A 72,089-nucleotide genomic window follows, 5' to 3' on the forward strand; every position below is an offset into this window, starting at 1 on the left:
CTAGTCAATTTAGAGACGATAAGCATCAAAAATGACTTTTTGATGGAAGATTATTTAGAAGGATTAATATTAACCAAGTTTTAGTATATGTCACAAGGTTTCCATGCATATAAAGAACGCCAAAATCCGAGTTATAACGAAGAAGTTATGACCTGTCGAAGTTTCGCGACAGAACCGACACAACCCAGAACGACCCAGCGCGACGTAAATAGTGAATTTAAGGTAGATTGATATCTATCCTTAGTGATCTAAACGAGAGTCGAAGATGTCTTCGATAGTAGTCCAACGATAAAAAGACAGACGAAAACGGAGTTCAGATGAAGGAGTTATGAATTTCGAACGGAGTTTTCCTGTCCCGGCCTACTAAAGATAATATATAAGTAATATATTTATAATATATTAAAAATAAAGTCAAAATTAGCCAATGGAGTCTAAACAAGATTTGTATAGCATAATCTCACCTATGCGTCGATATAAAGAATGTCGAAAACGGAGTTCGTATGCGAAAGTAATTAATTTCTGAAGTTCGGGGTGCGAAACCCCAAAACTGTCAGATACCACGACGTGGCAAGTCTTCTGACACCTCCAGGAGTCCCCCATATGCAACTTGTGATGACGCATGCAATGACGACCAAGCCCATGATGTGGAAAAATGTGCCACGACGTGGCAAGGGCAGATTTTGCCCTATAAATAGATTTGAAGGGCCAGCCGAGTTTGGTTGCTCATTCTCTCATCTCTCACCCATATTACATCGTTTTACGTGCAATTTTAACCCCCCCCCCCCCCCCCCGAAGCCCCGGTATCATCCCGAGACCCGAAGCGAGTCCAGAAGCACCGAAGATCCCGAGAAGAAAAGAGTTTCCAAGCCGAAGCTCTATCTGCGAGAAGTCTGGTGTGTGAAGAGATCACAGTTTCACCGAAGGATACTACTTCTACAAGCCGTAGTGCTGCCCGATCATCTTCTTACCAGGTGAGTGTGTGGTCACTTTCTTCTAACACATAAATATTAAGTATTTGCTATGAAATACGTGTTATGTGTATAATATATTGTTGTTTATTTGAGATGATTGTGGAATGGATGAATTATATAAGTTTTAATGAGTTAAACTATATATGTATTTTGTATCCAAAAATATGTTGGGTAGAACATGAGTAGATGAGGTTGTTGGTAGGTGATAAAAGGTGGGTTGGACCATGAGATAAAAGGATAAAGAGATAAACTTGTTTTAGATCCGAGAGTATGGATCAAAGTAGGAGGTTAGTTTTAGATCCAAGGGTATGGATCAGATCAACAGGTTAGTTTTAGGTCCGGGAATATGGATTAGGTAATGAGGCAAATTTAAGATCCGGGAGTACGGATTATGTATTTTAGAACTACGTATTCATTCGATAAGGTATCATGTGTATAGTACCTTTTAGGAACATGATTTTAAATACGAGTATTGATTATAATATGAAATATACATATGTATGTGAAGTATTTGTCATTTTCCGAAATTCGTGTTAAATATATTTGATAATATACAACGTGCGAATCAGATATGGTTCAATATGTGTTAAGATGTGTATATATGATACTATTACTTAAAACCTTGTGTTAGGTATACACTAGTTAGCGTTTCCTAAACGGAGATAGTATCAAAAATTGATTATAAACATTGTAGGTTTTCCTAGGGATGGGTTAAGACTTAAATGGGATGTTTAGTTCAATTAAGATTGGAATTTGGGTAGTCTCTTATTAAGAGTACGTGTGGGGTGAGATTGATGATCGGTGGAGTACGTCCTACGTACAGAAGTACATTTTATGTACGAAGTATTTTTCAAAGCACTGTGTCTTGGGTGCTGCTTGTGCCAAGGTACTATTATGTTCTCGGGTACGATTCTTTCGCATACCAGAGTACTATAATGTGCCAGAAGTACTATCTTGTACAAAGTCTTTTTGACAATTTTATGTGTCGGTTACGGGAGCGTACGGGAGTAATCTAGTAGTATTTCCCCATACTTTTATTTTGAGAGAGCTTTGGAGTCAGCATTTCTTTTATGAGGTGATCGACCGAGCTTCATATGTCAGCGTTTTCTTTCACGAAGTAATTAAGGGAACTTCGTAGACTACCTAATAAAGTGTGTCAGTAATAGACCACTGCTAGGTATGTCTGGTGTTATATTGCTGGATAGGGTGCGTCTGGGGGTGAAATACCTCATGTATTTAGGCCACTGCTAGGCAAAGTTCAATGTTGGGATAGGTAGAGTCTCGGGGTATAATACCTCATGATAGTCGGACCACGCCTAGGCATTGTTATCTAGATAACTACCCCTGACTTAAATTGTCTTGTGGTTCTTTCTTTTACGAACAAAGGTTCGTGGTGAATCTTATTCCATTCCCCTCATTTGATGTCTTTATTGATCCTCGTTTGCTGCTAGGGAATTTCCGAAGCAATTTCGTTAGTTGTTGTTCATATCGATTTCCTTAGGCTAGATCTCGTAAGATCATTGTATAGGGTCAGTATGTGGGGATCGACGGGATGGGATAGATCGTTTTAGAAATATGGTATATATGTGTTAATAATATTAGTGGTTTTGCAGGATCGAGATATACATTATTATCATCATTGTTTGAACTAAGAGCTTTCGTACTTTGAGTTCCCTAGGTGATTGGGTTCACCAGGGATATTTGAACTAAGAGTTCATTAGGTTCTTTAGAACTAGGTGTTCATTAATTATCGTGAACTGCGAGTTCACCATAGGTAATCTAAGAACCTTTGCATCACTAAAATTTGTGTCAATTCCTTAGGGCAATCCTTAGGAATGAATGGGAGAAGGGTAATCAGTTCTTAGGATAAATATTTAAGAAATAAATGGAGATAAAGGGGGTGGGTAATTGGATTGATTATTTGATAATTAAATATAATAATTATATTATTGTGGGTTGAAAACCCTATATGCTCACCAGGCTCCCAAGTCTGACTCTCTCAATTTTCTTTGTATTACAGGTTATGGCACGAGAGCATAAGTTGGCTGACATAACGAGAGATTTTGGATTATAGGCCAATAGTTATGAATAACTGTTGTAAGGTCTATTTTGTTCTGTTTATGCTTTTGGTCTGTATTGAACATGACATCCTGAGATTTTGTTATAAAATGAAAATACATTTCTTTAAAGAAATGCTTTGATAAATCTTTATCATATTTTGGGAAAAAATTCCGCAACTGTTTTCTTTAAAAGATTACTCTGATTTTAAAAAACAAAGCATAAACAAATCGGTCTTTTCTGGCCATGAAATTGGGGATGTCACAGACTGGGTCCTTACCCTCGGTGGGAGTGATGACTTGAGATTTATAGGGTATAGTGATGCTAGCTTTCAGACTGATAGGGATAATTTCCGCTCTCAGTCTAGCTGGGTCTTTACCTTAAACGGGGGAGCAATTTCTTGGAAGAGTTCCAAGCAAGAAATAGTGGCTGATTCTAACTTACGGATCAGAGTATATAGCAGCTAGCGAGGCAACAAAGGAGGCGATATGGCTGAAGAACTTCATTGGAGACCTTGGAGTTGTACCAGCTATTAAGGAGCCAATGGAAATTTTATGTGATAGTGAAAGTGTAGTTGCCTTACCCAAGGAACCAAGGGATCACGGGAGATCCAGACACATCGACAGAAAATACCATTTCATCAGACATCGAATAGAAGAAGGACTCCTCGTGGCAAAGAGGGTATCATCGGATGAGAATCCAGCAGATCCCCTCACAAAGGGACTGACTCGGGTTAAGCATCTCCAGCATGCTCGGAGCATAGGGCTGAAGGATGATATTAGATTTAGTAGTTAGATAACCTTGAAATGTGTAAAGTGTAATTGACATTAGATAATGAATAAAAGGTGTTTTATTTGTGAGTAAAGTGTTGCTATCTCTTGTCGATCGTTTACTATATTTCTTTTGCATGTTTTGACTTCCAGAATAATTATGTTTGGTATATCATATTATTCGAACCTCCAAATTCGGTCATATGTCAGAAGTAGGTATGAATCAAGACTGTCATGATTGGTTGCAGAGGTCTAAGTTGTTGGACATGGCTACAACTCTCATGAATGCTCATAAGTTCTGAGCATTGGACTCAACCCACGCTCACTGGAATCACTTCATGGAATTTATCTCGAGTGATCGTGAGACGGTAATATCATATAAGTCTTCAAACCTAGAGATATGATTTGTGCCTATGAGTTGGTTATGCATTGATTGTACGAAAACGCATTGGTAACTCGATGTTATAAAACGTGCTCTTGTGTATAATTCAATAAGTAGTAGAGCAAACATATGATTTGAAGTTTATCTGTTCCTTCTTGGATTAGAAGCTAATATCTAGGCCCCTCGATGATTTTGTTTTGACCTATGTATCGGGCCCGGTCAGAACTAAGTTGATGTGTTCAATTAAGTTCTTTGTCAAACAAATCGGAAATCGGGAAACAAACTGTTGGACAATAAGTAAGACATTGTTCCATGTATTTTTCCGGCTGATATCTAGAACAGAGGATTATATGATCACTTATCTTAAATGGCGTATCATCATCTTCTCAGTTCCGAGAGACCTTGAAAGAGCTACGATTGTTGATCGGTTCCTGAAGTCATACTTGCAGTTATAATTATTAGACTTATCCAAGTGGGAAACTGTTGGATAAGGTGTCTAAGTCCATAACTATTTATGGTATGTACTTGACCCGACCCGGAATGGTCCATTTGGGTTGCGTGTCATCATGCATTTGGATAGACTAAATGAGAGAAATAACACTTGTGGTTTATTAATATATTCTAAGTTCCAATATATTAATAGTATTATTTAATTAGTATTGATCAAGAATTAATTTGGAATTAATTAAGTGATCAAAAGATAACTAATTAAATATATGCGTTGATTATGTAAATCATCCATAACTTGTATAGTGGGCTAAGAGGCTCCATGGATTCTCAAGTTGGCTTAAACCCATAGGATGCTGCATGGGAGTTACAAACCCATGGGTCATGGAAATGAAGAGCCATGACACATTAGGGTTTACATGGTGTAACCCTAGATGTGTCACACTATATAAGGATCATCTCCTCCACCAAAATCGGTACACAAAGAGAAGTGAGGGCTAGGCCGATTTTTAGAGTGTGTGCATTCTCTCTAAAGTCATACCAAAAGCATTTGGTGTTGTGTGAAGCTTTTGAGGCATCAAACTTGGGGTGCTAGGCTCACAAGGTTTCAAGGAATCAAAATCAACTACAAGGTAAGTAATTATAGTCATCCTTTTAGGATTAAAGTTCCCCATGTATGATAGATAGGATTATGAACCTTGGAAACCAAATTTTTCCATGTATTTAGACAAACATAGATCCAAGGTTATTAGGGTTGCATGTACACTTAGGAAGTGTTAGAATGCTCAAAACCCATCATCTGGATCATGCCACCATATCATCTAGTGTCTTGCAACTGAATATGCTCACAAACTTTCTGATATAGCTCCTAACCATCTCGTGATATCTCGCCTTTTTCATCTCCTCGTCTGCCACATATTGTGGAACCTGTAATGCCCTCTCTCGAAAAAAAAAAAAGCAGTGATCCCTGCCACCATTTCAGTAGTCTGGCGAAGGTCCTGAAACTCCATCACCAACTGTTGGACCGCAATCACCGGTGCAAACTCAGACCGAAACCTCGTCACAAAATCCTCCCAAGTCATCGACTCAACTGCCTCACCTCCCAAGGCATGTCCAACCTCCTCCTACCAGTCTCGAGCTCTGTCTTTCAAAAGACAGGATGCAAGTCGGACCTTTTCCCCCTCAGGGAACCAACCGGTACGGAAGGTTTTCGTGACATCCGCTAACTAATACCTGCTCGTAATCAGATCCTTCTTCCCGAAGAACTCTACAGCCCCACATGCCTGAAACTCACGGAAAGTCAGAGTGCTATCTCCCATCATCGCCACCATCTCAGAATGAAAAGTTCCCAAGTGCTCATCCAGAATCTTCATGATACCCTCCTTGATCGTACCGAAGATCATAGGAGTCTGCTCAAGAATGTTGTGGGTAATCTCTGATGAAATGAAATCCTGCATTTAGTCATCCATAATACCGACCCCATAGCCCGAACCCAAACCATCACCAGCACCAGAACCGGCACCAACACCCGTATCACCACCCAAACTTCCTCGAGTGACCACCATATTGAAAATAAACCACATAAACCATCAGAATATACTCGAAGAATCCCACATTCTACAAGCTTCCAAGTATCATCGTGACTTTACTTTACTCGAGTACGGATCCTCTACTTCCAGTAGTACGGGCCCATACTACCTTCCACATATATCCCTACTTTCCTCATGGATTACCCTGAATTCCCCAAGGTACTTCCTTATCAATCCAAACAACCTCAAGCAGAGCAGTTTCGCAGCACTGAATTACTTCCTAGGTTTTCCTACATCTACTACCACACCACTCTCCGCCATCAACTGCAGAAGGAACTCCCCTTAACACCCTCTAACTAGCTTACGTATACAATTACATACCACCGACACCAGATAATTCTTCAAATGAAAGGTCTCACACTATAATGGTTGGAATCAAACAAGAGCTACGCAATAAGATTAAACCTAGCCTTCTAAAATTGTTGCTACTCAGCGGTGTGATACTTTACTGAAATTACAAGAGGCCGCTAGTTGGCGTGAGTTGGAGATTGAGTTACAACTGAGGGAGCAGAGACATACCCCGGCACAGTCATAGCCTGCGTTGAAATGATTTAAGGTTGCTGACTCCAGGCAGGGTAGTCAGAAGGGTCACACTTATGGGAAGTGCGGAAACGCGCATGATGGGGTTTTTCGGTCTTTTTCAGTGTGCCACAAGTTTGGCAAGCAGGGCCACATTGCTAGGGATTGTAGTTAGCAAACTATAGCTTTTGGGTTCAGACTTTGTTACCATTGTGAGCAGGTGGGCTATATGAAGGCCTAGTGTCCCCTACTAGCTGCCAGGTCGGTGCAGGCTCCAGCGTTGGCTACATTGAGGATTAATGACGAGAGTCAGGGAAGAGCAGAGCCTCTGAAGGCTTGGGGACACGCCTTTCAGCTTACAGCCGAGGAGGCCAGGACAGTACTGGATGTGGTTGCTAGTATGTTTTTATCCCTTATATTGTTTATTATATTTGTTTTATGCTTATACGTTTGTACCTATGATTAGGTATATTTTTAGTGAACACCTTGCCTGCCTTGGTATTATTTGACTCCAAGGCAAGTCGGTCATTTGTCTCTTGATCGTTCAATAGGGAGTTCGGTTTGTCTGTAGGAGAGATAGAGTGTCCGTTACGAGTCTCCATCGCCAACGAACACGGTATTTCTGCTTCTTCGGCCTATCGGGGCCGCGCTTTGGAGATCTTTGGGGTATCCTTCCAGATAGACTTGATTCTGATTCCCATGGGGGATGTATGTGTGATTATGGGTATGGACTAATTGAGTCTCTTCGGTGCCATGACTGATTGCGAGGGTCAGCGGGTGGTAGTTCGAACCCTAGTTGAGGGAGAACCGGTTATCTACGGCGAGGGTACCATATTAGGTTTAGTTTTTTGCTCAGCTGCCAGGGCTCGGTAGTATATTCAGCGCGGGTGTGCGAGTTACTTGGCGTATGTGGTGGATACGCGGGTCAGGGATCAGGTTTTGATTTCGGATGTTCCGGTTTTCAGAGAGTTTCGTTGATGTGTTTCCGTAGGAGTTACCCGGAGTGCCTGTGGAGAGTTAGGTCGAGTTCAAGATCAACCTAGTGTCAGGTGCAGCCTCTATCGCCAAGGCGTCGTACCGATTAGCTCCACCTGAGATGCAGGAGTTGTCATCATAACTGGAGGAACTGCTGGGCAAGCAGTTCATCCGTCCGAGTAGTTCTCTGTGGGGAGCATCGATTCTCTTCGTCAAGAAGAAGGATGGTTCACACCGAATGTGCATTGATTACCGGGAGTTGAACAAGTTGATGGTGAAGAACTGTTATCCACCCCGAGGATAAATGATCTTTTCGATCAGTTGCAGGGAGCATCTTGGTTCTCCAAGATAGACCTAAGGTCTGGATACCATCAAGTCAGGGTTACGGCGGAGGATGTAGTGTGGACCGGGTTCCAAACTCGTTATGGACATTACAAGTTCGTGCTGATGCTTTTTGGGCTCACCAACGCGTCGGCAGTGTTTATGGACCTGATGAATTGGGTATGGAGACCGATACTCGATCGCTCGGTCATCGTGTTCATAGATGATATCTTGGTGTACTCTAAGACTAGAGAGCAGCATGAGGAGCACCTCTGTGAGATATTAGGAGTTTTGAGGCAAGAACGGCTGTATGCTAAGTTCTCGAAGTGCGAGTTTTGGTTACGGGAGGTTCAGTTCCTTGGACACCTCATTATCCAGGAGGGGATTTTGGTCGATCCAGCCAAGATCGAGGCGGTTATGCAGTGGGAGGTTCCGAAATCTCCCTCAGATATCAGGAGCTTCTTGGGATTGGCAGGGTACTACCGGAGATTTAAACATGATTTCTCCAAGATTGCGGTACCGCTCACTCATCTGACGAGGAATAGGGTGGATATTCGGTGGGGCCCTGAACAGCAGACTGCATTCAAGACTATGAGACAGCGAATCTGCGAGGCGCTAGTGTTGATACTCCTTGAGGGAGTTGAGGATTTTGTGGTGATTTGTGATGCATCGGTCACCAAGTTGGGAGAAGTCCTTATGCAAAGAGGACGGGTTATAGCTTATGCATCGCGACAATTGAAGTCGTATGAGATGAGATATCCCACACACGATCCGAAGTTGGGAGTGGTGGTATTCGCTCTCAGGATTTGGAGACATTACCTCTATGGGGTCTGTTGTACCATATACACTAACCACAAGAGTCTGCGACACTTTATGGATCATCCGAACCTGAACATGAGGCAACACAGGTGGTTGGACGTATTCAAGGATTATGACTACGAGATCCTTTACCATCTGGGTACAGCGAATGTGGTTATGGACGCCCTAAGCTACAAATCGGTTGGATCTTCTATACTAGTGACATGTATGATGATATCTGTGGATTCTCCACTTGTGAGCTTGATTAGGGAAGCTTGGGATGAGGGTAGAACTGGAAGCTTGAGAGGATCAAGGGCAAGAACACCCGATTGGTGTCGGATAGTTAGGGATTGTTGACTCGTTGTGGTCGGGTCTGGGTTCCGATGTCTGGTGGGTTCAGAAAGATTATACTGGAGGAGGCTCATACGTCTCACTTCTCTATTCACTCGGGGGCCACCAAGATGTACCGAGATCTGCAACTGAGTGACTGGTGGTCGTGCATGAAGATAGAGATCACATGGTACATCGAGAGGTGCTTGACCTGTAGGGTGGTCAAGGCCGAGCATCATAGGCCACATGGAAAGCTATAGCCTCTAGAGATTCCCATGTGGAAATAGGAGCAGATCACGATGGACTTTATCACCAAGTTGCCAAGGACGATGAAGGGATATGATGTTATATCGGTCATCGTGGATCGATTGACCAATAGTGCCCATTTTATGCCCATTTGGGAGAGTTCATCGGCTGAGAAGCTGGACGATATGTATATCCACGAGATCGTTGCTAGCCACGGGGTACCAGTCTCGATTTTATCAGACCGTGATGTTCTATTCACATCCCGTTTATGGAAAAAGTTCCACGAGGAACTGGGCATGTCTCTGCATTTCAGTACAGCTTATCATCCACAAACAGATGGCCAGAGTGAGCGGACCATATAGACCCTCGAGGATATGTTGCAGGCCTGCGTTATTGATTTTGGTGGGAGTTGGGACTCCTACCTACCGCTTGCAAAGTTCTCCTACAACAACAACTTTCATTCCAATATTGGTGCTCCATCATTTGAGCTATTGTATGGACGGAGATGTCGCACCCCAATCTGTTAGGGTGAGGTTGGCCATAGGGTAATGGGACGGACCAAGGTAGTTCTGCAGACTACCGAGAGGATTCAACAGATCAGACAACGGCTGTAGACTGCTCAGAGTCGGTAGAAGAGTTACACGGACCGGCGTCGATCTGAGTTGGAGTTTCAAGTTGGCAACATGGTACTACTGAAGGTCTCACCCTGGAAGGGTGTGATTCGCTTCAGAAAGAAGGGGAAGCTAGGCCCCCCATACATTGGACCCTTTCGGGTTGTTGCCAGCGTTGGTAAGGTGGCATACAAACTGGATCTTCCGGAGGAACTCACTCAGCTTCATAGCACTTTTCACATCTCGTAATTGCAAAAGTGTATATTAGATGAGGAGACAGTGGTGTCATTAGATTATATTCAGGTCGATGAGCGTCTGAATTATGTGGAGAGGCCAGTGGCCGTTCTGGAGAGGAAAGTGAAGGTTCTACGGAACAAGGAGGTACCTTTGGTAAAGGTACAATGGGAGCACCGGAGGGGATCTGAGTGGACTTAGGAGCACGAGGCTGAGATGCGCGAGCATTACCCGAAACTGTTCATTGCAGCAGACTTCGAGGAAGAAGTCTAGTTCAAGTGGGGGAGAATTATAACATCCCAACTCCCAGGTATAAATTTTAAAGCTTTTATATTCATAATCATAGACCTACCTGACGAGTTGGCTGCCCCAAATCGTTGTGTAGAAACTGATAAAGCCGTGTGGATTCTAGAACCTACACGACGAGTTGGAGGACCCAACTCGACGAGTTGAAGTTGTATATGAAAACCCTAATTTTTAGGGTTTGCACCCTATTTAAAGAACCTTTTCATCCTTCCAGCCTCCTTACCACCTTTCACGTTTAGAAACAAACCCTAATCGAGGTAACATCCTATTTTCAGTGTGTGAGGCTAAAAGTGTGTGTTTGGTCCAGTTCTTGAAGAGACTTGAAGATTTAGAAGCTTGGAACGAGAAGGAGCTTGTAGATCCAACATCTACTTCATTTTGTCATTCATTTGAAGGTATAGAGTCATTACCTTGATCATTCCCTTGTTATATCTCTTCATTCAAGAGTTTAGGGTCATTTCTAGCTTATTCTTGAGGCATGTCTAGTATTGAGCACATTTTGAAGTGAGGAGTTCAGATCTGGACTCCTCTAGGCCCTCAAGGACATAAAGACTCAAGTTTTATGAAGCTTTGGCCCTTCTCAATGCCCTAAACCTCTTCCTAAGGCTAGTTTTAGTGTTTTACTCCCTTTGAGGCCTTGCATGCACGTAAAGTTGGCAACTTTACGTGGTATCTCAGTTCCATGAAGTTAGATCTGTAATTTGGGGCCTTGGAAACGATTGGAAAGGGCTGAACACGTTAAGACATGAAGAAATCGACGAGTTGCATAGCCAACTCAACGAGTTGGTTAGGGTTTACCCGTTTTTTGGATTCTAAGTGAACTCAGCTAGTTAGTGAGATAACTCGACGAGTTGGTTAGGGTTTTCCTGATCTTCTAGACACTGCATGGATTCGACGAGTTGTCTGGTAACTCGGCGAGTTGATTGGGATTTTCGCGATTTTCTGAGTTCTGAAGGAATTCGACGAGTCGGTAAGCTGCACTCGACGAGTTGGGTCAACATGGACTGTTGACCTTGACCGTTGACTTTAACTTTGACCAAGTTTAACTTATGAGGATACTTTGGTAATTTAGGTCTTAATAGAACTGGTCCTATGATGATTGTAGGTGGTTGAGTTGGAGCTGTGTTTACGAGTTTGACATTATCATGCAGTGCCACTTGTGAGGTGAGTTTTCTTCACTATACTCAAGGGTCGAAGGCACCAAGGTCGGTCCTTTGGATTGTTATCCTGCTTTATTGTTAGTGTGATATGTTAGATCGGTATCCTGGTAGATAGGATGTTTCTATGTGGTTATGATTGGTTAGATTGGTATCCTGGTAGATAGGATGCTGCTATGCTTAGTGATTTGTAGATCAGTTTGACTGTTTGTAGATTTTTATGTGATTATCTGATATATGTACACATAATTGAATGGTGGTTGAGGCTTATCTGCTTTGTGCGAGATCCAACAGACCGGGGCATTCCAACCTGATGGTTGTGGGCCGAGAGTATTCCATCCCGAGGATGATTGGACTTATAGTATGTGGGCATTCCAACCCAATGGTTGTGGGTCGGGGGTATAACATCCTGAGGATGATTGGACCCATAGTATGTTGGCATTCCAACTAGAAGGTTGAGGGCCTGGGGCATTCCAACCCGATGGTTGATTAGGCCCATAGTATGTTGTTATTATGTGTATGTTGTTTGTTGTGTGGGTATTTTGGGGGAACTCACTAAGCTTCAGACTTAAAGTTTTGGATTTTGTTTCAGGTACTTCAGATGATCGCGGGAAGGCAAGCTTGATCGTGTACCTCCTCACGTTTTATGATTTTGATTTCTGGGATATTCTGATATGAAACTATTTTGAAAACATTTTGTAATAAATAATGGTTTTTGGATGCTTGAAAAAGTTTTAAATTTTCATGAATTTTATGGATGTTACAAGTACTAAAAGCCCAATAGTGGCCCACTTCCTAAAGGACACCTAAAGCCCAATATAGGCCCGAATCCAAAAAGGCCCAAATCCTAACAATGGCCCAAATTCAGGAAGGCTAGTGTCCTAACAAAGCCCAAAACCCTAATAGTCCAAATATGGCCCAAACCACAAAAGCCCATGACCAAGCCTTGTACGCTACGCGTACCAGAAGTACGCCCAGCGTACTGGGTGGCTTGCCTAATCGGGGACTCGAACACATACGCTTAGTGTACGCACCCATTAAGAAAATTTTCCATTAAACACTTAATGCTTACAACCAAACGCCCAAACTTCAGATCTAAGCCTCGGGGAACTTCTTAAGCCATATGTTACTAAATTGGAGCCTTTTCATGGCTCAAATGAACTTAAACCCTAGATTTAACATCCTACTTTCACCAAATGGACATAAACAAATGCATGGATGATCCTCAACCATCAAGATGCTTACTTGATGGACTAGGGACCTCAGAAGCATCAAGAGAAATAATCCTAACTTCTGGAGTGGAGAAATCCTACTAGATCTCATTTAAGGAACTAAAAAGTGGACACAACTCCATAATAACTAAATCTAAGCATACAATGAGCAAGTTCCAAGCTTTATACCTCAATGAAGCTAATGATGAGTGGAATCTGGATCTATAAGCTCTCCCTTGATAAATTCTCCTTTTTTAAGTTTCTTCTTCCTTAAGGTTCACCAACACACACTAAATATACACAAATAGGACAAATCTTCTCTAAATGGGTTAAGGTTTCGAAATGAGGCTCAAAGGGTAATGGAGGCTGGGAAATAAGAAGATCATGGGTCATAATGTTGCTTAAATAACGTCCAAACCCTAAAAACTAGGGTTTGTCCCTAGACGACGTACACCCAACGTACTAGAAGTACGCCCAACATAATCACTCCCCCCTAAAAGTTTCACTTTACACCCCTTGGGACCACATTTGCAAATTAATTTAATATCAAGGGTCAAAATGTGAAATACATTGGAACCAGGTATTATAGTTTGATTGTTATATGCTGGCTTCTGATTCTATGGATATGCAGGCTCAAAGCCTCTACAATCGTTGGGATTGTAGATTCAAAATCAGAGAAATTGAGTAAGATAGAAGCTCTGGTTCGTAATTGGTAGGGGATGCTAATGTAAACTTTATTTCAGAGGTTGTGATGGCCGCAAACATGAGAAAGTGGTGGTAATCGGGCGTATATTAGCGGTGGTTTATTAGAGATGAAGTATCGGAGATGGAAGTACCAGACATCAGTTGTTTTGATGGGGTGGGATAATTAGTGGGCGTATTGTCATTTTTTAATAATAAAAATATTTAAAAGATAATAAATAAACTAAAAAATATATTAATAAGGGTAAATTAGTCTTTACACTTCAGGCAGGGACCACCCACATAATAAAAACATAAGTTCGGAACGATCCGAGTTCAAAAAAAAGTTAGGAACTGAATGCGTAAATTGCCCCAAACCACAAAGACCATTCATGTAATTTACTCAACATAGACTATACATGCATTTTAACACATGGACGATGAACAAATGATGTAATTTATCCTAATATTGATTGGATCATTCTATTTACAAAATGCAAATAAATCAAGTCAACAATGATAAAAATGATGCAATTATATCATTATAATAACTCATATTTTTTGAAAAAATAGTAAACCATACCTATGATAACCTCATGCGGTTATCACATGAGAGGTAAGACATGAACACTGACGGTCAAAGATGCATGGTAATATTGTAAACCAGATATTTTACTTTCAAAATTTTATTCTTCAACCGTTAAACTCACAACGGGAATCAATAAATAGTTCGGTCTCATCTTTTGATTCACCACAAACAAGATATACATGTATAGCTTGATAATGTTTTATTTAAAGACTATTAATATATATTTTTTTAAACGGTAAATATATTAAACTACTTTTAAAGTATTCAACTTATGTGAATTGTGGTACTTGAACCCTCAACATAAAAAAAAAAATAGACAACATCAAATACTGTTGGAATAGAAGCCTAACTTATATTTCTTGTTTTGACTTAAATATAAGGGGCCTTTATACCAAAACAAGAAATTGAAGGTGTCTGATTAAGAAAGATATTAAAGTTCAACACCCTGATAGGGCAAAATAGTATGAACACAAAATCTCGAAACCCTCAAAACAAAAAAGGAGCAATACCCTTCAAAAATGAAAAGTCGAGCTTTGTGCCAGCAAAAGCTCACACGTGTCAGTGATCTATAGGATATTATCGTCAAAACCAACAAAAGATTTAGGATAATCATAATTTAAACAGCTAGCAGTCTGATTGGTCCATGTGGCATCACGCGATTCATTTTCTAAATCAAGTAAAAAAGTACTAGCGGTTTTATTATACAAGAGGGCGGTTTTATAGAGAGAGAAAATGTGTTTAATAATGAAAAGCGGTTTTGTAGAGAAAAGGTTTCATAGTACCTACCATATATAGAGAGAGAAGAGAGGCAACTTTCCTTATGTAGAAGACGACTGTTATCTCAATCGGGAAACCAGAGATACATACACATATAGATATATAGAGAGAGAAAGAGTGACACATAAAGTAGAGAGAGATCAAAGGAAGACGACGACTGGTTGATTGCTTTGGTCAAGCGTCCTTTTGTCTGCATCAGAAATTCACCCTCAAAGTAAGCAAATGATTTCAACTTCGATTATCACAACCCACACACTCGATCTCTAGATTATTCACAATTCTCTCTCAGTTCTGCGATTCGTTTTTGAATCCAAGAATTCTTGAAGCACTGTCGACCATATATGATGAACTTCTCTCTCTCTCTCTCTCTCTCATACGGAGTCACTGCATATATCCGCATATATATCAATTTGTGGTATATACATTTAGCTGTATACAAAAGCACGAATTGTCGAATTGATTGTAGATTGATTCATTTCTGTGAGTTGTTTCAGTAGAATTGAATGATGAAGCATGAGATTGATTGATTAGGGATCGATTGGTAGGTATGGGGAGGGGTAAGATCGTGATTAGGAGGATTGACAATTCGACGAGCAGACAAGTGACGTTCTCGAAAAGGAGGAGCGGATTGCTAAAGAAGGCGAAAGAACTTGCGATCTTGTGTGATGCTGAAGTCGGTGTTATGATCTTCTCTAGCACAGGCAAACTTCATGAATTCTCCAACACTAGGTCAGTTTAGTTTATCTAATCAGCACTTTCACTATATATACAGCTAGATCTATTAATAGTATTACTCTTATATATCTCGTCATCTTTGTTTTTAATTTTTTTTATTACGTCATAATATATTTATTCACTTCTTTCTGTGTAAAAATTAGCGACCTAGCTAATTAATAACCACGATCATCAGTGTGCGTGATCTTGCTAGAGTTGCATTTGGTTAATATCTTTTTGCTTCTGAACGTTGGGCATATATCTAATTCAAGAAGCGAAACAATTACTTGATCCTCACACATGCATGTTTATGGAAGTACTACATTATCTGAAACATTGTTTGTTATTTAAGTCAAACAAATTCTGTGAACCAAATGAATCACAATTACTTCAAGTGTCTAATTAGAGAAAAATAAAATTATATGATAAGCTGAGAGTGTGAGTGAACAACTGGCTACATACATATATGTATATCATGTATGCTTCATTTGCTTAACTGTAGAGTGTCTTAATTTCTAATGATAATGAAACTTTGATCCTCACAGATGTCAATAAAAGTTCATTACTTAAATTGTTACACTTATGTACCATTCATGTTAAAGTAATCTTTCTTAAACTTAAATGAATCACGATCACTTTTAAATTAGAGGACTATTAATCGATCGATGTAATTAATAAGTAATTAAGTTTACTACAACTTTCTTACTAAAAATAAAAATGTTACATGATCAATTGATCATTAATAAAAAGTGTTGCGATATTTAATTATGATACAAAGAGAGTAACACATTTCTGTAATGTGGTATAATGCTTTTATATATATCTATTAGTAGTACACACACACACACACACATATATATATATATATATATATATATATATATATATATATATAATGCTTTTATATATATCTATTAGTAGTACACACACACACATATATATATATATATATATATATATATATATATATATATATATATATATATATATATATATATATATATATGCATGTATGTATATGTATGTCTAGCCTTACCGAGTTGATAGTTTAGTTGGCTGACCATAATAAACCTGTAGATTGGGAGTTTGGGACCTTTCCCCCTATATACTTGAAAGCCTGCGCTTTTGATGCCTCCAATATTTTTGTTGGTCCTAGGTAGAATAATATTTGATTCCATTAATTTGACACTCTAGATCAGCAACTTTCGTCAAATATATCATCATAGATACACAAATATGGATAATGATCGATCATTAGGTTGGTATATAAATCTCTAATTAAAGTTTACAGCTGGGCTATCTTGTTAATTAGCTTTTTATGTTATGACATACAATCTATAATTAAATTGGTTTTATCAAGTTGCATGGTAGGGGGCCTAATTAGTTAATTAGTTTCAACTTTGCATGTAAATTAATAAATCCATAACATGTAATTAATTGAAGAAAATCAACACTTGCAGGTCCTTTTAAAGGTCTTGCAATGTACAACGTGAATATGTTACACAATATAAAAAGAAAGCCTCGATATGCTAGATATCTATCTATATAGGGGCTTTAAACATATTAACAAATTAATCTATTCCACCAAAAAATCGATCTTCTGATTGAAGAGCTTCAGTCAGATGAGTTACAATAAATAGTTGATGGTTTCCTTCTTAAACAATGAATTACCACGTCCCACAAAGTAGACTAGGATAACTATATTTGTGAACTATTACAACTTTCTTCTATAACAAAATGTCACTTGTGTTTGACTCTTATCATATTTTTCTAACATTCTTTTGATGATATCCAGCTCCAACAGACTTATATACACAATCATCGTTGTCCATTTCATAGTAATTTTAACTTGATATTCTCAGTCCCAACCACTATACACGTGTAGTTGATTCCTTCTAGATAAATCACGTGTTCCATATCTTCAAAATAGTTTCAGTCTATATTTCTATATCCCACTGCACATAATTACGAAATATTCTACAATAAAATATTCATAAATTAACTTGATCTCATGGACCAAATAATTTCAAACACTAAAACTAAATACCACAAGCTATCCTTGAATAATGTGTGCAGGAGTTTATTTCTTCAAGACATATACCTTTTTCTCCGCCATAGGACACCCTTCAAGGTGTGAGACCACGCTATAAAGGTTGTGCAGTTAAAGCCGAAGGGTATACTTGCCACAAACATGGTTCGTTGCCACCTTTGCACACCATCCCCGGTGTCACGATGGTGGTGTCTCGTGCCAATCATTTTCTTCTTCTTCTTCTTCTTCTCTCTCTCTCTCTCTCTCTCTCTCTCTCTCTCTCTCTCTCTCTCTCTCTCTCTCTCTCTCTCTCTCTCTCTCTCTCTCTCTCTCTCTCTCTGAAAGGAGATGGTGGTGAGGTGGAGAAAAACCACAATGCATGGCATGTCTCCATAGCTCATGGCCTAATAATCTCCTATTATTTTTTTAGAACAACATAAATTCTAATGGTGAAAAGGAAAACTCCTAGCAAGACGTTAGATGAAAAAAAAAAGAGCCAAAATGGCTACAACAAAATTGAGCATACAAGTAAGGGATTACAACACCAAACGGTCCAACTCAGACCATACATATTTGATTTATGTTTAAACTAAATAAACACATGCAATTAGATTTCATCCATCAACTTATAGGGGTTGAGAGCATACGTCAGGGCTGGCTCAACCAGTTTGGGGGCTCTAAGCGAACCAAAAAGTTGGGGCCCTTTGACATGATTATTAATTATTTGATTAATAATAACAATGAACAATTACCAAGACAACTACTATAAGTATAGAAGATATAGATTAGCCAATTAGGAATTTAGGATTATACCTGCTGCCTTGAGTTTTGAGAATAGAACTTTAGAAGATAACGGAAAGCTCAAATTTGGAAAACTGAAGTCTAATAACTCAAATTCTGAAATTCATTCAAACCTCCTGTAATCTGTTGTAATCAATGAAGAATAGAACAAAAAATCAGATAACTGGAAAATTAAAAACTAAACAACATTAACCCTAATCAACTTTAACTATTAACCCTAATTAGATAATCAGTTTTGATATCTCAGATTACAAGTATGTCCGATTCCAGAAACAATTTTAACGACACAGTGTAACAGTGACAAACCCTAATTAGATAATCAGATTCCAAGATTCAGATGACAGGTAATGGAAAAATAAAAGTGAAAAGTGAAAAAATTGCACATATCGTTTTCAGTGACAGCCTTGAATCGTTATTCATCAGAAATTTTTGAACAATGGAGTGGAGTTATCAGTTAATAAGAGTTGAGAGTCCGAGAATGGAGAAGAACAAAAGGTGATGTGTGTATTTCAGCGGATCAGAATTCGATTTTTAAGCCGCCCCTAAGAAGAAGAAGAAGAAGAGAAGTGTGATCATTACTTGTAGAAGAAGAATTGATGAATCAAAATTTTGAGGCGTGTGCACAGCAAGTCAACAATTCAGCTAATATGCACTGTATTGGACATTAGATTGTATTGGGTATTTGGGTTAAATGGGCCCCTCTAGAAGTGGGGGCCCTAAGCCCTAACTTTGTTCATATACACATAGAGTCGGCCCTAGCGTACGTATGATTCCAAAATATAAACCACTTTCACACCTTCCATATAAGTCAGAACATAATTTGTATGTCATGATCACTACTAGCCAAACCATGATTAACATAGAAGAACAACAAAATTTCATTTTCTAAAACTAATTGGCGATAGAAAGGATTGCACATTGGCTTATATGCTAGCATCTGGTTTCTCTTTTTACTAATATGGAATTAGGTTTGCACCCCAACACTATACTGCCGCTAGGAATTTTGATGCGTCTACTCCTTTTGGATTTAGTAACAATACCTCTAACAATCATCCTCAGAAGAAGTGTATGATTTAAAAATCCAACTCCAAACTTACAAAGTGAATATGTGTAGGCGAGCCTTATTTTCTTAAGCACTATTGCACATCAAACTCAATTGATTCTTTGTCAAGCTTCATGGTTCTTCTCTAGTTTCTTTTCCACTTAATATGGTTGTTAGGGACATGAAATTTATTAAAGAGTTCATAACAATTTGATGAATTCTAAAGCAGTCCGACAAGGAAAGTTGCTAGATAGGGGAGAGGCATTGGATCAATGATCACTCTATAAAGCAATATTATCATTGCACCTAATTTTTCAACAAGGAGATTATTTGAGAATCTATATCTATATATCATATTATCATATCGTATCATACTATACTTATAAAAGAAGCATTTTTCCTTTCACCACATCAATTTGAAACTCCCAACTTTTCATATTTCCCTATAATATACTTACTAACTTAAATATGTTATTAATTATAAATATTATCATAAATAGAAGACTTCTTGAACTATCAATAACTTCATTATAGTGTTAAATGTATATATCAAACAAACTTTAAAATATATTGTAAAATTTAAAACCTAAAGTAAAATATCAAATAAAGTTTTAAAAAAACTCAATGTATATTTTTTACAAGAATTAAAAGAAAAATATTAAATATAATATACGTAAAAGAACATAAATCTAAAAGTAAAATTAACTAAAAGATCTCCAAAAACTATTTTTTATAATAACTGAAATTTTGTTAAGTTTTTTTAAAATTAATTTATAATAATAATAGTTAAAATAAAATAAAGTTATAGATTAAAATATATTACATCACAAACAATGATTGATAATTTAAATAATCATGACAAAATTAAAATGTGTTCAATTTTTCTTTATATTAATAAATCATTACATTAGTTAATTAAAATAGATAAGAAATATAATTAATTTTATACACACGTAAAACGTGAATAGATACCATTACATGATTGGATTTTAGTAAGTATTATATTATTTATTGTTCAAATTAGTTAATATGAATGACAAAAATATTGTCAATGATATATGATTACTAAAAGGTTAACTATATAATTTTATTTCGCGCAACGCGCGCGCCTAGTATCTAATAGAGGCCATAATACTTAAACGATATTTATTTGAAACTCCAATAACCTTTCAAATTATCATATTTAATTTCTTAGTTAATTGTTATACTCATTTGAAACTCATAAAAACTTTTCAACTTATTCTATTTAATTGTTTGATTAATTGAAATGTTTTTCCTATATAGAAATATTATTTTCATGTTTGATTTTGAAATATATCAGGGAGGAATAAATGTTGTATCAAGGTCTTTCAACTACGAAGGTTAGGATTATGATTACACTTCAACCAAAAACCAAAAAAAGAAGAAGACCATAATGTTAGGTAAGTATAAAGTTAGGTTACACTAATTCCTTTCTTTGTAGCATTAAACTACTAGGAAAGTAAAAAATTTATATATTGTGTTGATAAGGAAAAAAGATAAGAAAAATTAGAAAGTCATAAAATACCATTACCAATACAATTTAAATAATCTGAGTTTATATAATAAATCATAGTCATATAGAATTCATTTTATATAAACAATGCAAACAAAATATTAAACATTCGTCAATAAATTTTAACAGTGGGTTTGTAGGTTTTTTACATGAGTATAGTAAATATCAATTAAGTATCACAATTTGTAGTGGTTTGATATTAAATAATTAAGTATCATAATTATCAATTAAATATCATAAGTAAAAAAAAAATGAGTTGTAGTGCTTTAATGTTAACTAACTTTTAAGTGGAATATAAAGAATTGAAATATCAAAATAAAAATTCAATAGAGCTACTAATTATATTATATTAATGTGCTTAAGTTTATATATTAATTATTAACCACCTGAAAACACTTTATTATTATTTTTTCTAACATGAGAAATAGAAAGATGATTATTTATAAGGAAAACTATTTTTAAAGGGACATATTTTGAAATAAAATTTTATTAAAAACATATTCATGAATATAATTTTATACATCTTGGACACCTTATAAACATTTTTATTAAAAGTCAATCTAAAATAAATTATTTATAACTTATTTTTTCGAAAAACAATATAAATTCAACCAATAAAAATATCTTAACCATTAAATAGGATGTCTATATGAAAAAATTAAATGTCTTTTTAGCCAACTTCATAAAAAAATAAAAATAATTAATGTCGTCTATGTCTCCTCCATTTTTCATGCCAAGAACTATTCATTAAGCCTTAAACATATCTTTAATTCCAATTTACCTATCTTTTTAAATTACAATTCCAGAATAAACAAATTCTGAATTACACTAGAAGGGAATTGGGATAACATCTTTAAAAATTCCATAGATATATGTTTAAAATTACATAAATACATGAATAATTATTAAAATATGTGAAAGCTAAATCATTAAATCATACATGTTATTAATGCAAGTCTAAAAGACTATCATAACCTCATCTAAATAGCATAGATTTTAAATAATATTAAGCTTTTAAATTAATATCTCTGAAGTTAGCACTCTTCGATATAAAGAAGTAACTTGCCAATACATTGCCAAAACCTCGATCTTGAAACAATCTTTTGTACTTTCGTAATCATGAAATTAACGGGACAAATTTCATAAATTAGCCAATTTTCAATATTATATAGGGTAAACCATCATGCATACAACTTACTACATCAACTTTATAATCAAATATATAATTGAACACATGTAAATAATCAATAATGAAGATTAATAACTCAAGTATATTGAACATATATATATATATATATATATATATATATATATATATATATATATATATATATATCAACTAATAATAATAATAATAATAATAATAATAATAATATGTGCATCATTATCTCAATAACAACTATAATGTTTCAAGCAACATATGCATTAGCCTTGATGAACTAGCATGTAAAAGCTACACATCAATCTTTAATCATAATTGTATTTATATTCAAATCACTGGATTCCTTTATGCGTAAATTTGTGCATCGCAACAATGATAATGTCTACATGTAAATTATGCAACATTGAACATTATAACTAAATCACAGTGTAAAACATATCCTATCCAAATCATAACAAAATCAAGTGTATTGTTCAACTCAAAGATAAATAACAAGAGCTACATTCCTTTTCAAATTCCTTATAATGAAATCAATAACTAAACTAACGTGAAGTATATAAATCCAAGCAAAATCTCACAAATCTAGTAAAATAACCTCAACATCACCTGTGAATTTTATGCTTTAATTAAACATTATAAGAAAATCAAAATAATCAACAAATATATATATATATATATATATATATATATATATATATATATATATATATATATATATATATATATATATATATATATGGAAAAATGAATATGTGGCTGTTATGTACCTAAGCTTAGGTATAGAACCTTTTACACGACGTAGTTTTAAACAAAACAAATTCAAATTCATTTTCTCTTAGTTTTGTTTTAATAAAATACCATTGAATTAAGTTCAATTGTGGAATGAAAAAGATCAATTAAAAATAAGTGTTTACATAACTATTGTTTCCAAAATATTATTCAAAATCAGAGTCTCCCAAGATCAACAACATAAAACCAAGGTGTGTACGTTCACATCTTCACCTTGTCACGGTCCTCAGAAATACCTGAAACAAAACTAAAATTGTAAGTCAACGCTTAGTGAGTTCCCCCAAAGTACCATCACATAAACATAATAAACAACAACATGCATAAAGAGCCTTCAGCATGACTAGACCGTCTCATCGGGCCTATAGTCTATCTAGACCTATCTCTAGGCATTCGGCCTGACCAGTCAGCCTCGCAGGCCTTCAGTCTCTCCAGACCGTCCTGGGTATCTTGGCCTTTAGTCTATCCATTGGTCCGCCTCAACCCAACAAACCATAACATATCAATGTGTAACATTATCAATCAATAACAGATAACACTGGAAGTTCTACAGATCTACCAGTCTAATCACATAACCAGTACCACATAACTCCGCATAACATCATACAACAAATCAGGATATCTAATCCAATGGGTCGGCCTTGGTGCCTTCGACCCATAAGTACAGTGAGGAAAACTCACATCACGGTCTGACGAATAATTGAACAAAACACTGCTCCAAATACCAGCTCTACAGGTCACCTATTCAACAGATAGAGATCAAGGCTCAACTATAGCTTAAAATACCCAAAATACCCTTAAGTCAAACTTGGTCAACCCAAGTCAAAGTCAAAGTCAACGAGTCAAGGAGCCAACTTGGTCCACTCAACCGAGTATGCGGGGCGTACTCAGCTCCTACGTTGGGCGCACTCGAGCCTTGACCGGAGTCAGGGAAATGACCATGTACGCGCGGCGTACGCTCAGAACTCCATTTCCCCAATAAGAGCTTAATGCATTAAGCTCTCACGTCCAACTTTCAGATCCAAGGCCAAAATACCACTAAGAGTCGTAAAGTTTCCAACTTTATAACTTTGCATGTCCATTAAGTGCTTAATACACAAAATCTCAACATCTTAATGCCTTAAGACCATCTATAACATGCATGGAGCAAAACTAAGCATCAAGACCACATTTTTATGACTCAAGACCCCTCATAAGGTCTGAAAGGACGACTTATTTGGTTAAGAGCATGTCATGCTCAAGAAATGCCCTAAACGAAGAAATGGCTAGATCTACAAGATAGGAAGATCATGCGAGGAGCTTTTTACCTTTTTGGAGGTAGCTAACAAGTGAAGACTCCTAGATCCAAGCTTCTTCTCAAGCTCCAAGTCTTTATACCAACTTCTTCTTCTTCAAGAACACCACCAAAGCATACAAATGGGCTCAAAATGAACTCTTCTTACTTAGGGTTTGCTAGAGGTCGTTTTTCTCAGATGAAGGCTGGTGAGGGAATGAGAAATGAGAGATAATGATGCTTATATATGGGCAAAACCCTAAAAATTAGGGTTTGAAGATTAACCACGTACGCCCAACGAACTAGGGTCCGCCCTAATACGCCTAGCATACACAACGTACGCTCAGTGTACTAATCTTTTGCCGATGATGCTTATATATAGGTAAAACCCTAAAAATTAGGGTTTGAAGGCTAACCACGTACGCTCTGGTTATGTAGTGTATGCCCAACGTACTAGGGTCCGCCCTAGTACGCCTAGCATACACAACGTACGCTCAGCATACTAATCATTTGTCGAAATTACCAAAATGCCACTATGGGCCATGTTGCACTTTTTCTTAAACTCGAGGGCTAAAAGCAATGTTTATTCATACATAAGGTCAAAATTGAAAACACCTTAACACCGGGATGTTACAAATATCTCAAAAGGTTTTAGTGTAGTAAATGGTCCTAATGTTTAAAACATTTTTGTTTAAGTACAAAAGAGGGAGGAAGTTAACAATTAATATCATAACATAGTTTAATATACCACACATGACGTGGCCCTCTCAAAATCCATACTACTACTAGTCTCGCCCCTAAAGTCTTCAATCTGAGCACGCATAAGTCAAAATAATTATAGGCAATAGAACTACCTAGTGAAAATACTCAAGATTGATTCATTTTGAGCAAATAATGATAGCAATCATTACACTTGTATCAAACCTCCAAAATAAATTTAAAACCAACAAATACCATAAGTATCAATAACTAAAGTGTAGAATACGAAGAGTAAAATAACCAAACGCAATTGGTATATATACCTAAATTCAAATATATGGATATGAAATTCATAAACCAAAGTCAAGAGTTTACTAACTCTTATCCCAAAACCAAAGATGTATTAATCACATCCAATCTCAAGGGCTTAATAACCCATAATATATAATAAAGGAATTAGTATTTCATAATGCAAAGCAAAGTGCTTAGATACCCATCATTTCAAGTAAAAGGGTTCATAATGCTTAATCCAAGAAAGGGTTTAATAATCCATAATCTCAAATTAAAGGTAAGTCTTTCAATAAACCAAAGCATAAGGAAGAATAACTCATAAACTTAAATAAATGGTTTAACCTTTTAAAAAACTAAATATAAGGATTGACAACAAATAGCCAAACAAAAGAATCTATGGAGTCATGAAAAGTATGCATAATACATCACCTTCAACTTTTGTCTAAAAACATAACAAAAGACTCGATAGGTTAAAATGGGGTAATTATATAAATAAACATAATAATAATAATGTTATATGCATCTATCCCAACCTGATTCAATCACATAGCCCAAACCCTCGGCTTGTGTCCTAAAATAACTAGGAAATATGGGCCATCACACAATGCCAAACAGACTTGGAAATATGAGGTATCAAGCCACACTTGTACCTGCGAGGGCTTTTTAAAATTCTGCTCACCATAACAAACAAACAAATATGGGATCACAAAGTCTTGTGGCCACTCAATTCAACCCAATCCTAATATGAATGCACACAAAAGGATGCTCTAAAACCATTTCAAAACTATGCATATATTTTCATCAAAACCATAAATAAGTTTCATGAATACAAGTAACCATTGATACACATATAGCAAGTAATATCATATTATATGATAGACAAACCAAAAAATCATATATAAAATGAAAACAAGAAAGAAAAAAAAAATCAAAGTAGCTATAGGGAATTGGTTGTTGAAATCCTATTAAGTGACCCATTAAGTCACATATTAAGATCTTAATTTGGAAGATGAAATTTCATTGTCTCGAAGTCTTCCTTATGTTAAAACACGAACACAGGAAAAGAAACAGGGACTAATTTAGATATTTAGGTGAGAGAGTTATGGTCTAAACAAGAAATGGTTGAATACTAAGCCCACCTGGGCTTAGCTTGGATGTGGGTTCGCGTCGGTTTCACCAACAAGTACCAAAATCAACTAGGCATACCCAAGTTGATTGAAAAGGGATTTTGGCATGTTTGGCCCAAGGTTTAAATGTAGGACATTGCCAAATATATTTATTTTGCTTGGGGTCTTGATTTATCAAGAATGGTTCCAATGGACTCTTAAACACTTAATAATTATTAGGAAACTTCTAAAACAACTCAATAAATTATAAAAATGATGATTCATTTCCATAAATTATAGATTAGATGACTAGGAATTCAATAAAACTCAAAAGAAGCAACAATTAAGATAGTCTCAAAATTGGCATTTTCACTGCATTGACTCAACTAGATTGATTTGAATAACCTTAAAAGCATCAATTAAATTATGTTGAAAAGTTCAAAACATTATATTACTTCTAATCCGCCCATTCAGTTTATGGTTCCATCCTTCATACATGATTCCAAGTCTAGGTGTGAAGTTATGAGACTCTTTTCTAATAAAACATTTGTGAATTCAAATGGATTTTAAAACACCTTTAAAAACCTTCAAATACATGTAGTGTTAAAATTGTTACTTCTTTTCCAAATTTTACAAAATGATTTTGAGGTTACCATTGATTAAAAACAAGTCCAAACGATTCCAATGGTATGCAATCACTGGAATCATCAATTCCATTAACATAGGAGCTATAGAACTTTGGAATCATCATGAGGATCATCACAAATTAACAATTAACTTCATAAATATAACTAGAACCTAGGTTTGAATTCAAAACTTCAGGCATAATCTAGAGTACAACTCCAACATTAAGTTGAGGTTGCAACCCCTCACATTCCACCATAGAAGATGGAATCAACCATTCAAATGATTTATTAGTGATTAGAGCATGGTACAAGCATTAAAACTCATTCCAATCACAAATCAATCATCAAATTCAAGATTAAAAAATCGTGGGTTGAAAACACACAAAAATCTCTATCAAAGCATCATACAATCAACTATGGAGGAAATTGATGATAATATGATGTTCTAGAGATGAGATAAAAACTAAAACTTCATTGAATCACTTGATAAAAGATAAAAATCAAATTCAACTTTATCACTCAAAACCCTAGATAATGAAATGAAGAAGTTAAAAGAGAAATTATAGCCCTAATCACTTAGAGATGAAGAGGAAATGGTTGAATATATAATTTGATACCAAAGGACTTTCAATTCCACCATGAGAGCTTGGGATCACCATTTTCAAAGTGTGTCTTCCTCTCTACATGTCGTTTGAATCAAATAAGAAAAATGAAGGAAGATCACTAGTTTTCATACTTAATACATATTGCACTACAAACCCTCAAGATTCTTATTTTAAACATTGGCCAAAAAATAACAAATAACTAACACTTTATTTAACTTAGTCCTTCTCGTCAATTTTATAACATTTAAGCCCACAAGGATAAATCAAGCTAACGTAAGGTTAAATTTGTATTATTTAGTTAATTTTTTTAATTCATCTAATCATTTTATTTTATTTTTCCAAAAAAATATATTTTTATTAAAAAAATGAGTTAAAACTCCATGCCCAAATTAAGGGTGTTACACACTCCCTGCTAACTTCCTGAAAGTCTATGAATTTTTAAGATAAAAAGACCTGAAACTCTATGAAATTTTAAGATAAAAAGACCACAGTACCTTTAATGAACCTCAAACTCTCTTTTCCTTTATTTTTCTCTATCTTCCTGTTTTTGGTCATTTTACAACGGTAAGTAGTTTTCTCAAACAAAAAAAACTTATAGTTTTTTCGCATCACATAAACTAATCAAAACACATTTTCAAAAATTTTGTTTTGTTACTACATAAGTTATAAGCACTTCTACCAAAAAAAAAATTTTGAAACACAACCCTTTCAATTATTTCAGTGACAAAATAATAAATTAACATGTTATCACACTTGTATCCTTACTCAAAATATAACATATCTTGGTCTTACATAAATATGATCAGATCGTTGTTTACATATGCGTAAAACTCAAAATATAACATATCTTGGTAATTACATAAATATGATCAAATCATTGTTCACATATGGGTAAAGTATACATGTACATATAATATACTTGCATACTTACTACATTAACTTGATCAATTCCTTAAATCATAAACATCAACTTGCTTTATAAACATGTAATTGTTTGACATATCAATGTCTATTTGCACCATCCATATCGAATATTTATTTGTATATTTATATATGCACACATGCATGCACGCCCATCATAAATAGTATGAATGTATAGATGAGATTGGTTTATTGATTCCTTATTCCTTTTGATTCTCTATTCAACTTTTGTGTTTGCATGTGAGTGTGTATGTGTATGTATGTGTGTGTGTGTATATATATATATATATATATATATATATATATATATATATATATATATATATATATATATATATATATATATACACACACACTTTGCGGAAATACGAAAACAGATTTTATCTTATATTTTTAAAAAATATATATATATGAATTAATAGAATATAGTCCATATAAGGCGTTAGAAACCTCTTTTTCAAATGTGTTGTAGATTTGTATTTGGTTGTTCATTTCATTTTAGTTAATGTAAAATTATTATTAATTAATTTAGAAACGTATATGATTCGTATAAATTTAACATATGAAAAGTTACCTAAAAATGACTCGTCGACTACCCGAAATCGACTCATTAACCCGCAAACTCATATATTTAAACGGTTTATGTTTGCATGTGATATGTTTATTAAACCAACTCTTTTCCTATATCATTGATCATGATTTGCGTACTTTATTTGATGGCCTGGGGAAAGATTGACAACTGTAGATGTGTTACAATAAGTTACTATCTCTTGTCCATTGAGTGTTTATGTCTACAACAAAAACATATTCTTTATCTTTGGGTTTTGGGCTTCTAAGAAGCAACAAATTGTCTCTAGCTCATCTATCGAATGGGAGCAGAAACTTATCATATTATAAGTGAGATCAAACGAGTCTATATAGTCTAAGTATAGTGTTTCGCAATCACGCAAAAAATGTTGAAACTGATTTCATTTCATGGGGGAAAAGACCTCTAATGTCAAAAACTTTGAGTTACAATTTATTTACATATAAGTGTCTACACCAAGCTTGTTGTCAACACAACGGTTTATGTTTCTTAGGTTCGAGCTTCAGGTTGTTCCCCACCCTTGTCTTGCAATCAAACTATATTTAATTTTAGCAAAGGTCTTAATAGTTTGGAAGTCATAATGCACATGGTTATGTTTTCAGTTGAGTAGAAGACTTAACCTTAATTGAGATTTGATAGATATCTTGGAGGGGCTTATTAAACTATATGTAATTTTAGTTGTAATATTATAGCAAGGTCTTATTCTTATAAACTCCAAACCGTTTTACACCTTGGGACTTGAATTTCCATCAAATGTTGCTTTTAGTCTTCTCTATATACGGACTTTTCTTTCAATTCCTCGGATTTAATTTATTCCAATTAAATCATAATTAGATTAAAAAACTGTAGTCCTGTAATTTTGAATTCCTTAGGGTTATTGCTATGTTGGAAATAATTGTAAACCCTGTTTATGATTATAGACAACGAGAGGTAAGTACATTATTGCGACCCAATCAACAAGAATTAATTGTTGGTTCAACCAATCTCCTATTTTATTTTGTAGTGAAATTAAGTCGCTGTATTTGTCTTTGTAACCGATTCTTGTTTTTAGTTTTTTTATGGTCTCATTCTCAATTCCAAGAGGGTAAATTTTAGAAGTACAATACATAATTACATATGCGTTATATATCTGGCATCTATATGAAACAAGTTTTTATGTGGACTGTCTTAAAACAGCACCATAGACAAGTAGGTAGAAAAAATTGGTCATATGGGTGAAGTCAACACAACACAGGTAGCATAATACCAATCAAATCAAATGAACTTTATACAAGAGGGCATAATCTAAAAACTTGTTCAAACTTTCCATATTCTTTGCAATCTGATTTGCCTGGTAAACTGATAGCAGCAATAGTGTATATTTTTATGGGCTAAATGCAAGAATGAGCAATAAACTTCCATTTGTTTATTTATTTAATGTATCCTTTCTATTACAGCTGCATTCTACTTTCACTTCTTTGATAAATCTAGTGAAAAATGCTTTGTATTTGCTATAACTTGATAGATTTTTCAAAGTAGAAAGCTTATATAGGATTAGAAACTAAAGAATATTTGTGCTATACTCTTACCAGCATGAAGTCGGTGATTGATCGATACCACAAAGCCAAAGACGAACAACAAATGACAACTCCAATTTCAGAGGTCAGGGTAAGCTCACAACTACCCTCTTTCATCCTATCCTTCCTAACTTTTACTACTACTATATATGGTTAATACACCCTATGAAACAAATGAAGTAGCGCTCCCTTCTTTCCTACTTGTAACTAGTTTCCAAAAAAAAAAAAAAAAAAAAAAAAAAACTTTAAAAATATATTGAGATAGATGCTCCTTTTACATTAGACCTCTCACCATGCTTCCTGATCCTTCATTTACTGTATTCTGTAGCAAAGATTCTGATTTGTATCATGAATCAGAATCTTGTTTTGGTTAGAGAGCGTATCAAAGTGTAAGGTTCAATTCCCAAATTATGTACTTGTAGCAAGTGTAAAGATATATCCTCCCTCATATGTATATTATATAGTACTCAATCATAAGTATCTATTAATTTAAATTTCTTCAGCTAAAGAAGAAGAATTTAGATTATGTGAAATTTTCTTGTTATAAGGGAAGACCAAAAGATAATTAAGACACAAAAAGAAAGGAGAAGTGGTACTGGTACAAATAGTCAACTAACTTAAAAGCAATGGGAACCATGAGGCAGAGAAAACAGAATGGGAGTATTTTATTTAAGTAGTCTTCATATAAAAACTAAACTGTAATTTGACTACACATAATATTCCAAACATATGATTTTCAATCTAAGGTAGTGTTTGGGACACAGGACAAGATTGGATGGGACTGCAATGAGTTTCTGTGTAGTGTTTGGTTTTGGTAAGTAAGATTAGGACAAAACAGAACAAGCTAGCTTTATGCATCCGGTAAGACAGAACAAGATGTCAAAATTACCACATTGCCCTTGAGTTTCGTAGACATGTCATATCATAATCATATGTAAATAATTTTGTTAAACAACCAAAATCCAAATCATATTTTAATACTTTTATCAAAGATATTTAACAACAAAACTTAAATCCCATTCATATTTTACTACTTTTATTAAAAATTATTAAGTATGCTACAAATGCAACACCAGCAGTTGCATTCTTGTGTTCAAATACTATCTATGTAGCTTCAAAATAAGGACGGAGAGAAACTCATAGAAATTTTGAATACTAGAGAAACAAAAGCAAAAAAAAAAAAAAAAAAAAAAAAAAAAAAAAAAAAAAAAAACAAACAAACAACTTGGGATAGGGAAATCTAAATATCAGGAAACCTAACCATCAAGTGTTGGGAAGTTGACAAGCAAGACAGGAGTGAAGAAGAAAGAAATAGGTACCTGTACTGATTGATGTTTGATACGAATCCAGAAATATTAGCCCCAAATGTGGGTAAGCCAAGAGTTTTGCAGGTTTACTCCAGGAGGGTAAAAAAGGGAATTAAAGAAAGTGGCTAGAAGTTGGCCAGATGAGAGAGAAGAATAAAAGGGGAGGAAGATCTCATGTTCCATTACTTTTCTTTGGGTTGTAATTGGCTCTTAGTCTGTACTAGTCAGAGAGGGAGATTCCCTAGAATTAGTTATTGTTCATCATTACATCATTTCATTCTACATCTTCTTCTTCTTCCCAGAATTCTGTGACTTCATTGATTTTTTGTGATTTTAATTGTTCCAATTCCACATCAATGTTCAATGAGGAGACATACAAGAATGGATGGATAGAAGCCACAGATGAGAGAGTTTATAAAAGCTTCTGCTAAGTACTCCAGGAATTGATGAAAAAAAAAACATCCTTACACCAAACTATAAACATGAAATCAGATCGACCAATCTATCACCAAGGCTAAATAAGTAAATATACAACCTCCTCCCTGAACCCAAAGCCTGAACATGCTTTCTCTCAAACAAGACAGCAAAGGGAGGATAAAGGCTATATAACACTTTTTAGATCTTGTGAAAGCCTGCATTGAAATGATGAACAGCACAGCATATAAAAGAAGCAGTGTGAATGTTAAAGAACCAAAGATTACTACATTCTATTAATAGATCAGATAATGGTAGCAAATTTGGTTTACACTACACTACACGTTTCTTTTCTTTGTGTATTAAGCTTGTATTAATATACTATCACAGTCACAGTATATATGGTGGAATGCACATGCATGATGCACCCCTCTAGTTTGGATTACTAGTGAAATACCTTTAACCTTTCTGCAAGGGTAGGGTAGTAGTTGCATACATCATATATAAGCTTCTCAAGCAACATGCCATGTCTGGAGCCTTGCTAAGAAATCATACCAACCCCTCTAACTCTAAGTAAGATTATGATATACTCACTATGAAAATTAAGTTAAAGAATAGGAAATATGATTGTAGAATTTTAGGTTTCATCAGTATTCTTCCATTCCATAATCCATACTCACAAGAAATACAGGACTCCATTATTCTTTAAATCACCCCTGATAGGGTTACTATTAGAGTGACTTATGGCTGCTGAATGCTGATTACTGAGAGAGTATCAGATGAAGTCATAAGCATGCATTATAAGGCTTCTAATATTACCCAACTATTCTGCACAAGTTGGCAGAGAGGTTGAGTTGCTCCAGCTCCAGCTCCTCACATGGGTGACTGATTCTGGCATACAGAATGCACAAAGAGTACCTTACCTACCCTATAATCTCTGTCCATCTGTAGCTTTATCTTGTGTATTTTATTTTTAATGGTGATTTAAAAACTGTTATGGAATTAGGAAAGTGAAAGGAAGATGATACTGATTTCTGCAGACATGCATCACCCACTGCTCTTCTTCAACAGCTGCAGATGAAGGAGGAAAAGTCAGAAACAAAAGCATCCAAGAGGCGGAAGGACTCTGAGACTTTCCCATTGAAAAATAGTTCGTTTTCTTAACAGATCACTCTTCAAGTCAACACAGATTGAAATGTTCACTGCTGACAGCTTCAAGATGCTTTACTGAATTGAAAGAAGCAATCTGATTCTGGTACCAAACAAAACAATATTCTTTTGTAAGTTTATTAAGCAGACTGCTTCCTTCATCTCAGGAACCACCAAGACCAAAGCAGAAGGACCAAGAATCTGCATGCTTCATGGGCAAGGGGCAGATTCGGAAAATCTGCAGTCGCAGGTAAAATCCATCCTAGAGAAAGCACTAAAGCTTTTTCATCATATTACTTATCTGTTTCCTTCCCACTCACAAAGGAAGGACCTCAGCCACAGTAATAACCCTAATTCAAAAGATCAAAAAAGGGTGACTGATCCCACAATTACAAGCCAAGGAAGGTGATGCCCATGCTTGAACCTCAAACCTCTCTTACAGATTACCAACCTTGCAATAACATCTTCCTGACTTCTTATTCATCTAAGATCAATCTTTAGTACAAGGTTTTTATTTTACAATTTCATTGAGTAAGAATGTGAGAACTGAAAAATCATAAGAGAGGTCTTAGGTTCAATCATGGGCATCACCTTCCTTGCTTTGTCTAGGAACATTGTGATTTATCTTCGCCTTGTTGGCTGTGGGGATGATTATGGGTGGGTGGCATATACCCTTTACAATTGTAGAGAGGCTAATCCACTAAAATTTTTCCTCAAGGATTCAAATAGATATTATTTGATGATGGATAAATCATTAATATATCTACCCCTTGCTTCCTATATAACCCAATCATTAAAATATCCAAACCTAATTCATGCCTTACCTTCAAAGTTCAAACCCAAATCATATCCCAACCTGCGCCCAGCATTTCCCTGAAAGTCACCATTTCTATTCGATAATGTTTTCTACCAAAATGTAGGAACACAAGAGCATATAGCAATCAATTTCGATAGACCACATAGCAAATGAAATCCTCTTTGAATCAAGTCACGGCTGACATCTCTTAAGTCAGGAAGGATCAAACAACATCTTAAAAAAATGTGTGTGAATAGGCAAGACCTTTTATCAGATACATAGAAAGAGATAAGTTTAAATTGAACCAAATACTGAGGGAAAACGCATGTAGCCATGAAAAATAAGCTGATGATCATTTCAAGGTAAAGCTCAGATCCTCTTTTATGCAAAACAAAAGTATCACGACTAAAACATGAGAGATCCACAAGGTGTTGTTAGCTAGATTGTGTAAAACCATGAGCATACTTCAAGCCATATGAGATTCGGCACCAAGAAATGCCTCAAGCAACAAGAGCTCCAGGAAAATGAGTGAATTTCTTGTGTTCACAAACTAAATCATTGTGATATGAAGCTTTCATACGCATTGAATCTCCTTCTAAGATGAAATAGATCTTGGTAAAAAGAAATACATATACATGATGAAACGAAAAGGGGTTGACATTATTGTGCAAAGAGTAAAAGCAATCTGGAGTAACACAATCTCAAAAAATGAAGTGCTGGTTGATGCAGATTACATAACACTCAGAAATTCACGAAACTACTGAAACAATATAGCCTCTTACTATAACACTCAGTGTACGAAGAAAGACTCAGGACAACTTCACTAAACCCTAAACCTTAAATGCAAACACACGCATGAGTTGATTAGTCAAGGAATTGGGGAGCCAAAAAGGAAATAGATACTAAATCACAAGACTAATTAGAACTACAGACCAGGAGAAGCTTTGACTTCAGAAACACACTCACTTCAATGGGATTACAACCAAACAATGTATATGATTGTCAATTTTGACATACATAAGCTAAAATTACAAAAATTTCGATAATTCCCAAAGTTACGATCATGATTTTCTACTCAAAACTATAGACACGACTCTAAAAGAAGCCCATACGAAATCAACATTGTGCTTTGGTTTACATCCTGAAACTTTATGCAACTTTCAGAGAAGTATCTCTTTCTACCAGTGGACATGTCTTTAGTCTTTACATACAAAGAACATGAGATTATGTGTAAGACGGACTCTATCCATGCAGAGAACATTGAGTAACGACTTCTAAGGGATTGGTTTCACTTGTATTTGAATTTATGGATGAATGAGCCACAGTGTTCCAAAAACATGTAGAGGGTATCATTATCATGAATCATATCATAGGATACAAATTTAATTAGAATACGTCTGATAGATAATATTATTGGTGTTCCAAAAAATCCTACTTAGGGCGCTTAAGCATCCATTGGGTGTTCTCCTTATGGTTTTAATTAGAAAGGGTCACTAAATCATCCACCTAGCTTAAGCATCCCTCACCACTTATATTAGCCGCTAATCGTCAAAAATAAGAACTTGAAAAATAATAAGGGGACTATTTCTCATACAGGAAGTTATCTTCTCAATCCTTAATGGCTAATTGGCATCACTAGAACAGTGAAACTAGCCATGTTGAAAAAGTAACTTAGCTTTTAATTCTAACATGTACATGTATTCTGATAATATTCATATCATGTATTGTGAAATGAACCATTTATCCACCGATGTTCCTGGGTGACCCTTGCTAAAACAATTAAGCCCTAGAAGAACAAACCACATAATAACATCAAGTTTTTGAGGTTTGAATGCAGAATCGATTCAGCTAAAAGCGGATGTGACCCAAAATAATATATATCCATCCATCACTTAAGAAGTATTTTTACCATGTTGGATAACTAGTCTGAATTCTCATGTGCATCCATCCGCCCACTCAAGGATCACTTGTCCCCGCATGCCCTTCACGTATAATGCTCCCTTGATACTTAAGACATGCACATATAACTGCATGATACAATGAAACAAATTAGGGTTTGTCAATGCAATGAGTTTTTTAAACATTCAACAACAATCTATTTACAACTCCTTTCTCTAACAATTGGTGAATGCCACCCACCAACCGGTCCCACAGCTACCAACATGGGGAAGGTAAACTACAATGTCCACAAAGCAAGGAAGGTGATGCTAGGCTTCAACCTACAACCTCACTTGTGGATTCTCATCTCATTAGCAAGCATGGAGGGACTCCTTGCTCTAACAAGAGTAAGCCTAAACATGGATACTTCTAGCACTAGTGTCCAAAAAAAAAACGAAACTCAAAAAGAAAACCAAGATAAATGAAAAGGGAAAAATCCAGAAAAGCACAACCATTTATCTACTAGCATTCAGAAAAACCCTTGCATTTTGTTTATATGCAGAGAACCCTTATATTTTTTGCTACCTTTCACATTAACCAAAATATCCGGTTTTTTAAAGAAATTACCAATTGTTTTGTGACATGACATTTATCTTTTTCATTTTTAGGTTAACATGGAATCAAAAATAAGTGACGTTGCCTCTTATCTATGGTAAAACGTGAGAAATAGATCATTTACTCAACAATCATTTACTTAGGCAAATATAAGTGACATTGCTTATTTTTTTTCCATGTCAACTTAAAAACAAACAAGATAAATATATTGTCATAAAACAACCGATAATTTAAAATTAAAGAAAAAACCCAGATATTTGGGTAAATCTGAAATGTAACTGAAAATGTAATGGTTTTTCTGCATATAAACAAAATATAAGGGTTTCTCTGAGTGTTGGTAGATAAATGGTTGTGCTTTTCTGCAATTTGAAAACAAAAAAAAAAATCTGAAAAACCAACAGTTGGTTTCTCCGAAGTCAAAATCAGAAATTTTTGGTTCATTACCAGTTTCAAGTGAAAAACCAAACAGAACCATGTTCACCCTTATCTAACACTAACAAATTAAAAGGGCTGCACAGTGACTTATCTATTTCTAAGTATCGGGACTACTACAGGAAAGTAATCTTTATCGAACAACAAAGAAACCCTACATCGACTCCCTCATAAAGTTATATACATAAATTGATAAATTGGATAAAAAAGACAGAATAACTAATTCACACATTGAAACAAAAACAAAAAGAGTGTCCATTTTCTATAAGAACAAAGATCATCCACAAAGCTAAAACAATATATTACTCCCTCCATTCGAGAAAAATGTAATGTTTGATTTATCATGTACTTCAATATATAGAAGTCTTTGACTAATAATCAAATACCAAAAATACCCCTAGGACATAGGACATAACTAACTGAGAAAACTTGTGCATCAAAATCAATGTCACCAATTTCTTGCTATAATTATCCAGGGAAAAATAGATACATTTGGACTAGAATCCTCAGAAGTTTTGGTAGAACTCAAAACAAAAGTTGCTCCCTTATAAAATAATCAAATACAATAAAAACTTCATTAGAAGGCATTAAGTAGATCATGTTCAGATTCTTCTCCCACCAAACATCTTCAACGTCGTCTTTTTGCCTAATTTGTATGTCCATTTTCTCGTGGGTTATTAAAACATCTTAATCTAGTTTCTAAAAAAATGAATTTAAGCAAAATAAGCATTCCATACTTAACATGCATCCTAGAAAGTTGTGGAACTACTCATATGATACGCAAAGGCAAAGCTTACAACCGGTATAACATTAAAAATAGTCTAGACTCTAGAATAACAAGTGACATCTAATAAAGCCATCTTAATTGCTTAATTTTTTTACTAATTAGTTGCAAATTATGGGAAGACAACAATCATATCATATGAATATAACATATATATCCCAAGACAATCTTTACCCTCAAGTGGAACTAATTCAGGAGTTGTATCATTATATTATTGTGATCCTTGTTGTCTTAATACATGACCACACCATGATGAGGAATAACTCAGAAACAATTCTCCTTAATTACTTAGTTTTTATCTCGAATTGGTGGTAAAAACTAAAATAATCAAAACTCTAAACGGTAATTATCCAGTTTGGGTGGAGCTTCATTTAGTCTCATTTCTTATAACTTATTCATTTAGCACAAGCAAAAAGTATCAGAAAGTTGTCAGCAATCACCAACCAGCTATCATAGATGTAGGCAGTTGAATTGCAAGTAAAGTTACTCATGCTTCATTGCTTCTTCCTAATACTGGAAGTTCTAAATTTTTTTTAACAAAATCGCACCTGAAGTTATTTTAGCATACAAATTCACAGTTATTTTGTTGCATACATTTTAAAGTGTTTATGATGATGACCCTAAAAAATCTCTATTTATTATTTACAGTTCTGGCAAAGGGAGGCTGCAATGTTAAAGCAACAACTGCAGAGTCTGCAAGAGAATCATAGGTAAAATTTCTATCTAACAAGATTCAGTAAGTGCAAAGCATGAAAACTAGTGATACAGACTATGTTCTTAATCCATAAGGACAACCTTTTACATGAATTTCTAAGAGGGCAAATAGTTTGACATGTTACATTCATATACTACATTATTACAGGGCTAAATAGTGAATAATCCTGGAAATAAAAAACTAATAATTAGACTATATTGTATAATAGTTATAAAGTTAATATTTGATATTGAGAAATAAAATGAAATATTATTGGATATCTAATAAAACAGAATTACTAGAGAAAAAATAATAAAGATTTAGATACTTAAATATAATTACGGGAGTAAAGTGAAATATATTGAATAAGGGGGTTAAATATACAAAACATAAAAACAATATAAGCATTTAATAGTAGTTGATACAAAAATAAAAATAAGTCGAGTGTTCCAATGTAATAACCTCTTTAAACATTATTTCATATAGTAATAAACTATTAAAAAAAAAAAAAAAAAAAAAAAAAAAAAAAAAAAAAACCTCCCGTTCCCATTGGAGATGCTCTAACAACAAGTAATCCTATACTTGTAATGCAATCTAGTATCCTTAAGAAACTTCTGGAAATTGATTAAAATATACAAGGATATATTGAGTTTAACAATAACAATTATAGGCGAATGATGGGTGAAGAGCTTTCTGGTTTAAGTGTGAAAGATCTACAGGGCATGGAGAGCCAACTTGAAATGAGTCTCAGAGGTATCCGTATGAAAAAGGTTTGAATCTACTAACCTTTATCTAATGCTAATCTTGTGACTTATATACTTTACTTATGTAACCAAAAAAACTTTGTCTTGATGACAATTGATGAATTGCTATAGGACCAACTTCTTTTTGAGGAAATCGAAGAACTCAGCCGAAAGGTCAAGCCAAAACCTTAAGACCATTTTCAAATGTCAATTCTAGAGAAAGTATATCTTCAAGTAACTTGATCTTTTTTTACTCATTCAGGGGAATCTCATCCACCATGAAAATGTCGAACTTTGTAAGAAAGTAACCCAAATTCGTGAAGAAAATACCGAACTCTACAACAAGGTATTTAATATTTTATCAACTGCAGTGAAAAATATTTCAGTAAAATCATGAAACATAATGAATTAGTAATTTTGTCACCTCCTAGATTTATGGAATAAGAGATGGAGAAGCAGCAAACAGAAATGTATTTTTGACAAATGGTTCAAGCATGAGAGAGGATCCACATCCCCCAATCCATCTCCAGCTTTCTCAGCCAGATCAACACGATGCAACTGATCAAGCACCACTCCATTCTACAAATTTGGGGTGATTATTAATAATCTTTTATTCATTTTGTTATATTAATATCTCAAAGGTTTCAATCATATAGCTAGAATGAACAATTATTTTCTGAAAATGATGCAGATTATAACTACAATAATGAGAAGATGGGTGAACTCCAAAGGCTGTTAATTCATTCCTCATCAAAGATAAACCCGTCTAGTTTAAAAGTTTTATAGTGTTAGTCAGTGGTTACCAGATCATAGACAATTCAGAAATGATGGAATCAAATTTGGAAAATGGAGGGGACCAAAAAAAAAACTAGCTGCCTGTAAAAGATTAAAGAAGCAAATAAATTGAAGGTCAAAGAACTACATGAGTGGGGTTTTATATTTTATTTCATGAATATTTTCACTTAGATGAAAAGTAAGTAAGATTTGTACTTGATTTGCTGAAATCTAAGAAAGAAATGTACATATATATATTTATGAAGATTTGAAGTTTGAACACCATGCCCCACACCACTAAAAAGAAAAAAATGAACATAGAAATATAAACACATGACAGGATCCACCACACAGCATGAAAACCAAGTGGGTTGTTATAAATCATCCCCCCCCCCCCCAAAAAAAAAAAAAAGCAACAAATAGATGCGAACATCATCAACATTTTAGTATGCAAACAAAAAATAAATATCCACCATTTGATTTGTAAGAAAGTTATAAACTTATAATACATGGCAAGGTAAGGGATATTTTGAAAATACGGATAAAGGAGTACACAACTCTTATTATGTCTACCTGCAGCAGATCATTTTGTATTTAGTTGAACATGTAGAAGTTATTCATGTTGTTGGAAACTGTATAAGATTTTAGTTTCATATATAAAACCATTTGTAGTGGATAGATATGACCACTCCAATTATTCAAATTACACATTGGTTCTCTTCAATAAAATCTCTTAGTTGATAATAATTTGCTACGAATTGCAGAAAAGATTGCAAATACCTTCTTTTCAAATGATACTAATTCCCGATCATACCAAATCTGGTACTCATCTTTGTGTATTGTAAATTGTGAACATTTAGTTAAACCATGAAACAAGCAACAAAACTACCAGAATGTGTCATAAACTTATATCTGAGCAAAGATGAGAGTTGTATATATTAAACTTAAAGATTGCTTCAAAACTCCAAATTTATGAGAGCTATACACTAGCATATAGAATATAAATGATATGGTTTTGTTAATTTGCAAACAAAGATATATTACAGATCCTGGTAAAAAAACAAATGATTCAGTCAAACTTTATCTAATATCAGCATTAATAGAACCTTTTCTTAGAATAAAAGATGGTTATGCACTTATGCATACAAATAGCAGGCAGCTCAATAACCTTTTAGAAAGTAGATTAAGAAGGTTAAAAAATTGTTACTCAATACTCATAAACAAAGGCCAAACTAAGTTCAGGAATTTCATGTCCATAAAACTGTCAAGTTCGTTATTTTGGAAAATTAACAAGCATAATTAGAAAAAATACAAAGCACCTGAAATTTCAAGCCATCCACCTTCCAACATGCATTTGACTCCTTTTTTTGGTCTACATGCATCAACTACAGACAATTTTAAAGAGAAATCAAGTTGTAATCCAAGTAAAACCTAGAAAGCTGAACCGTTTAATCGTACACAAAACCGAGCGAAAGCAAAAAAAACAAAAGATTCGTTGTGTCCTCGACAATTATGTCAGGTTTAAAGACTTTGAAAGTTGCAAAAAAAAGAGAAAATAAAGCTTCACCATACCTGTAACTCATGCCAAGTTGCCAACAGGGATCTGCCTTCGATGATTCGATCAAAGCATTTTCCTTAACATACTGACCTATGAGAGCAATTTACAAACAAACAAACATAAAATTATCTTCAAAAATGATAAAAATATGCTGAAACACAAGAAACAGCGAACTGGATCAATTCAAAGTACAATTTACGTTCACAAATCGTTTTCAGAAAACAGAAATCAAGCATTTTTTTTCTTTGTTCACTTTCATACTATTATCCACATTAATATATATCGACGCACGATTAATATCACATTTTTGTGATTTTTTCTCGATTCATAATTGATCGATTCACTTACCAGAACATGTAGAAAACACGTGCACTGTTATCATCGAAACTCGAATCGATTCCATGCTAACACCATATAGACATGGCGATATCGAATTTAAACTGTATGTTTCATGGAAGGAGACAGATAATTTAGCTGCTAGAAAAGATGATGAAGAGAGAAGGAGATATGGTGACGGTGAGGGTTGAAAAATATCTAGAACAGGAGGCGTGTCGACTGGTGCGTGGCTGGGTGGAGGGCTACAGTTGGTCCATAGGGTACCCTCCCCCACCAGATTTTGCAAGTCATAATAAATTATTGAATAAATATGATGACATATATATTTTTTTATTTATGTTAATGTATATTATGTTTTTTGAAATATAATTTGAAAATAATGTATTCATAAGGCACCATATATATGTTTGATAAATCTAGCTGTAGGTGGTAGAGTATAATTTTTAATTGTTAATAAGTGTTTCACAAAAATAGATATAAACTTTTAAAAATATAAAAACTAACAAACTAAAAGCTCTTACAAGCTATTTGAAATAGCTTTTGGATTAAGGGTGACTCATTAAGAACATATAAAAAACAACAATAGAGAGAGGGATTAGAACAGAGATGAGAGAGAGATTAGAACAAGAATAAATAGAGAATGAGATTGTTATTGAATTTTTTAATGTATATTACAAAATACTTTTTATTTATAGTACACCTGATGTTTACACTCATGAAAAGAAGACTATAAATTGAGTTAGTAATTAACTTGTAACAAACTTTAAGCTCCCTTAGCAAAATTAGTTGGAAGCTCACGTTTGGAAGCTTGTAGGTTTAGTTTATTGTTATATTAGTGTTTGGAAAGCTTTTAAAATATGTAAAATTATATAAGTGATATGTATAAAAGTTAAAATTGAAAGATAACAATAACCTAATAAATTTGTTATAAACATAATCATTAATATAGTAAATTTGTTATAATACATGTGACATTTCCTTAAATTCTACTCGAAATAGTTTTTTAAATTCAGAGTCTTTTGTTTAAACTAAAAGCTTTAAGCTTGTACCCTCGAACGAAGCCTCTAATTTTATTCGAGCTTTTCATAAAAAACGAAAAGCTCTCAAAGGTTAATTGTCGAAAACATGTAAAAGTTTTGTCTAAAATAAAAGCTTTAAGTATGTATTCCCAAACAAAATTCTCTTTCTTTAATTCGAGTTTTTTTCTCAAAAGTTAAAAGCTCTTAAAAGCTATTTGTTAAACGTATCTATAATGATCTAAGGTGTTTGTGGTGTGGTGTGGTGTGGTGTAGGGTGAGCATTTGGACTAGACTTGACTGGTTTTGCATAAGTTGGTAGACCTTGGACCGGACTTGTTGAGGCAAGTCCAGGTTCGGTGTAACACCTCGTTTTGAAAAGCACTTTTGTGGCGGTCTTGGAGGCCCAAGATATGAGCGATTCAGTCTTTTAGGATCCTCGAGATTTATTCGCAAGGTTTAAGGCTTGGGTGTGTGGTCAGGAGCGTAGGACTTCTCGCCACCTTTTCGCGGATATAAAGTTAATCGGAAACGGACTTAGAATGAAGAAGTTATAACACTTTAAAGCATTTGGCATAAATGGTCCCTAATGGAAATGTTTGGCAAGCAAGTCCCATGCATGCAAGGGAAGCATGCACGTGTCTGGCTGGGTACGCCCAATGTAAGCTAGGTACGCCCAACGTAGTGGAGTAAATGATCGCGGATATAGGGAGGAGTACGCCCAGCGTACTCTAAGAGACCCTAAACCCTATATTTTAGAGCATGTCGCTAAATAAAGAACATAATACCCCAATTATCAGTGTAATGCCCCAAAAATACCGGCTAAAAATTTCATTTTTAAATTAGGTTAATACGTAAAAACATCATTACAAATCATTCATAATAATACTCCGTGTCTGAAAAGCAGTAATATCATAACAATATTTCAGAGTACATCCCAGAAAATCCATAGTGCGGAAAAACAAGAGTGTGTGTGATATGCTGCTACCGCGCCGGCTCATTTCCCTTAGCTGAAGAGGTACCTGAAACCAAAACTGAAAACTGTAAGCACGAAGCTTAGTGAGTCCCCCCACTGTACCACATACCATATAATCACATAACATACGTATATTGTCAAGCATATCTGGGTGCCCGACCTACCCCTTCGGTCCTCTCGACCGGACGTTGCCTAGCATACCTGGGTGCTGGCCTCCCCTTCGATCCTCTCGACCGGATACTGCCTAGCATATCTGGGTGCTGGCCTCCCCTTCGGTCCTCTCGACCGGATACTGCCTAGCATATATGGGTGTTGGCCTCCCCTTCGGTCCTCTCGACCGGATACTAGGGAACTATTTATCCCCTCTACTACTACCACATAACATGTATCACAATATCAGAATCTATCTAACATGGCTGGGTATGACTACCCCTTCGGCCCTACCGACCGGATATCTTGGGGACTATCTCCCCCTACTGTCACTAGCACGTAGCATCATATCATACTAGCACATAAACATAACACAGGTAGTAGTAATCCCTAGATGAATATCACAGAGACAATCATCTACATATAACTCCTACTGGTGGGCCGTCATTGTGGCCGTAGACCCACCGCTACTGGAAGGTAACTCACCTCGATGTAGCTGCTGATCTGTGTGGGGATTAACTGTCTGCTGCTGCTCCGGAAATCCTCCGGCTATAATTCCCACAAAACACTTAATCAACCACTGCTAACTGTCCCTTGGGGTAAAATGACCATTTTACCCCTAACCAAGTCATAAGCCAAGGTCAGAGTCAACTTTCAGTTGACCCGACTCGCCGAGTTGGCTCTTCAACTCGCCGAGTCTCTATCTAATCGATTGTTCTGTATCCCGTCTCTACTCGTCGAGTTAGGCGTTGACTCGACGAGTTCTCCTTCTAAACTGATGTCCAAGTCCTTCATCCTACTCGCCGAGTTGTATGAACAACTCGCCGAGTTCATCTTCATCCGATGAACACTTTATGTTGTGACTCGTCGAGTTGTATGAACAACTCGTCGAGTCTGTTCTTGATCTAAGAAGATTTTCTTGAACTCGCCGAGTCAGGGCATTGACTCGCCGAGTTCCTTCATGAATAAGTTCGACTTCCAACTCACCGAGTCCACCCTGGACTCACTACACTACTCAGCAAAACGAAAAAAGGGGAAAACCCGAGGACTCGCGTCTCGACTCGCCGAGTCCGATGAACGACTCGCCGAGTTGTTACCATGCAATTACTATATGGTCGATTCTGCTTGAATCCAGCTCATGCCATACATAGATCCGTGATCATGGGGCTTGATTAACACGTAAAGTTTCCAACTTTACGTGTAAATAGACAACCATGAGGGTTTTAGGGTCCAAAATGCACCAAAAGGGTAGATCTAGGGCTTTCATGCAATATGGTTCCAAAAAGGCAGTAGATCTGAGCTCCTTGAGCTCAACCATGCCTAGATCTAAAGGTTAATCAGCTTATTACGAACCCTTAAACATACACAAGCTTGGAAATGGTTCAAGAAGGACTTTAATGGAGCTATAAGTGACAATAAGCATGAAGACAAGGGGAAAACCGAGTCATACCTTAGGGAACACACTGAGATAGCTCCAAGATGCTTGACCTCTTTTCTTCTTCTTGATCTACTCTCCTTCCCACTCCAAAACTTCAAGAGAACACACCAAATGATTCAAACTCACAAAGAAACAAAGCTTGAACGAGGTATAGGGATCTGAGGGTGAATGGGGGCGAGCTTGGGGCGGAATGAGGGTTTAAATAGGGTGCAAACCCCTGAAACTTAGGGTTTCATCCAACAGCGGTGACTCGCCAAGTCCAGAATACGGACTCGCCGAGTCGCCAACTCAAAACGTGTCCCGGGTCCCGTCTCTACTCGGCGAGTCGGGCCTACAACTCGCCGAGTACAAGGCTAAAAATGCAAACACTTATACAAATTTCCACATACCAGGAATCAGGTGCTACAATCAGCATCCCTCTCATCTTCATACAGCCACCACGAAAACCTAACCCTCCCTTGGGTGTCCTTGGAGATTTGGAGGTCATTAGAGAGCATTTTTGTGATTGTGAAGCCATTTCCAAGCAAGTGAAGAGTATAGCAAAGTGGTGGATCAAAGGGGAAATAGTAGATCCGAGTTCGGGGTTCCATTTTAGATCACTTGGAGGTATAAAGCTATAAACTTTATCTAAGAGTGCTTAGATCTAGTGTGGTTTAGTTTTGAAGTCATTTTGGTCCAAAGGTTGAAGCTTCTTAGTCCAAATTCGGCTTCTAGGCTAAGGGTTGCCACCCTTAGTGCTAAATGACTCCCTAGGAAAGAAAGGTGTCATCTTGGTGGTCTTAATAGGTTCATGCAAGAGTTAAGACCACTTTCATGAAAGTAGAGTATCATTTTTTGGAGTTTGGACTTGTTTGGGGCATGCAAAGTCACTAAGTCAGTGACTTTATGGAATAAGACGTTGGAAAGGATTTGGATATGTGATTGTAGCTTCTGAATCTGAGTATTAAGCACTTAATGGGAAAATGACTTAACAGAGGAGTACGTTGAGCGTACAAGCAGGTACGCCCAGCGTACTCACCATTTGGCTAGTATGCTTAACGTACATAGGAGTACGCCCAACGTACTCATCAGTTATGGGCCTTATGGATTTTGGGCCTCTGTTTGGGCTATAAGGGGGAATTTTGGGCCTTAGTGGACCATCAAGAGTCAGATAATGTGGGCCAAGAAGATATTTGGGCTTAGGGTAAGACCCATAAGAGGGATTGGGCCTAATTTATCAAATTGGGCCATTAGTGGGTCACTAATGGGTTTGGGAAGCCCATCCAATGTTGGGCTTTTCATATTATGATTTTGAGCCTTGGATATGGACCAAGTTGGGCTAGGGTTAAAATGGTCATTTTACCTTAAGGAGGATTATTGTTTGAACTAAGTGATATTTTGGTATTGATAGCTTTGGGAGTCGAGAGATCAGCTGTTCGGGAATTTTGGTGAGGCAGTGATTCGGGTGTTCGATTCTTCAGTTCAGATCGGCAGTGCGAGGTGAGTTATCCTCACTATATCAACAATGTCTAAGGTACCAGGGTCGACACTTTATCGGAGTTGTATCCGGGTATTTGCTTGATATATTTATTGATCTGCTATATCTGCATCCTGGTAGTTAGGATGGTATTATGTTAGTAACCTGGTTTTGGTCGGTATCCTAGTATATAGGATGATGTTATGTTAGTGACCGGTTAGGTCGGAATCCTGGTTATAGGATGGTTGTTGTGTTAGTGATATGTTAGTTCGGTATGATTATCTGTTATATACATGCTAGCGTATGATATTTATGTGCACATGATTGTTTGAATGGTATGGGGGTTGAGTTGAGGCGGGTCCTGCTTCGTGATGTAGGCCAACATACCCAGGGCGGAACGTATAAACTGCAGGCCTAGGAGGGTAACTAGTCAGGCCGAAGGCCCGGCTAGCGGTCTGGATAGGCTGAAGGCCCCGAGAGGAGGGTCCAGACATGCCGAGGCTCGAAGAGTGGGCCAGATAGACTGAAGGCCCGGTGCGGGCGGTCCAGTCATATTATAGACTCAGAGAGTGGATCAGGTGGACTGAAGGCTTGGTGCGGGCAGACCAGTCACATTGTAGACTTGAGATGCATGGTTGTTTTGTTGCTTATTGGTGGTTATCGAGGCCAAAAATAGTAATAACCCTAAATATTACACACTAAAATAGTGTATAGTGGTAAATGGGTCGAATCCACGGAGATTGGTTCAATTTATAACTCTATGAAAAATCTCTTTGTAAAAATACTTGTAAAATAACAATAAAAATAAAATGGGGGGTTTTGGTGTTTTGAAATACTTGAAACAAACTAGAATTAACTATGATTTAAATAGACACTTTCAACAAAAATAAGGGTTTGATGTAAAATCAATAAGGGAGAGAGGGTTGACTTAAAGTTTCCTCACTTTGACTTTTGATGAACATATCATTAGAATCCAAATGTGCAATACTTTGATTTAAATCCTTAATTTGTCTATAGTAATCCAAGGAGCTTGAGATTACCTAGACTTTTCTTAATTGTTGAAATGGCTAGAGAAGCTCATAACAATTTCCTTAGTCAAAGTCACTAATTCCAAATAGCATGTAATTAGTGAAAGTCAACTAGCATTAAGAACCAAAAAGTCACCAAATCCAAGAGGGGTCAAATGCTTTCACCACCATGTAGGAGGAAATGTTTTTATGATTGTGTGAAGCAAAAACAACACAAAAATCATTTGTTGCTTGCTAATTTGAGGATCATTTACTTAATCAAGAAATTAGCCAACTAATCACCACAAATACATTTAAACTCATGAATAAAAACATACTAGTAGTGATAATATGATAAAACACAAAACATTACCATAAAGATTTAAGATCAAGTTCGTGGATTCTTCAACACCCAACAAAAGTTCAAAGGATTCAACAAAAAGTCAACCAAGATTAGTTTAGCCAAGCATGACTAAACTCAAAGAAACAAAGTTAGTTAAGATTGTACCAAACATTTGACAAGAATCAAGAGATGAAAATAAGATATTCTTCAAGTGTTCTTGGCCTCCAAAAGTGCTCCAAACTCCAGAGAGAAAGTATCAAAATCGGACCTCCAAGATAAGGCTGAAGAGGCACACCAACCTTCCCAATATAGAGCTCAAAGTAAAATCCCAAAATTGCCCTTGTCAGGAATCCACGCGGGCCGCGGGTAATCTTACGCGGGCCGCGGGCTTCGACGGGATTTTTGGGCTTCTTCAAGTCTTGGGCTCCCACAGCTAATCCATTGGCCCAGTTCGAATCCAATCAGCTCCTAGCCCATTTTTCTTCAATATTTCTTCAATTAAAGCCCAATTTGTCTTTCCACATCACTCAAAACTTCCGCAAACTCTTAAACATCGATCTTGCACACTCAAGAATTCTCTCGCGCCCTTTCAAATTTAAAGTTCAACACTTCTGCGCCATCAAGCAATCAACAAGCCTACTCCCTGGATCACCTCCAAAGCTATCAAGCATGACATCCCCACTGCTCTTCAAGTCCAATCGGCTTCCAAAAGATCCCGCACACTCCCGCTCCTCTAGTTTTGCTTAAAATCTGCAATAATGCTCAAGAAACTAGAAAGTACCCGAAATGGTCATAAAAATAACAAAAAGGAAAATATGCATGGAAATTAACTAAAATGCGAATGGAATGTGCTAAAAAAATTATAAAAAGAAGTAAATAAAATGAAGCTATCACTTATATGTTTATATGATATGGTTATATCAGTGTGAGTTTGGTATTTTGGGGGTAACTCACTAAGCCTTCTAGCTTACAGTTTCAATTTATTGTCAGTTCAACGGATGACCGCGGGAAGGCGAAGACGTGACCGTACACTTCCTCGATTGATGATTTTGATTTCTGGGAACTCTGATGTTTAAACTATTTTGAAAACAAACTGTAATAACTGAATGGTTTTAATTGATTTAAAAAGTTTAAAATTGGCTCGAATTTTATGGATGATTTAAAAAGTTTATGTGGTGCATTATTCTAAAATGTATTAGTGAATGATGATGGATTGTACTCGTCATCCCGTATGTAGATGAATATAACACGTGGGTATATAGTCATGTGATTGGTGCATGGTATTTATGTGATTTCCCCTATCCCTAACTATAACGTGCATGTATGGATATCTCCTTGAAATCATGCTTGTCTCTTGATCTTATAATGATAAGTTTAGGATTTTCATGACATAAGGATGGGTTAGATTGCAAAGACACACATATACATCATTTTATATATGTTTTTATGATGCTTTACTACAATGTTACTTAATGTGTATTTTTGTGGGGTTCTGCAATCCTTTTACTTATCATGATTATTCTAAGGTATTTTGCGTTGTTATTCATTTTGATGTATATACATAGTTTTATGTGTCTTACTATGATTTCAAGTCTAACAAAAGATATTGTTGTTTTATGTTTATGTTTCAAAGTAGTTGTTATTGGGTTGGATTAGTGGTGGCTTCATGGAACAAAGAGAAAGATATATTCAAAATTGCAAATTTGAATTAAATTTCATTTTTTTCAACCTAACACCTAAGGATTTTAATTCTTTTGAATTTCAAATCTATTGAATTCTAATTCTTTTGATAAATCACAATTCCTTCCAAAAAAAGGCTATGAACCAAACACTCGTTAACAGCATGTTCTTGAGTTCAACTTAATGAGTGAAACGGATGGAAGTGGGAAAAAAATTACAAGAAATTGGTGTTCCTGAGGTTCATTTTCTTTCCTTACGTTCATTCCTATTTGGAAGGATTTGGAGAGAAATGAACAAAAATTTTAATTTTGCTTTCATTTTTTTACAATTCGTAATTCGTAAACACATAATACAAATTTCTTTTATGTTCATTTCTCTTCTCTCCTTACTTCCACCCCCCCCCCCCCCTTTTTTTTGTAAAAACTCGAAAATTAGGCGTAAATGACTTTGGAATAGCTAGGCAAATTTGTAAACTATTAACCTTTTTTAATTTAGCATTTAGAATGTATAGTGAATGAAAAGTCATGCAATACATGAGGATAATATGATTATGATGATACATACAAAAAAAACATCACAATATTTCAACAAGTATGAAAGAACGGTAATCATGATATCGATGGGTTTTAACTCTAATAGTAACATGACTAACATCCATAATATCCTAAATCCTAAATCCTAATAGTAACATTTGTAACGTTATACTTTTAACTCTAATAGTAATATGAGTAACATCCATAATATCTATCCTAAATCCCAACAGTAACATCCTTAGGTCATAAAGTGTCATACCACACTTACCATATTATTACATTGTCATATCATCGTCACGTCATTTTTGCCTCCAGTTCACAAAAACGGTAGGTGTCATATCATACCTTTACTCCATTTTTATTTTTATTTTTTTTATTTTTTTAATCGGTCACAAATGGTCAACAGTCACAAAATGGAACAAAGGAGATGCGGTAAGCTAGCCCCCTGTGGTGGCCATACCTCAGTGGAAATTGGGAGGTGAGTGCAGTGTTCACCGCACACTACGGCCACCTCAGCAACCATAGTGTGCAGTTAAGGGTTTACCGATTAGTCTTAACATTGATCACATGTGGTAATTTCGATCATTGACATTGATCACATGTGGTAATTTCGATCCTTAACATATAAATGGGTCGTTTGGATTATAATACATAAACTTTTAATGGGTCAAGTTGATGAAACAAAAAAGTTAATAGGAAAAAAATAGACATGATTTTGGACGAACCAAACCCATTAACAAACTTAATGTGTTATTTGACATGCCCATTTTGAAACCTCTAAATTTACTTCACATAAACATATGTTACAAATAAACATATTTGGTTTCTTGAATCTTGATCACCTAGATTAAAAAAACACAATTCTCATAGAGTTTTTTATGTGTGCAAACGATGATACAAGGAAAAATAATCAAAATATAGGACACCCATCAACTGTTATATTCCTTGCCGTTGGACAGGTGGCAAGATCACAATGTTCCGGGTTATTAGTGCCCCACCAATTTACACTTATGTTCTCTAACCCAGTCGTAAAGTACAATAAAACCGCCATGAATGCAACTCCGGCATCAAGGGCCGCCGAGAGGATATAATTGTACCTCTTCCACCACATTTTCCGGTACCTAAACACGAAAAAATTGAAAATCGTCCCCACTAATATCCACGAATTGTAGTTCACGGCAGCAGCTGGCGGCATATAGGCGGTGGCACCAAGGAGCACCGGGAGGTTAATGAGAGGAATCCAAGATACCTTCGGGAATGCTTTGTGACATAACCATACTATGATTGGGCCCACAAACCCACCTAGAAAGAACCAATTTAGGGCTCCGTAGTTCCCTAGAGACCCGAAGATTCTTTTTGGCCCAACTAAGCCCCAAATGACGGATGCATCGAAAAATACATGGTCATATGGACATGTCCATGGGCTATTGGACTTAGGGTCAGGGTGACACATGTCCTCTATATTGTTTAAAAGGTACCACGCAACGCTTAAATTTACGGTTCCAGCTATTATTGTTCCAAGAAACTGCAATAGCAAAGTAGACAATATTCAGATTAGTTGTGTTGTCATATACAATTTTCTAGAATGAATCTTTTATCTTTCTAGTATATATTACGAAACTAAAAAAATATTATATCTTATTATTCTGAAAAAAATAAATAAATAAATAAGAAGACTTAGAAAAAAATTGATGATAACCTGAACCAGGAACATGGATCGTGGTGGGATCTTCATGTAATGTCCAAGCTTAAAATCACTTAAAAAGGAGATGGCTTGAGTCATGCTCATGTAACCATAGGTCTTGAAGCACACATTGGCTATGGGTTTTCCCGGGTAGATCAACCCCATGGCATACTCCGTTATAATGTTTAAACCTGGTGTCTGAAAATGTCAACACAAGCAAGTAGACTTTTAGGACTCACATATATGCAAATTTGAATTTAGGGCTAACGATATTTTTGGCCCCTAAGTATAGCCAAGGTTTGCAATTTTGGTCCTTACTTGAGGTTATTATTATGTGTTTTGTCCATGTTCCAATTAAAATAACTATTTTTTATACGTGAGTGTATAGTTGGTTTTTGCAATTTGATCCAAGAAATATAGTCATTTTACTTGGAACATCCAAACAGAGACAAAAAAACATTACAAAAACTTCAAACAACGACCAAAGTTGCAAAAGAAAACCTTTTGGAACAAAAATTGAAAAGGCCAGCTATACTTGAGGACAAAATGTAATTTACTAATGAATTTAATTAGTAAGGTTGCCTTTGTTACACAAGAGTTTACTATTTTTGGAGGACTATATTTGGTGACAATGAGAGGGTTCACATGATTTTTAGACAATAGATTGAGAGGGAGGCCATATCCCATCTTTTTTAATGGGGCAACAATCTAATATTTCTGTACTATTGGCATCACTGGTCTAGTCATTGTCTATTGAATGCCAAACACAGTGCAACATGTTATCGTACCTGGTTTGTTGTTGCAGTGATGATACTAATGGGGAGGGTGAAAGAGAAAGCGATGAAAGCAGCAAATATTAATCCCCAATACGGCATTTGTATTTGATCTTTCATGAAAATGGTGAGCGCAAGGCTAATCATGAGAGTTATCGTAAGAAGCACGTAAAACCACCATGACGGTATGTCTTTGTACTTCCTCATTAATCTTGTGTGTACATCAACCTTACCCTCCGTTGATGCTTTGTAACGTTGATATATCTCCCTATAACAAAATTAAATCCTTCAACTCCAAAGTCCTTCCCACCAAACATGGTTTCATAAATAAACTATTGTGCTTTTTAGTGATAAGCGTTTGGAGACGACATTACATATGATATAGAAATGATAAAGAAAAAAAAAATAGTTGATACGTACACAACATTTTTTTTCATACACAACAATAACTTTTTTTTTTGGCATTTTGTGCAACCCCTCTAAAACATATATTGTTGTATAAGGCAAGAAATTGTTGTTTACGTATCAACTCCTGAAAAAAAAAAGAAAAAAGATGAAAGGAACTTACTTCCCGTAGAAAAGACCAACATGAGTAATCGTAGATGCAATTGTAGCAAATCCAAAACCATATGTCAAAGCGAAAAATGTGCTCAAATTAACCCTCCCTTGCTTTGCATACTCTCCATAATCTATCTCAAACTTGTTATCCACAATCTTTGTGATATCATACAGCTGCCCATCCCCCGTAAACAAATCATTCGAGTAAATCGGAAAGTTTTTGGCATTGTACACATTTAGTCCCCAATACGATATCGGCATCACCATGTACATTATCATGAAATAGCCCAAGAAAACATTGACTATAGCAAAGAAAGGAGAAATGAGAGGGCTAAATAAGAAAGAAGCCGTTGTTGCCCAATCAAGTGAAAAAGCTCCGATGCCCAAGCCTGAAAAGCCCGACCCGAGTTGATGGGCCGTTACCGATTTAGGAAAAGCCCAACATACCCATGAAATGCTTTGTAGGGTTTGAAATAAGTATCCGGGAAATAAGTAATAACAAAAACTGCATGCAAGAACGATCACAAAGAATTTTGGTCGTGACATGCGTTTTTTGTTGTCGCTGTTAGGGTCTTCGTCATCATCGTCTTCTTTAGCATGAAGTGCACTACAAAAATGATTAGACGAAATTAAAGATTATTATCAGACTTTATCAACTTATTTTCTTATATTTTTTGTTTTGTGGATATATGTGCATTATTCTGTGATAGTGAGTGGGTGAGCGAGAAGTGTGAACCTTCCACCCAAAGTCTCTAGCCTTGAAGGCGGCAAAGATTCCAAAGATTCATTTAATTGTTTCTCTTGTTTTTTTCTTGTTGACCCTTAAAGAATTATATTTTAATGTATTAACTTATTTATATTGTAAAAACACATTATTATAGACGTATTAACTTTTTAGTTGGAAAACATTCGTAGTTGTTTTTAACTTTTAATATTATTAGCAATTTAAGTATATGATTATACTGAAAATCACGTTTAATTTTAAGATTACATATTTAAGAGGAAGTATTTGTGGCCAAGTATATGGTTCTTGTTAAATGCCGATAAGATTTAGATTCAGTTTAGCTTATCTCTAGTTTATCTTTATTCAAATTATTTGTATTTATCTTTCTAATTAGCCTCTGATGATTCTGGTTTATCGCCGACCCCCATGGTTTTTAGGGTTTTGGGTTTTTAAACATACCATGAAACAACTGGTATGAATTGCTCGTCCTTCTGCTTCTCATTCATTAAAGTGTTTATAGTTACAATCCTCATCAGAGGCTAACAGAAAGATAAATACAAATAATTTGAATAAAGATACACTAGAGATAAGCTAAACTGAATCTAAATCTTATCGTCACTTAACAGTTCTACTGTCGACTATTTATTTATATATTTTGTTTTTTTTAACAGCTAATTTTTTTATTATTGTTATAAAGTTAATTAGGGGTAATATGGAATCTAATCTAATCTATCAACTCTGCATCCACATAATGACAAACTCTTGAAGAGGCATCTAAAAGATATTCATAAATAAAATAGTGTATAGTAGGATGATTTTATATATTAAGTTCACAACATTTTTTGTTCAATCACGTTTTTCTAAAAGTAAGGGTTACTAATCGTATCTCCATAATTATAATTAGAAAATCTCCTACTTGTATTTTATCAATTACAATATTTCAAATTCTTTTATCAAAACAATAAACAATTTATTGTAAGTTAAAAAATGCAAGTATCACATAAAGAATTACAATTACAAATCAGTTTAAGGAAAATATTGGAATCGGTCAAAGGAAGGAAACGTACCGGAACAAGGAGATCTGAACGAGGGTGCTGGGCCACCACATGTGCGACGGTTCAACTACGTATTTCCTTAAGAGCCCGGCCCACCCATACCCCAAAACCTGTCCACCACCGGCGCACGTTAGCAACGTTCCCTACACTAATTTAATCGACTCTAGTCTAGTTGCTTTTGTTTCATTCACAAGTTACACTCCGGTCTTTCGGAATTGTTGAATTTTGATTATTTGTTTATACAAATAATAAATAAAAATAATAAGAGAATTAATATTTTTAGAGTAAATTATAGATTATTATTCACTAAAATGCTTGTTCTCTAACTCTTTAAGGCGATAGTATACTACTAACAAGAATACAAGATAATAAAATCAAAGAAATTCATATTGGATAGAGAAGTTGAAATAAAACCAAAAAGAATGACGTAGTTATAGTAATTTTGATTATTTAAAGAAATAAAATCTTAATTATGAATTCAAAATAATAGAATTTAAATTTAAAAGAATGATAATAACCTGGGTAGTGATGATGAGGAGCCAAGCTGCAACGAAAGTGATATTCCGGAAATAAAACACCTTTATGATATTCACGATTCCGACGGCGTACGCCGATCCATTGCCAAAAGCGCTGCCGGCATTAGCAAATATCGTAATCAATACATGCTCTTTCATGTTAAATGGTCCCGGATTCAGTGAAAACTTCCGGGATTTACATCCCGGTAGTTTCAGGCTGAACTTGGTAGTGGGGAGGACTGCCGCCATAAACCGCCCTATAGGAAGCGTGGCTACCTGAACGGTGATCTGAGTTATTACCAACGGCGATGTCCGGTACGAAAAGAACTGGTTTAGAAACGAGAGGAGAACGCATGAAATTAGACCCAACACCCACATTCGGAAGGTCCATAGATATTGAGTCGGGTCGTCGGTGGTCGGAACGGTTAACCGGACCTCTTCGATCGGAGATTCTTCGTCGTCCTTCCCTTCGTTTTCTTCCTCGAATGGTTTCTTGACGGCCGTCGGCGGCGAGGACTCCACTGCGACACTTCCCATTTCTATGTGGTGTTTCCTCTTTGGAGGGATGTTTCAATGTTGTATTTATAGAGTAGGGTGCAATATTGACATTTTTTTATAATACTTCAATGTTATTATTTTTCTAGGTATATACAATTTACATTCTTCCCTTTTATGTAGATACGCAATATTGACATTTTTTAGGTTATTTATTTATGTAATGATATTTTGTGTTTTTATTGAGAGAAAATGTTTATTACAGCCAAAAAAAAAAAAAAAAAAAAAAGTTTTTCAACAACATAATCAAAATTCAGAAAATGACCAAAATACCTATCTTTGTAGGTGGTCTTAAGATTTTTGCTGGTAGTAACTTAAGAAATCTCAAATTTTCAAGGACATATTACAACTTTTATCTTTAATAACTTTTGCATACGAATTTCGTTTTAGTTTATTTTTTTTATTATGTTCTCTGTCACAAGTTTTATTAATAAACATGTTGTATGTTGGTCAACGATGATTGAAACCTTGTTATTCGGTATTCCATGACAAAAAGTTCATTGTAGGTTACCATATTATGTGATGATCATATAAAATATTACCAGGTATTTTAATTAAATTAAATAAGGGAAAAGAACTCTGGAAGGTAACTAACTGTTGTGTTTGTTCTCATTTGGTCCATTTCCTTTTTTGTACTCAATATACCATCAAACTTGTTGTTTGTGCTCACCATAACCCTTTTGACCGGCTATCACATGTGATAGTCGGTCAAAGGATTATGGTGAACACAAACAACAAGTTCGATGGTATATTAAGTACAAAAAAGGAAAAGGACCAAATGAGAACAAATGTAACAGTTAGTTACCCTCCAGAGTCATTGTCCCCAAAAAATTAAATGAAATTAAAGTTGCAAAAGTATCAAAGACTGCAACCTTCTTTGGCCATGATGTACATGAAGAGAGTTTCAGAGAGGTAGCTTCGTGAAAACATGGTCTATGTTATGCTTATTGTGGTTAGTTTTCAACACCTCTCTATAAAAGGATATGACTGCGTATGAGAGGTATATTTATCAGCATAAATGTTTACCTCGTGGTATATTATGATGATGTGTCTGCAAAAGCTGTATGATCTTGTACATATTGATGTTGTATCTTATCTCACGAATTCGATCTTAAAGCAAAGTAAACTAAAAAATCAGAGCACTTGTGATTCCACTCGTTTGTAGACTTGTCCAGAATCCATGATACGATAAATCATTTGATTAGAAATGTAAATGTAGTCATGAAATGTACCTGCTTAGTCAAGATTCACGTAATAAATATTCAAGTGCTTTACAAAGTTGTACATGTATGAATAATGTTCTTTCGTGGGTTATGTTTTGAAGAGAAACAAGAATGAATCTCATAAAGTCCTTAATATGAGCAGGAGATGACGTGAGATTTTCTATAAATTAGTAAAGGGAAATGACTCTGGAGGGTAACTAACTGTTGCGTTTGTTCTCATTTGGTCTCTTTCCTTTTTTTGTACTTAATATATCATCGAACTTGTTGTTTGTGTTCACCATAACCCTTTTGACCGGCTACTTGTGATAGCCGGTCAAAAGGGTTATGGTGAACACAAACAACAAGTTCGATGGTATATTGAGTACAAAAAAAGGAAAGGGACCAAATGAGAACAAACGCAACAGTTAGTTACTCTCCAAAGTCAGTTTCTCCATTAAATAAACATGTATAACAACGTTCCTCTCAAAAAATTAAAATTTTCTTTTTCGTTATTTCACCTTGAATTGTAATTTTGTAATTAGTTTTTACAAAATTATTTATTTATTCATGATATATAAAGCAACATACTATTTTTTTAGTTTGTCTTTATTGAAATAATAGTAATAATTTAATACAACAAACTTTATCTATATGTCAACAATATATATTAATTAGGGAAATTGACAGGGTAATTGCTTTTTGTTTTGTTCATATTTATGTAACTATTTTTGTACACATATAGGCATGAAAAGTAACATCCCGATTTCCAGGCATGAAATTTTAGAGATTTTATGCATTTCATAAAACCTACTCGACGATTTTGAGGCCCTAACTCGTCGTGTAGAAACCAAGAAGGCCGCGTATTTCAGATGACCTATTCGACGAGTTGGAAGGCTCCAACTCGATGAGTTGAAGGCTGAACATGAAACCCTAATTTTTAGGGTTTGCACCCTATTTAAAGGTCTTAGGCCTTATTGTTAGCCTCCTTTATCACCTCCCATGTCCAGTGAAACCCTAAATCGTGCCTCATCTTCCATTTTGAGTATATGAGAGCTTAAAGAGTGTTCTTTGGTGCTTTTCTTGAAGGAGTTTGAAGTTTTTGGTGCATAGTTGAAGGGAGAATGTAACATCCGGAGTCCCAGGTATATTATTTTATTCTTTTATTTTTGGAGGTTGTGAGGGGACTCGGCGAGTTGGTGCTTAGACTCGCCGAGTAGGGTCGCGGATTCTTATCCGGGTTCATTGCTAGACTCGACGAGTTCATGAGGTGGACTCGACGAGTCCACGCTGTTTAATGAAACCCTAATTTCCTGGGTTTGGGACCTATTTAAAGGCCCTTAGGGCCATCATTTGCGGCTACCAAACCCCAGAGAGAAACCCTAAAGGAGCTAGAGCGTTTGTGAGAGGATAGGAGCCATTTCTTGATCTTTGTGGTTGATTCTTGCAAGAAGGAGGTGTTTCCAGCTTAGAGGAGACCAAGGAGGTTGTGCATCTGTGGATTTCGAGCAAGAGACTTCATCTTTGAGGTATTATATCGCCCCTTTATCTGTTTTGTGGAAGGAATCCATAGATGTAGAGTTTTATGACCTTTATTGGAAGAAGACTGTGAGGATATGGCCCTATTCACTTTGATACTTCATATTTGGACCCATAGTGGTCTATAGAGCTTATCTCAGCTTGCTTTATGTTGAGATATGGAGGTGTTGAGCTAAGGATGTTACTTTTGGGGCTAAATCATCAAGTGAAGCCTCCTAGACGTCCCATGAGTGTCAAGATTCGAACTTTATGTGTTTATCAGGCTTGGGAAGGGCAGATCTATGGATTCAAGGAACAGATCTGACCTCAGGAGGCCATTTGAGTTTGTGCATGGCATGAACTAGCCGAGTGCAAGGGCAGACTCGGCAAGTAGGGTTAGGGTTTCCCGTGAATCACTCAGTGAGTGGACTTGCCGAGTTGATGGAATAACTCAGTGAGTCAGGGGGGGATTAGAGGACTGGAGTTCAAAGCGGAACTCACTGAGTTGATCTTGAGACTCAGCGAGTTGAGTCGGGGTGGCCCCACGATTCATGCCAGGTGTGACTCATCGAGCAAGGGGAGGAACTTGACGTGCCAAGCGAGATTAAAGAGTTAGTGGACCCGTGTAGACTCGCCGAGTCGCCCAAGTGCACTCGACGAGTCGGGTCAAAGTTTGACTATTGACTTTTGTTGACTTTTAGGATTTGGTCAACAATGTGGCCTTTGAGTCAAAGGGGGGTAAAATGGTCTTTTGCCCTTCTGAGGGTGCCAAGAGAGGGTTGAGTCTAGTCCCGAGGGGTATATTTATGAGAGTATTTGCTTTATGTGATTAGGCGGAGGCTAGATCGTATTTCTACCGAGTCAGAGATTTACCAAGGCAATTGAGGTGAGTTTTCTCACTATACTGTACTTGGAAGGGTACCTATGTGTGACTGGAAGGTCTGGTATGCTATGAGATATATGCATTGTATGCTATGAGTTGCCTGTTTCGTATGCGCTATGTATGTGATATGTATGCTATGCTTGATATGGGCCGGAAGGCATTATGATGTGGACCGGAAGGTCAGGGAGTTATGGACCAGAAGGTCGACACGGGTAGGACCGGAAGGTTTACCGGGTTGGGACGGAAGTCCCCGAGACACATGGACCGGAAGGTCGTGTAGGTATGGCCTGGAAAGGCATATGTATGTAAGTAGTATATTGGGGAACTCACTAAGCTTCTTGCTTACAGTGTTTATGTGTAATGTGTTTCAGGTACTAGTGAGGACCGTGGGAAGACGCCGACATGACTCGTACACACATAGGCGGATTTGGATATGATTGATCTTGGGATTGATATGTTTTGTATTATGACCAAGTTACATTGGATTTTATGGTTTGTCTTGAATGAAATTATGTTTTAAAGAAATGAAAAATTGTTTTGAAAATTTACGTTGTTACAGAGAAGCTTTAGATTCGGGATTTTCAGTGTTGTTGCAGCCATTTGGAGGTATAAAGTTGATATCTTGATCATCCCTTTGCTAGATCTCTTCTTTTGAAAGTTTATGGCCACTATTAGCTTATTTTAGGACCATTCTTGGATTTGAGCATGTTATGAAGCTATGGTTTCAGATCTGGACATCTTGTGGCCTCCATGGACTTAAAGTTGCCAACTTTATCAAATATTGGCCCTCCTTCATGCCCTAAGTCCCTTAATAATATTTGTTTGAGTAGTTTAGCCCTTTGATGCCTTGCATGGATGTAAAGTTAGCCACTTTACGTGGTATCTTAACCCTAGGGGACCAGATCTGTAGTTTGGAGCTTTAGAGTCGACTAGAAGTAGCTGAATATGTTAAGACTGGGAAAACCCAACGAGTTGTTCAGATAACTCGACGAGTTGGATCGGGTTTTCCCGCCTTCTGGATACTGAGTGAACTCGACGAGTTAATGAAATAACTCGGCAAGTTGGCTAGGGTTTTTCTCGGTTTCCTAATGGAAGCTTGAGTTCGTTCCTCCATGGTACATGGACCGAGAAACGAGGAGCAAAGTGGGAGACTAGGTACAAGGTTATACTACGCATGGCTCATGCTCTCACGTATTTACATCAGGACTGTGTGCTCATTGTTTTACATGTAGACGTGAAAGCCATGAATGTGTTATTGGGTCCGAACCTATAACCCTACTTTGGTGAAACCATAAATCTCAGTTAGCTCCCACCCTCTCACTCTACCAATTATTATAGGTGATAAAATGAGGCATGCTTAGTACAACCTCGTACCTAGTCTCCCACTATGTTCCTTGTTTCCTAATCCCAACATAATTGAGGAGTGAGCTAAAGCTTCTATTAGGATTATAATCATAAAACATAAGTTTAATTGTCAGCCTCGAAATCCACCCTAAGAAAGAAATGGTGTTCTTGTGTCAGACCGAACCAAGTGTCTCAATTTCAAAAACAGTGGTGTTATGTGAACAACTTCAACAAGTTAGACGAACAATTTCAACTACCGGTTTAAATTTCTAGAACAATGGTATTATGGTAACAACTTCAACAAGTTGGATAGTCGAATATGAATAAACAAAAGGAATTGATGTGAACAAAACCAATAGTTCATTACCCTCATGGATAATTATCGTTGCCACATATATGTCATGTAAGCTGTAATTTGTTGCAGTCGGTCATAATAGTCATATGTGAACACTTCCAATAAGTTCGTTACTTAAATGAGTAAAAAAAGCTACTCAAATATGAACAAAACGAAAAAGGTAACTACCCTGATAAGTTAATTCTCTAATAATTAAGGTTAGCTAAATATATAACCATGTTAGTAGGATCTTAGTAGAGGGGGCCTAAAAACATGTGACGTGTTTGGTTAATTTCGGAACAAAAAAAATTGTAAAAGGGTCGATCGTCTGGAACAGCTACCATGAGACAAAATATATTTTCTTAGAGATATTTAATTCATAACTATTATATGTCTAAACTATTATATGTCTAAGGTAAAATAATATATTTAGGACTTATTAACAAGCTTTTACTTTTAAGTTTTTATAAGAAAACTCAAATCGAAGAAAAATATATGTTTGGTTTTTATTTTAGACAAAAAGTTCATATTTCAAATTTTATCTTAAGTAGTTTTTAAAAGGAAAATCTCCAAAAAATATCCTTTTATTTTACTGTAATTTACGAAAAAAATCTAAAACTAAATTTTGTTTATAAAAAAAGCATGAACTATCGGTAAAAATGACAATTTGACCATTTTTTCCAGTCTACCGGTTTCATTACTGACCTGGTTTCATTAAAGTCATTATTTTTACAATAATTTATGAATAAGTCTCAAACTAAATTAAGTGATGATTTGACATTTTCTCTATTTAATATACATTTGATCGGTTTCATTATTGAGCTGATGAGATGGATACGTTGGGTTATATAATATTATCTTTATCATAAAACTTGATATCTTGTTGTATTGTATATTTTTTGGATTATAACATGCATCAAATGACGACTGAAATAAATTACATAAACTAGCAATAACTTCGTCATTTTTTAAGTTTATAAAAATTTCAAATTGTCTATCTAATCTTATATAACTCAGCATATTCATCTCATCAGCTCATTTCCCACCCTGTTTTTCCGGAAACATATATTTTACCAGTTTAATTGCTGACCTGGATACATAGTCATAAATGAGTCAATGAGATCGGTATCAAGTTTTCTGGTAAATATAATATTATATAACTCATCTTATCATCTAATTTAATGACTAGACGTTCATGTCAGCATTGAAGTCGGTAAAATATATGTTACATGGAGAAAATGATCAAATTACCACTTAACTTTAGTTTGAGACTTATTTGTAAATTATGGTAAAATAATTGGACTTTAATGTAACCATGTCAATAATGAAACCAGAAAAAATGGATTAAATCGTCATTTTACGGTTATTTCATGTTTTTTCGTAAACAAATTTTAATTTGAAACTTTTTCGTAAATTAAGATAAATATTGTGACTTTTCTTAAGATTTCTCTTTTTAAAAAACTCATAATTTTTTTTTTTACTTTAATCATTATCAGCTTATAACTATTTCTTAAAAACAATTTTACATAAATCAAAGTTATAGCTTTAAGTTTTTAAACTTCTACCGGATATTAGTTATTTTTGTCAAATATACTTGTATTTTTGTTATTTTTTTATTGCATCGACATCAAGGTTTTTTTCTGGGAAAATAGAGAAGCAGTATTGTATTTTTATTTATATATTTAAATACCTTAATTTTCAAATTACATATACTATTATAATATTATTTATTGAAAACTAATTTAATGTTTATATAATTGATTAGCAAGAAGAGTGATTAAACAATAAAAACAATTACATTTTGTTCATCAAATTATTATTCTTATACCTTTTTTCCTTCAATGATCATTTCTTTGAATTTTGAAAATAATAAATTATATGGCTGTGAAATCATGTTGTTTTTCAATGACCAAACTATCTTTAACCTAAACTAACATATTGGAAACATGAATGTATACAGTATAATTAGAAATATTCTCTTTAACTTGGTAAACATAAACGGTGATACGTTTATATATTTTTCTTTCTTTTACCGACTCCGGAATTCAAAATGATTTTTTTAAATAGTTTTAATCACATGATAGAGTAAATACTATATTATGTTATATTTAGTTACCTGTTTAAGTTTTTGTTCTTTATACTGGTCATTACGGTTTTAATAATAATTTATTTGTCAATTTACATTCATAAAATATCGTTGTAAACGGCAATTAAGTTTGACAAAATAGTAATTCGAAATCCAAATTAGTAATTTGATTTTAGTCCAAACTGATTAGAGATCCAAATAATAATTCAATTATTGTTCAAACTAAAACAAAGATATTCAAAGTCGAAGCCGTATAATTCAATCCACATTGTTTAATTGTCTTGAAAGCTTATTTTCTTATTGTTAAACCAAAAAGGAAAATATAATATTTATAAGAGATTGATGAAACCAATCCCTGGAATAAGGAAATCAAATCCCTAATATCTCTTTAACATATCTCAACCTAAACATATCTTTTGTTTTAAAAACAACCATTAACATTCTCCATCAAGTTGGTGTATATATATCACACATGCCCAGCTTGCTAAGATGTTTGGAAAAAACTTGCTTTAAGGTGGCTTTAGTCGATATGTCTGCTAGTTGATGTTTTTACAGGATGTTTGGTAATTCCAATGTCTTTGTTGTCTAATTTTTCTTTAATGAAGAATATGTCCGCTTCCATATGTTTGGTTGAACTGGATTATGGGCAATATCACGAGTTGATTTGTTATCATAAAAAAGTTCTATAGACTCTTTGAAGGGGCAACCCAAGAGTAGACGTTAGAGCCAATGGCTCACAAATACCAAGAGTCATATTTCTAAACTTTGCATCTGCACTAGATCAAGCCTCAACATTTTGTTTCTAAACTTTGCATCTTGTAGGAGACGTTAGAGCCAATGGCTCACAAATACCAAGAGTCATATTTCTAAACTTTGCATCTGCACTAGATCAAGCCTCAACATTTTGTTTCTTACTTCAGGTCACTAAATATCCTCCAACAAAGCTAAAGTAACCAGTAGACTGACCGTCAACTTTTGATCTTGCCCAAATATGCATCTGTGTATATTTCAACACTTTGATAGTTTGAATTCCTTTTGAAAAGAACTCCCTTTCCTTGATCCGGCTTTAAATACCGCAATAAATACATGACAACATCCATATGTTATTCACCTGGATTGTGCATGATCTGGCTAACCACGCTTAATGTATAAACAATGTTTGGTCGCGCGCGTGCCAAGTACATCAACATGCCCACGAGTATTTGATACCTTTTTATTGTCAACTCGCACATGATGTGTTTCATTTTTATGTTTCAGACCTTCAATCATAGGTGTATCTACTCGTTTGCAACCTAACATTCTAGTTTCTTGTAAAATATATAGGGTATACTTTATTTGGGATATCAAGATTTCGTCCTTTGATCGAGACACTTCAATCCCAAGGAAGTATTTTAGTGGACCAAGATCTTTCATTTCAAATTCACAAGACAAGTAATTTTTTAGATCATTTTTTCGTTAGGTTCATCACCCATTACAACCATATCATCAACATATATAATAAGAGCAATGATCTTACCGTGTTTCCTTTTAAGAATAATGTGTGGTCCGTATTGCTTTGATTGTATCTGAATGACTTGATAGCCTTAGTAAACCGTCCAAACCATGCTCTTGGGGATTGCCTTAGACCATACAATGACTTCTTTAACTTGCATACATTGTATTTTTGTTTCTCGGTCATTATGCACCCCGGTAGAGGATCCATATATACTTATTCGAAAAGATCTCCATGTAAAAAACATTATTTACATCAAATTGTCGTAACGGGCAATCAAGATTAGCAACTAAGGATAACAACTGGATTGAACGTCTTGGTATAATCGGTTATGTAGGTTTGAGTGTAGTCTTTCGCCACCAATCTTGTTTTATGTCTTTCAATGCTCCCATTGGCCTTATATTTCACAGTGTAGTTCCATAGACATTTAATTGTTCTTTTTCTTGGTGGTAGGTCTACAAGATCCTATGTTTCATTCTTTTGTAATGCATCTGTTTCTTCATTCATAACCTTTCTCCATTTTGGATCAACTAAAGCTTCATGCACATTGTTAGGAATAGCTGCAACAAATAATTGATTCACAAATGCCTTATTTGAGTATGACATGTTTTGATCAGATATATAGTTACTCATAAGATACTTAACCTTGGAAGATACATCAGGTTCATATTTAGGTTTAGTTATACCTATATTATGATGGTGGGGAAGTTGTTTTTTTGTTGAGGTTCAAGAATTTAATCATACTCTTGAGACAATGATTGGTATGGTGTGGTAGTATCCAGTTCTTCATTTACTTGGACATCATCCCCACTTTCATCTTGAGAGTTTTGCTCATCACTTTCTAGTGGTCACGAATTGAGGAATGAGTTCCCACGGCGTGGCCATGGCCTGAGAATGCTCGCATCTTTGGTTTGTGCCACAACGTGGCAACATTATGGCCACATCGTGGCAGCAAACCCTAGCCTCCATTGCTAACTTTTGAGCTTTTGTGGTGTTTGGTGGTGTTTCTAAGAAGAATAAGGTGGCCCTTACAGCTTTGTTTTAGCAAGAAACTTTCTTCATCCCCTTTGTGCACATTTTCTGGACTTTTGTAAGTCCTTAAGTTTCAAGTTTTATGAATCCATGTGCTTAGATCTAGGTTTTCTTGTGTTATTATTCATGATTAGGCTAGTTGGAAGGTTGGGGTTCCATAAAGTTGCAAACTTCATGGATCCCTAAAGTTCCTTTATGGTTTAGAGTGATGGATCTAAAGTTTGATAGAGTTTTGAACTCTTGCATGAGATCTTGGCCCTATTTTTACACCTTTTGACCTAGCTTGAGCTCAATACATGCATTGGACATGCATGTCTATAAATCTACGAGTTTTATGATCTTTTGGGAGTTTGGAAGCATTCTGGAAAGTTTGAATGAGTGGGGAAAAAGATTAAGAACTTAATAGATTTGGTTGGTCTGGAAGGTTCCTACGGCGTGGGGGATTAGTCTCCATGTCGCGGCGTTTGGCAGATTCGCGACCATTTTGTCTTATTATCCCCACGACGTGGCATATGCTTGTCCACGTCGCGATGACTGACTTGTTGACTTTTTGACTGTTGAACGTTGACTTTGACCAAGTTTGGCTTAAGGTCAAATTGAGGATTCTGGATTGTAGTTGAGACTTGATACCTATTTGTTGTTTAGGTGACCTATAGAGTTGGTTATTAGATTAGGATCATTACTTCTATCTTCTATTCCGAGAGGGTAGTTTCTCACTATACTCGTAGGTCGAAGGCACTAATGTCGGCCCACTAGATTATGTTATGTATCCTTGTGTATAAGATGTTGATATGTTATGTTGGTTTGTTAGATTGGTAGATCTATAAGATTACATGTATTCCTGGTTATTGTTTATCTGTTTGCATATGTCGATATAGTGTCATTGGGTTGAGGCTTTACTACTCTATGATTTAAGCCAACAAACCCATGGCAATCCAGACTGATGATTGTGGGCCGGGGCAATCCAGTCCGATGACTGTGGGATGGGGGTGATCCAGTCCGATGATTGTGGACCTAGTGTGCATGCTTGTATATGTATTGTCGTGTGGGGTATTTTGGGGGAACTCACTATGCTTTGGCTTACAGTTGTTTGTTTCCATGGTGCTAGGTACATTAGATGATCGAGGCAAGGCAAAGGTGTGATCGTACACATCCTCCTGATGATTTATGTTTTAAAGGATTTTTGATACTCAGATTCTATGGAATTGATTTGAAAATATTGGTTTATATTTTATGTTTTTGTGGAAATATTTTTATAAAATGAAAAAAAACATACCATGGTTTTTGGGATGTTACAAATTATTATGTGAATTATCCATTGTATTAATTCACAATAAATATAGAATTGCAACGGTTCGAAAGAGCTATTGGACTCAAAGTGGGCCTAATATATTACATACAAAATCATAACACTAAACACACATTAACAAAAACCTTTTATTTGTTATTTCTTTGTAATTTCGCATTTTGTCTAACTTTTTGATAACTTAATATAATTCAATGGTTCAAAAAAAAAAACTTCAGTTTCATGCATAAGCTCGAAGTTGTTCTTCAATTGATTTATCAATACTAGATTTAATGATACCTAAACAATTAATGGTCTAAATACTACTTGTTAGGGGTGAATATTTGGACCAAACTAGCCCAGACTAGTTTGGCAGAAATTGGTGGACCTTGGACCGGACCGATTGAGGCTGGTCGAAGTGTTGTTCTTGTACCAGTTGGACCGGTACAACTTTAGGTGCATATGATGCAACTCGTTGAAGCCTACTGAAAGTTAGTTTATCTATTATGATTGTATGGGTGAGTATTTGGCCTGGAACCATACCGGACTGACTCTTAGACCAAACCGGTTTTGCAGAATTTGGTGGATCTTGGACTTGTTGAGGCCGGTCCAGGTCAAGTCCAGAGGTCAAAATATTCACCCCTACTACTTGCACATGGTATCTAAGTACTACTTGCACATGATCCAATTTCATTATCCAAGTTTTTTTTGTTGATTTTTATGTTATTGAATACCTAAACATCATTCTATTTTAATTTTTCAAAATTGGCGAACTAGATCATTTTTTTAACAGTAAGAGTAATTTTTTTATTATAAATAAAACATAGATAGCGAAAGGCTAGAGTTAAAAGTTATTGAAATAGATCGTGTGAGACTTGATACACTAGTTCAACTAACTACAATAAAAAAGACGGTATTAGTAAGTTGTGTTAGCCAACACATTAGACAAATAATCAATTTTCCGACGTACATCATCATGCGCTGCATGAACTCCGTAATATTTAATTAATCAATTTGAAACCCACCTTCAACATTTCTTATCTCTTTTAAAATGGTTTTTGGCATTGTAGCACAACAAAGTTTGGCGAATTTACACATTTGGTCACTCAAATATTTTTTGTGCCTAATAGACCATTAAAGTTGAATTTTACCTATCAATTACACCATTATATGACCTGCTACAGGAACAACCGACTACTTAAGTGACTAAATGTGTAAATTTGCCAAATTTTGTTGTGCTATAGTACCAAATGTTGGATTAGGTGTCTAAGCCCATAAGTATAATTTGTGTGTACTTGACCTGATAGTAGCATGGTCCTTTTGGGTTGCCTTCACCAGATCAATTTGATAGGATGGATATTTGAGAAAGAGGTTATTTGTGATTTATTAATTTGGTATTGGTCAAGAAATAATTTGGAATTAATTTAGTGATCAAAAGAGACTGATTAAATTAACGAGGACTGATTACGTAAATCAATAATACATATAGTTTAGGCTAATGATCCATATTGATTATGACGGACTAATTTTATGTGGGATTCCATGAAGAGTTAGTCCAAAGGGCTAATCATATGGATTATTGCACTAAAGGCCCAAGGAAGTGAATTAGGGTTTACAAGTGAAACCCTAGGAATTCCACACTATAAATGTAACCCATAGCATCACCAAAAAGGCCCCTAAGAGTTCAAAGAAGAACCCTAGCCGTTTTATGTGGGTCCTAGCCTCTCTCTCATTATCCTCCATTTGCTTATGGTGTTTGTGACTTATTAGAGGCATCACACTTGAGGTGCTAAGCTCTTAAAAGGTCAGGTTCTACAAGATACAACAAAGAGGTATTCATCTAACTAGTTTTTATGTTTCAAATATCAAAGTTGTATGCTAGTTGTATTTTTCATACTTTGGATAATTTTATTGCATGTATAACTTGAGAAAACTTAGAACCAAAGCATTAGGGTTGTATGGGCACCATAGGGATGTTATAGTGGTCAAAACCCAACAGTGGTATCAGAGCCTATGGTGTTTTCTGTTATATTGATGCATTGGCTAATTGTTCAAAGAAAAAAAATTGTTTTTTTGGAATCTGCCTAGTGACCACAACGTGGTCATAGTTACCAAGACGTGGTGACTGTTCAGTGGGCAGATTTTCAGTTTTTTGGCTAAGTTTTGGATTAGAATCATTACCACAAACTGTTTTGACTACTAAAAAATCATTTTTTATGATAAGGTAATGATTATCTTCATCCAAATTAAAAGATAATTGTCAAAATTTTAAGATAATTGCTAGTTGATATGACAAGCTAATTATTTGTATTATTTGATTTGAAATTATCTTACTATATGAGTTGAATTAGCTCAAATTGGTAAATGATAAAAATATGTGATTATTTTACTTGTTTAAAATTTGATCTAAATGGCTTTGGAGAGTTACAAAACTTGCCATCAAGTTTTGGAATTCAAAAGGTCTTGAAGAGTTACAAAACTTGCCATCAAGTTTTGGAATCCAAAGGTTTTGAAAAGTTTCAAAACTTGTCCTCAAGTTTTGGAATTTAAAATTTAATTAAAAGCTTTAATTTTAAAATATTAAATTCTAAAACCCTAGTAATTTGAAAAGGTTCAAAAATGCACATCTTGGTTTTGTAACTTAAATTTTAATTAAATGGCCTTAATTTTGAAATCTTAAATTTAGAACCTTGATATTTTGAATAATTCAAATTACACCCTTATGGTTTATTAAATTAATTAAGTGGTTAATTAAAAGAGAGAATTAATAAATCCATAATGACATGGTTTAAGTTTAATTAAATTAAAAGTCTAATTTATTCATATATTAAACCACTTAGTATTTTAAATGTGTAAAATACACCCTTATAGTATATAAAATTAAAAGTCTAATATATTATATATGTATAAGTTAAAAGTCAGTCTTACCATTAGTAGACCTCATTCACGAAGCTGGTCTATAAGGAATGTATAAAGAAGCGACTTGTAAAATGACCGTCATTGGGTATACACTCTTACCCACTGCACCCTTGACCAGTGGAGGGTCGTTAGCCGAACGGGTTTGATAGGACATTTAAATCCCCATTAAAAGTATAATGAAATATAAAGTAACTAAACCTTTTATAAATTCTCAATCTTAATTACTTTGGGAAAAATGTGAATTTGATGCTAACCCATGAAATTGCACATTGCACCTTATTGGTCGTTAGTGGAGCGTGTATGGTTAACCGGCACACTAATATGGGACTAATAAAGGATGGAAATGGGTTTCTCGTTAATTATCGTTGATCAATGGAGCGTGTCTGGTTAACCGACACATTGATTAGGTGATAAATGACATCGAGAGTACCAATCAAATTTGCATGGTTATTCACACCTTGTTTGTGATCCTCGGTATCCCAGTCACAAACTTCAAGGGCATAATCGAGATTAATCATGTCATTGAAAAGTTCAATGAATCTCAAAAGATCTAGGAGTTTCATTTAAAACCTAATTCGTTTAAAAATTTTGCTTTCGTGGTGTGTCACACCCCAAAACCGAGAACGACGGAAACGTTATGGGGCGGAGGACATCATGTATAGTATCACCACAATGCAAAGTAGTAAACAAGCAACAACATCATCCCTTGCATTAATAGTATAATTTTAAATACAAGTGTGTTCTCTCAAAGTATAAAACAACATAATGAATATTCAAAATAAAAGACGAGTCTTGACTGCTCCGTCTTCACAAAACCTGGTCGTCGTATCTGTCTATTTGTGACATGAGAATACAAGTTATTTTGAAAGCGAGTATCAGCAATAAAGCTGGTGAATTCATAAGATTTTATGTGTCTTTGATTTGTAAAACTGTAAAGAAAAAACTTGTAATTGTTTGAAGGAAAGTTTGTATAAGTATGAAAATGTTTGTAAGTAATTGTAAACGTTTGAAAACCCTAGAAAATCTCATATTTCCTACTAGTATAAAAAGTAATCTTCTACCAAGACTCGACTGTTTTGAAAGAAGCCTTCTACCAAGACCTGACTGTTTGAAAGTAGCCTTCTACCAAGACCTGATTGTTTTGAAAGTATGAACCTCTACATAAGTGAAGGTTTTTCCTTGTACAACTATTATTATTCAAATCTAACATACCTCATCGATTATGTGAATGTGACACAAAGTAAAGGTAACAATAATATAATAACTGGATTTGTATCCTTTTGTATTAGTCGTATGTAAAGTGTAAGTAATGTAGTATTTCTAATAAGTGACTACTATTGTACTAATTGCC

The 72,089-nt window shown here is 35.4% G+C and overlaps 2 protein-coding genes and 1 long non-coding RNA gene across 15 annotated transcripts; 1 reads left to right on the forward strand and 2 right to left on the reverse strand.

Annotated features, from left to right (window-relative positions):
• Nucleotides 1-14,938: 14,938 nt before the first annotated feature.
• On the forward strand, nucleotides 14,939-40,574 carry LOC111898851 (MADS-box transcription factor 23). Of its 13 annotated transcripts, none has more exons than XM_023894737.3 (11): nucleotides 14,939-15,186; nucleotides 15,504-15,701; nucleotides 30,719-30,794; nucleotides 33,496-33,574; nucleotides 33,741-33,823; nucleotides 38,727-38,788; nucleotides 39,443-39,542; nucleotides 39,648-39,689; nucleotides 39,778-39,861; nucleotides 39,947-40,107; nucleotides 40,207-40,574. In XM_023894737.3, the coding sequence occupies exons 2-11, from the start codon at nucleotides 15,520-15,522 to the stop codon at nucleotides 40,211-40,213; spliced, it is 876 nt and encodes a 291-aa protein (XP_023750505.1). In that variant the 5' UTR covers nucleotides 14,939-15,186; nucleotides 15,504-15,519; the 3' UTR covers nucleotides 40,214-40,574. The 13 variants fall into 13 exon arrangements, with proteins under 13 accessions (XP_023750505.1, XP_023750504.1, XP_042751908.1 ...); XM_023894736.3 differs by having other exon boundaries at nucleotides 15,518-15,701; XM_042895974.2 differs by having other exon boundaries at nucleotides 15,518-15,701; nucleotides 33,502-33,574.
• On the reverse strand, nucleotides 35,961-42,448 carry LOC111898852 (uncharacterized). The gene is made up of 4 exons (XR_002852725.3): nucleotides 42,196-42,448; nucleotides 41,862-41,937; nucleotides 41,609-41,674; nucleotides 35,961-36,396 (listed from the first exon to the last, which is right to left on the reverse strand). It is a non-coding gene; the product is annotated as an uncharacterized LOC111898852 (long non-coding RNA).
• Nucleotides 42,449-51,625: 9,177 nt separating this feature from the next.
• On the reverse strand, nucleotides 51,626-56,840 carry LOC111898853 (oligopeptide transporter 4). The gene is made up of 6 exons (XM_023894748.3): nucleotides 56,095-56,840; nucleotides 55,589-55,686; nucleotides 53,808-54,404; nucleotides 53,255-53,507; nucleotides 52,482-52,664; nucleotides 51,626-52,307 (listed from the first exon to the last, which is right to left on the reverse strand). The coding sequence occupies exons 1-6, from the start codon at nucleotides 56,626-56,628 to the stop codon at nucleotides 51,693-51,695; spliced, it is 2,280 nt and encodes a 759-aa protein (XP_023750516.1). The 5' UTR covers nucleotides 56,629-56,840; the 3' UTR covers nucleotides 51,626-51,692.
• Between the last annotated feature and the right edge of the window lie 15,249 nt (nucleotides 56,841-72,089).

Source organism: Lactuca sativa, chromosome 6, assembly GCF_002870075.4.
Source record: "Lactuca sativa cultivar Salinas chromosome 6, Lsat_Salinas_v11, whole genome shotgun sequence".
Taxonomy (NCBI): domain Eukaryota; kingdom Viridiplantae; phylum Streptophyta; class Magnoliopsida; order Asterales; family Asteraceae; genus Lactuca; species Lactuca sativa.

Coding starts and splice junctions, on each gene's coding strand:
- LOC111898853 (XM_023894748.3), bottom strand. CDS start 56,628: ATGGGAAGTGTCGCAGTGGAGTCCTCGCCGCCGACGGCCGTCAAGAAA. Junction 55,687..56,094: donor TCCTCATCATCACTACCCAG/GTTATTATCATT, acceptor GGTGGTGGACAG/GTTTTGGGGTATGGGTGGGC. Junction 52,308..52,481: donor GATCCATGTTCCTGGTTCAG/GTTATCATCAAT, acceptor TTGCTATTGCAG/TTTCTTGGAACAATAATAGC.
- LOC111898851 (XM_023894737.3), top strand. CDS start 15,520: ATGGGGAGGGGTAAGATCGTGATTAGGAGGATTGACAATTCGACGAGC. Junction 15,702..30,718: donor CATGAATTCTCCAACACTAG/GTCAGTTTAGTT, acceptor TACTCTTACCAG/CATGAAGTCGGTGATTGATC. Junction 33,575..33,740: donor GACTTTCCCATTGAAAAATA/GTTCGTTTTCTT, acceptor CCTTCATCTCAG/GAACCACCAAGACCAAAGCA.